The sequence below is a fragment of the Haliotis rubra genome, unplaced genomic scaffold, assembly GCF_003918875.1.
Source record: "Haliotis rubra isolate DU_JTF1 unplaced genomic scaffold, ASM391887v1 Scf1532, whole genome shotgun sequence".
NCBI classification, from domain to species: Eukaryota; Metazoa; Mollusca; class Gastropoda; order Lepetellida; family Haliotidae; genus Haliotis; species Haliotis rubra.
In genome coordinates, this window is record NW_025765484.1 from 80662 (window position 1) to 152750 (window position 72089).

General features: G+C 40.1%; 1 protein-coding gene across 2 annotated transcripts; it reads left to right on the plus strand.

Annotated features, from left to right (window-relative positions):
* Positions 1-2196: 2196 nt before the first annotated feature.
* LOC124270647 (protein tyrosine phosphatase domain-containing protein 1-like) lies at positions 2197-30661 on the plus strand. Of its 2 annotated transcripts, XM_046705686.1 has the most exons (15): positions 2197-2261; positions 3906-4002; positions 4642-4807; positions 5755-5835; positions 12386-12501; positions 13381-13402; positions 22351-22457; positions 23539-23626; positions 24757-24846; positions 25543-25642; positions 26175-26288; positions 26577-26768; positions 27951-28052; positions 29129-29212; positions 29945-30661. In XM_046705686.1, exons 2-15 carry the CDS (start codon positions 3933-3935, stop codon positions 30203-30205), a joined length of 1593 nt encoding a protein of 530 aa, XP_046561642.1. In that variant the 5' UTR covers positions 2197-2261; positions 3906-3932; the 3' UTR covers positions 30206-30661. The 2 variants fall into 2 exon arrangements, with proteins under 2 accessions (XP_046561642.1, XP_046561641.1); XM_046705685.1 differs by having other exon boundaries at positions 26175-26768.
* Positions 30662-72089: the final 41428 nt, after the last annotated feature.

Genomic DNA, 72089 nt, shown 5'->3' on the forward strand with positions numbered 1-72089 from the left:
GAATAAAATGGTGTATATATTAATTTCTTGTCTGTCTATAATCTTCATTCATAATGTTGCATTTATTGTTCTGTCCACAGGACACCATTTTAAACAAATAAACTGAAGGTTGGGTATCATTTTCGGAGCATCAGCCCTAAAGCCACACGAGTGAGTGAGTTTAGTTTTATGCCGCACCCAGCAATATTCCAGCTATATGACGGCTCGCTGGCTTGGTTGACACATGTCATCGGTTCCCAATTGCGCAGATCGATGCTCATGCAGTTGATCACTGGGTTGTCTGGTCCAGACTCGATTATTTACAGACTGCCGCCATATAGCTGGAATATTGCTGAGTGCGGCGTAAAACTAAACTCACTCGTACTACCAAGACAATCCACCAGACGGACAAGGTCAGGGTCACATGGGAAGAGTTATCGCCCCTGCGCAGATAGTCGTCCGACTACCCACCTCCTCCCTCTCCCTACTCATACCACTCAGCCCCAGTGCCTCAATGCATCTTCAAGCCCTTCACGGATTCTCCCTTACAGCTGCATAAATTATCTCACTAGTCCACACTTTAACATTCCTCCATATATAAAAATCATTCTTCAAACGTTTTCACTCTGTGAACAGTAACAACCACAGTTTGGAGTGTAAAAACACACATTGCCTGTACTTATAGATGGATTTGTGGCGCAATTTGACTGTGACGGTAACAACCTGAAGCAATTTCGCAATAAAATCGTTGCCATAATTTCTTATTTGTTTGTGTCAATAAAAATATTTTAAAAAAATATAATGTTTCTGTATTTCACTTGTCGTTGAAAAAACCCTCAAATTCGATCATTTTATCATTAACTAAGCCAGCACGAGTTATCTCCCTTTATGACCGTTCTTGAAAAATCATGGTGAAACGTTTTGCGTCTCATTTTGCGGAAGATTGAATGTTGGTTTTTAAAGATAAGCCTAATAAAGAGATCTTAAGGGTAATAAATTCGCCACACGGTGTTTTGACCCTTGTCAATTACTTATTTCCTTCGCCTCAGGAAATACGGAATTTACAAGGGTCTTACAGTCCTGTATAGTCCGTCATACAGACCCTGAAACAAATGTACCCAATGCAGCCCATGCAAGTCTAGAATGTGTGGCAAGTGTAAGACTCCCTTTTATTTTATTTATAATTTTAATCAAAAACTTATATTTCTGTAAGATATGTTCATTTCAGAGACTAGCTGTTAGTCTAAGTCCCCTACACCCTTTCAAAACACCATGTATCTAATATCATTACTCGCCCGTGGAAGACTAGTGTAATGACAGTTATGACGTCACAATGCTAATACCTCTGTCACAATGGTATTAGACAGAGGTATTACACCTTATTAAACTCCTGAAAGATTTAGTATCAAACGATTGAAAGCGAGTTTGATACGAAATAATTAACTCGGTGAATAAATATGGTATTACACGGAAGGTTTTTTAGTATCCTGTATATCTCATCCATGGGACATCACCCGTCGTATCCTTATTTGGATGATAAACTTGAACATAAAAAATATAGTCCGTGACTAACGAGAATTGCACACAACATGTATAATTAGGGATGTTGTACGATGACCGTTCATAACCCTCGCTTATGTATACAACATAGTAAAGTGATATGTGTCTTCCTTCACACCTTGAAAACAAGTCCACTTGTGATAACCATAATATATCATATGAAATGTTACACACGTATATAAAGCTCTGAAAATTGTTTACATTCGTGTTTTTGTTTGTTGTGCGTGCACAACTGATGACAGTGTTTTCTCCAGCAATGATGATTCGGGGGAGGGTGTGTGTGTGTATGACCATGACTTACTTTGTACATAAATTTTAGAGAAGGGTGGGGGTGGGGGTGTCATTCACATTGTACATGCTTCTACATAACCACCTCCCTAGCCATAAATTATGATCGGTCCCTAATCATTATATGGTGATGTGTCATCGGGCTGGCCATACACCCCATACGTATTACAGAATATGGTAATATTGCTGGACTGAAAATATACTCAACAGACATTTTTACTGGACTGAAGACATATAACGCAAAGGGCACAACATGCGTAGGTATTGAAAGACGCTTCAAATACTTGTATTTAACAGGTGCTTGTTTAGAGTTACTCCCCTTAATCTGAAAGTGGCTTCTGATTGGCTCCTTCTCAAAGCGTTATTTAGCAACAAAATGGACGACGAAAGTACAGGTGTTGGAATGTGACAAGTGCTCGATATAGTATTTACAGGTACGCATGTCCCACAACGAAGACAGATATTAAGAATTAATACCATAAAATAATATATATGTAGTTGTTTATGTTTAATGTCGTTCCAGAGAAGATTCGAAGCTTTATGTTTAATTTGGCTACTCCTATTCCAGAAGATACCGGTCCGGTGTTTACGAATGAACGCATTTTTGACAGATATTTTCTGGTACATAATGAGCGTCTTATTTAATTGCCTAGGGTATTGCTGAATGGAGGGTGGACAGTTTCAGACTATGAAGTTCAGGAACAGGGTTGTGACACAGTTTATTTATAATGTCATACCATGGTTACTATTATTAATTATTGACCACATTCAAATATTAGTTTCATTGTAGCAACTAATGAATCGGCTGCAAAACTAATCAGATTCGCCTCTGATAAACACAACAAAAACTTGTGAAAGTATGCAAAGAGACCGCTGTACAGTTTCTGTGAATTACGTGGCTTTGAGCCCTATAAATGCTCGTAAAAGTTGAAAAAAATACATCATACAGTATTATTGAGCGTATAACTTACCCACTCCACACTATGTTAAAGGGAAACAAAATTCAAACTTTGAAATCATCCCAATATAGTCAGTTGTTTCTTTGCAGAATACAAATGTGTCCATTATAACAAAGGATATACAATAAAGAGGTACAGCCAATCTGACATGTTTTTGTTGTTGATTAATGCATACATTCTTGTAGAGTGACTTATACTGGTGAACATCATTATTATGCACAGTGAAAATATCCCTTTAGACTTCTGGTAAACAAACTGATGATAACAAACTTCCTGAATAAAATGTGAACCGGAGATAAGTTATCACTAGACGCGATGATTTACATATTTTCAGATACGTCAGGCATAGATTTAATTTTATGTGCAGATGTAATCTCTGGTAAACTAAACTGGAAACTAACAATTCGATTGCAAAAATACCCAATAAACCTCTTGCTATAAATTTATGTAATAGCTGTTTGGTATAATTGATTGCTATTGCCGTTTATTTTTTATTTATGGAACAGTTTTATCAGTAACTATTGAGGTCTTCACATTCCTGGTATGCAAATGATGAAAAAACAAAATGCAAATGTCATAATTACAACTAGAATTACAAATATATCAGGCCTGTAATAAAGGCATTATAGTCCAAATCGTCATAAATGGTATGAAAGTTAGTCCTTTATCCATACCAAATCGTCACTATAATGTCCTGAAGAAGGGGAATAGTTATTTAACAAATTATCATGTAAAGGTTGGTGTTTTGATGACTATTAACAAGGGGTTGTTTAGCTGATGCAAACTTGCATCCTGTGATTACACTGGCTCATTAAACTGCACAGACTGGATGACTAAAAGATTTTTTTGTCTCCCATTAAGCATGCATGCCTGTATTTCTCCACTGATCTATTACTGTTTGTATGCATGTGTCATGTATACCCAGGTATTTACATCATCTATTTACAAGGGCATCATGTAGCCCTGAAATTCTCATTACAAACAATAGAGAAGTTGCTATCCGTGAAACTTCATGTTCTCAATGAACATGGAAAATTATTGAGTTGTACTGAATGGTTTGTACATTTAAAAATTTGGTGTCCGCACAAGCATGACAAGTGATCAGTGTCTATGTTACAGGCCGTGGGGTCAGCATCTCTGGTGACGATGGAGCCGGATCCAGATGAACAGATCCACCCAGGCTTGGAGTCCCTGGATTGGGGCAATGATTCTAAAGGTGATGTTTCCAGCATCACAAGTTAGCACTTGTTCATGTGACTGAAAAGAAAGTTTCTGTTAAAATTGACAAAATGTAAAATGGGGAGTATGATGTCAGAGCTTTTTTTACAGTTTGGAAAGAAATTTGTTCCAATTTGTTTATGAAAAACATGTTTTATAGAGGCAACACATAAGAATTGCCAGTTCTATCAGACTAGCTAAAGGTCAGTGTCATTGTAAATTATAGTCTGTCAGCCTATTGATCGCCTATTAAAAAAGTTACCTGTATAGCTATCATTATGTTTTTTGTGATTGTTTTGATCAACTCATTCCAGTCGTGGGTTCAATTGATGTAATGTCTGACAGGTGACATAAGAATGTGTTTCATGACCTCAGGTCAGATTTACTCTTGTGTCACCCTGTGCAAATAATACACAATGACCCAGGACAGACACGTGAAATATGTTGTCCCACGAAGCAAAGACCATGATTAAATCATGTGTATCGTTGCTTAGAAGATCCGTCAGGCCCAAACTCATTAATAATAGACCCTGGCATGTAGCTGGAATATTGCTGAGTGTGCAGTATTCAGCCGGTTAAGAAGGAAGGCATATGCAGGTGTCATGGGTATCTAGTTTTGATGAGTTTGTGGTTACAGGTACAACGCCTTCTGCCAAATACAACAAGCTGTCGGAGCAGGCCAGGAAGCTGATGTCGGCAGAGAAACAATGTGCCATGTTCTGTGGAGGCAAGAAGTGCAAGTACTGCACTTACAACCAGTGGAGCAAGAAGCAAATGGACATTGATGGAATCTACTCAAACTGGCAAGTACTGTTTATTGAGTGAGACTGAATATTATTTCAGAAATGAGACTGAACATGGGTGGTCCAGTGCCATCATAATTGTGGGTTTGAATCCAGATTATGTTTCTGTGTTGGTTGATTTAGTGTTCTTGTTCCTGACACCCGTGAAGATACGGGTTAGAATTGATCTTTAGTATCCCATGCTTGTCGTAATAGGCGACTAACGGGATCAGGTGGTCAGGCTCGCTGACTTGGTTGACAAATGTCATTGTATCCCAATTGCGTAGATCGATGCTCACGCTGTTGATCACTTGATTGTCTGGTCCAAACTCGAATATTTACAGACCACCGCCATATAGCTGGAATATTGCTGAGTGCGGCATCAAACTCAACTCACTCACTCACTCACTTGTTCCTGACGTCAAACGTAACTCAGAATATCAATCACTGGATTGTCTAGTTCAGACTGAGTTATTTACAGGTGAATATCATACAGGCAAATATTGCTTAGTGTGGGGTTTAACAACAAACAGCCATTTCCCATTTCCAAGGAATCAGTCACATTTAGTAGTGAACTTCAGTAGTGAAAGCCCATTCCTTAGTTTCCTGTTTGAAGCTTCACACTTGAAGGCATTACCTCGCAGAGTTACTGCCCCTGTATCAGCCCTCACGCTCACTGAGATCACAAAACCAAATGCTAGTGACAGTGCCAAACATCAAAACCAACTTTGGCAAAAGGTCGTTCGCTTTTAATGCAGCAACGAAGTGGAACGAGCTACCGCTTGAACTCAAAACCAGCGAGTCACTAACATCTTTTAAGACTGGCCTCAAAACATTTCTTTTCAAGTGTCAATTTCCATCTTAAGAGCACAGAGCATTTATTAGTGAATGATGCGCTATATAAATGCAATTATTATTATTATTATTATTATTATTATTACCTATTACTGATGGTGTATTTGTTCCAGGGTGACAGAAAAGATACTGGCCATGGCCAGGCCGACCCACATGGCGATAAAGGAGAAGAAACTACTGGATGCATTTGAAAAGTGAGAACATACTGAGATTGTTCCTGTATTACATTTGAATACTTACAGCTATTTTGCAGCATAGTCTTTTCAAGCTGAACAGTACAACCAAAGCCAAGATGGAGTGTCACTCACTTCAGATAGAGATTATGTCACACAAATATCAATGCAACTTGTGCCATGGCCCTGTAGCCACTTCTCCACACACTGCTCCAATATCAGGCTACAATAGAGAGGGGAGTAGGCCTTATTTGATTTCCTGTCACAGTGATGCTGGGCGGTGGGGTAGCCTAGTGGTTAAAGCGTTCGCTCGTAACGCCGAAGACCCGGGTTTGATTCCCCACGTAGGTACAATGTGTGAAGCCCATTTCTGGTGATATCCGCAGTGATATTGCTTGAGTATTGCTAAAAGCGGCATAAAACCCTAACCCAACTCACTGACTAACCACAGTGATGCTGCCATCAACAAACTCATGGTCAAACTTAGATTTAATAAATTTTTAACTTACCTTACCATAGGCATATTACCTCAAGCTCCGCTGAAAAGAGATCAGACAGTCGTTGATTCGCCATCTCTAGAATGGCTGCCTCAAGTATCGACGAGTGTACAGGAACGGAAGTGACGTGATCTCCCCTCTCCGCGCAAGCGTGGTCTATCCAATAAAATCACTTTTACTTCAAGCGTACTGTGTGTCAGACATTTTTTGATTTCGCTCGTTCGCTAATTACTGATTCTTTCAGATATTAAAGCAAACTTCACTTACCTGGCTGCCTCGTGTTTCTCACTTCGGTGTAGGGTGTGTTCCCACATCGCGACTGTCGCTCCACTGGGCATGTTTGGTGTTTTGCATTCTCCTATGTCTTTTTCACCATAATGTTCATGCTTGGTCTTGTATTTCTTGATATTGTTGCCTAATTTGTGCTTGTTTTTCAGGCTCGTTTTGGCTCAGTGGTGGCAGCCATCTTGGTTGTTTACTCTGCTGCCGACTGCTTGGGCGTACCTTTCTTGCTGCAGGGGTGTTTCCATTTTCTCTGCAGGGTTTTTATTTTCTGTGTGTTTACGTAGTTTTTACATTTCACTTTGTTTAGTGTGTTACAGCCTTTGTGTGCATGACCCGGCAGTTTTGCTGTATATGCAAGGTGCAGAAGTCTGCCAAGGATCCCCACCCTTGGTGTCCAGACTGCACTACTGTAGCCTGTTCTCTTGCTGAGCGCTGTCATTTTTGTACACCTCCGCCTAGAAGAAACGATTGTCGCGGCGTAAGAGGAAGATGTCTTCACCTGCCTTCTCGTTGGGCTCCAGATCTTCTCTTCCACGGACGCCAGACGGACGCTGCTCTCGTTTAGCTGATCAGAAGTCTACACCTGCGCCGAGTAGGCTCACGCCTGACGCCCAGCACCCGTCTGACGCCTTTGTGGAATTATCTCATCCGGAGGTACAGAAGCTTTTAAGGACGCTTCTTTTAGCTGCAGCAGTTGAAGCACAAGCAAGCGGCGTTCCAGCGCCGAGCGCTGTCCCAACACCAACTTCTGAGTTGCCTAGTGCAGTTCCAGTGCCGACGGCCGTGGCACCTAGTTCTGATGTTGCTGGATTGGTGCATCAACCAGTGCCTCCCCTGACGCTGACGCCAACGCCAATGCCAACGCCGTTGTTAGACTACCGTATCCCCAGGATCTTCAGCGTTATTGGAAGAGCGTTCCCGGCGCCAGGAAGCCGAGCGCTCCCGTCGTTCTAAGCGGTCTCACTCTAGGTCTCCTCGACAGTACCATTGTTCTTGAAGTCCCCGGCTCGCCTGTCTGATTCCAGGTCTCACTCTCCCAGACGTCCAAATGATAGGGAGAGGCGTTCAAGGTCGCCAACTCGTGGGAGGCGCTACCGTCGTCCCGTTCGAGGTCGCCACCTTTTCGCCGCTTGCCGCGACGACCACGTTCCCCTACAGTTACCTTTAGTGCTGTTTCTCAACTGTCATCTGAGCGCGCAACGCCTGCTGCTTCTGGCCAACGGTCTAATGCTACTACCGTGTCCTGGGAGGACACTGAAGAGCACTATTTTCTCCCGATTATAATGAAGAGATGTTACAAGACGAAGATGATGGCGGTACTTATCTCCCCTTATCTGCTGTATTTGACTAAATTGCCGACAGACTTCCGGATTGTCCTTCTCCCTCTTCAGGTTTTGACGACCCGAGAGCTATTAGGACTTCTCCCGAGTAACTCCTCCCGCCTCACCTGATGGTGGCCGATGTGGTGGCCTCTTTGGATGCCGACTTAGCTAAACTGTCTCTCAAATCTACTATTAAGGCTCCTAAGTCGCGCAAAGGGGACTACAAGATACAAAGCCTGGATTTCGCAGATGGAGGCGCTGCTCATGATGAATCCCTCAAATGTTTATCAGGTTCTCCACAGTCTTCTTTCCGAGTGCAGGACTCTAAGATGTTGGCTATTGACGCAGAGCTCCAGAGGATGTTGAAGCCTCTGCAACTTGGCTGCAGCTTGGGACTTAACTGAAGATGATGCGTTGAGGACAGAGCACCTTACCACCGTGTTCCAATGGCAGGGTAAGGTGTTACATGTATGATATACTGGCACACCTTCGGACGGCGGTGGCCAGGAGGAGTTCAAAAGAAAGCTGTTGAGAGCCCCTTTCGCGTCCCCTTTCCTCCTTGATGACAGGATTCCGGAGGTTTATAAGGAACATGCAGAGCTTACTAATACGGAGGTGTCCCTGTCTACTTTCGGAGCTCTGAGTTCGGCCTTTCGTGGCAAGTCGTCTACAAGGGGTAGAGGGAAGCGCTGTTACGTCCCAAGAAGAGACTCTGTTCATAGCACCTTCGGCAGAGGACGTGGTCCTGGCAGGTCTGACCCTGACTTTCAGCGCCGTCAGCGGGACCGTCCCTGGGAGCCTCCTTCGACGCCTGGCAGGGGTAGGGGGAAGTGCCCCTACTCAGGTCGCTGAAGCTTGGAACCAACACAACTGGGACCTCCCGCCCCAGCCGTGCCGGTTCATCCTACTCCAGTAGGCATGAGACTGGGGATCTTCTGGCCCAATTGGACAGTCCTAGAAGATCCGTTTGTGACCAACATTCTCAGGGCCGATTACAAGCTGCCAATCGCCATGTCGCCGCCTCTGACTACTACGCCCCAGTCACGCGTGTATGCTCCAGGCCAACAGTCACTGCTAGCAGACAGCATTCAGACTCTGTTAGACAAAGAAGCTATAGAGACAGTGCTAGACCCCCAACAGTCCCCGGGGTCCTACTCACCCATCTTCCTGGTTCCCAAGAAAGACTCAGCGAAGATGTGCACGATTCACAACATGGCAGTTTTCAACCACCTTTACCTTTCGGAGTCGCCTCACTTCCGGATGGTGTCCCTGGAACAGCTTCGTGCCAAGCTTGCGCCCAGGGTCTGGCTGGCCAGCCTCGACCTTCAGGATGCCTACCTGCATGTGCCCATTTACCATCGTCACAGGAATTACCTGAGGTTTATTTGTCAATGGGTCCCACTACCAGTGGAAAGTGCTTCCGTTTGGAATTTCCACGGCCCCGTGGCCCTAGCTGATCACCCGGTTTCTGCATCTCAGGGGCATCAGTTTTGACCCTTATATAAATGACTGTCTCATGAACCACCTCGACCCTCAGTAGCTTCGCAAACAGATGGACTTTGCCAATCGTCTCCTAGAGCAACTGGGGTGGATTATCAACTCAGACAAGTCCCACCTGGAGCCGACCCAGGAACTGATGTTTATAGGAGGCTTGTTCCTGACTCACTGCGACCTTGTCAGGATTCCACAGGATCGCTGGAGAAAATTGTCAGTTTCGCCAGCCGAGGTCTGTCCCAGCCGCTCACGCTCAGGGAGTGGCAGTCCCTCTTAGGTCTCCTCACCTCAGCCCAGGACTTAACGCTCAGAGGTCGTCTGATGCTCCGGCCGTTACAGCGCTTCCTCTTGCCTTACATCCAAGTGGACAACCCCCAGTCGAGGTTCCTTCTGCCTCTGCATCTCCATGCTTACCTCCGCTGGTGGACTGTAGAGTCGAATGTCTGCGTAGGAGTCTCCTTGACAAGTTTTTTCATGATCACGAACTTTTCATAGACGCGTCTCTTCAGGGTTGGGGTGCACACCTCAACGACCAGACCACCTCGGGGCTGTGGTCCGACGCCGAGCTAGGCTGGCGTATCAACAACTTGGAGCTCCAAGCAGTCATTTTAGCTGTTCGACACTGGATGCCTCTGCTCCTGATATCGTCGGACAATTCTGCGGTGGTGTGGTTGATTCGCAACCAGGGAACGACCAGGTCCCAAGCAGTTGTTGGAGCAGACCTTCCTGTTGGCCAGTCTCCTGGACAACAATGGCATCACAGCCAGAGCCCGGCACATCCCAGGGTGCAAGAACGTCCTAGCAGACGCTCTCTCAAGGCCAGGCAAGCCGTCGCCAACAGAGTGGATGCTACATCCAGAAGCTTTCAACCTTCTATGTCACAGTCACGGCCGCCCTCTGATCGACCTGTTTGCGACTCGGTTCAACAAACAGCTTCCGTTGTACGTGTCTCCGATTCCAGATCTGGCGGCATGGGCAGTCGATGCCATGTCCTTGTCGTGGGAGGGTCTGGACGCATACGCCATTCCACCACCAGTTTTTCTGCCAGCAGTGATAGCAAAGATCAAGCAGACAGAGACGATTCATCTGCTTTTGGTCGCACCTTGGTGGCCAACCAGAACCTCTTTCCCAGATCTGCGCTGTCTCGCTGAAAGAAGTCTGCAACAGTTGCCAGAGTGGCTTCACCTACTCAGGCATCCTCACAGTCAACAGCTGCATCCCGATCCGTCTCGATTTCATCTGTACGGCTGGATCATCTGCAAAAGGCACTGAAGGCCAAGGGCTTCTCCACGGGTGTAGCCAAGGTTATTGCTTGTGCTCATCGAGTCTCCACTAGATCACTCTATGATGATAAGTGGACTTCATTTGAGAAGTTTTGTGCACAGAAGTCCAAGGACCAGTTGAAAGCTTCTCCCCAGTTTATAGCAGAGTTCCTTCTTTTCCTTCGGAAGTCCCGGCATCTCAAGGGCAACACTATCAGAACTTATTTATCGCCTCTTAACATTGTTTTGGCGGTCAAGTGCGATAAAAAGATTTCCAAGGTGCCATAGCTCATCGCCGTACTCAAAGCCTTCAAGCTGGAGGACCAGAAGGCCAAGTTTCGTCCTCCTGCTTGGGACCTTAACATCGTTCTATGGCATCTAAGAGGTCCACCTTATGAGCCTTTGGACACTGCTTCATTCGAGAATCTCTCCAGGAAGACAGCGTTTCTCTTGGCCTTGGCCACAGTGGCTAGAGTCAGCAAGATCCACGCTTTGGATGTCACCAGGGTGTGTTTTGAGCAGTCACGACATGGGCTTGTTCATTTGGGACTGCTTTGGGATTTCTTGGCTAAGAACCAGCTGCCAGGACAACCGGACTGAATGTTTTCCATTCCTCCATTGTCTTCCATTTTAGGACCCCATGAAGCTGAGGAACAGCTGCTTTGTCCTGTGAGGGCTCTTAAGATGTATATTGCCAAATCATCATCCAGGAGGCTGTCTCGTAAGAGACTGTTCATCCCGTTTTCCTTTGTGGCCAAAGGTGAAGTTTACTAGGAATACTATTGCGCTCTGGCTACGTACGACCATCCTGGCTGCTTACGATGCACTAGATCTGCCTCATCCTACAGCCAATAACCCGCACGAGATTAGGGCCCTGGCGTCCACCATGGCTCTCCATAGGTACTGCACCGTTCCAGCCATCATGGAGGGATGCTTCTGGAAGTTCTCTACTGTCTTCGCTAGGCACTACCTGCGGGATTTGGCCGTCGAGGATGTTGAAGGCCTGCAATCCTTTGGTCCACTGGTGGTTGCCTAGCAACTCACCCGATCTACCGCCCATTAGGTAACTACTTCTCCTTACCTTCTGGTCTTAAGGATAACTTACGCCCTGGGTGTACTGTTTTCCTTAGGGTTTCCTTGGGTCACTATCTGTTTCTTGTTCAGGGCTTCCTGCAACAGTCTGCTGATTCAGTTAGTTTCCTTGGTTTCCCTTGCATGTGGTCTTGTTTTTCTTCACGGGACGGTCCTCTGGAGCCCGACACCGTTGTCCTACTGTCAATCCATATGCATAAGACCTATGGTAAGGTAAGTTAAAATTTATTAAAATCTAAATATTTTAGATAATTAAATACTTACCTTACCATAGGGCAGTAACTCCCTCCCAACGCTGGATGCTCCTTCCCTCTCTGGGCTCTTCGGACCAGGTCAGTAAAAGTGATTTTTTGGATAGACCGCGCTTGCGCCGAGAGGGGAGATCACGTCACTTCCGTTCCTGTACACTCGGCGATACTTGAGGCAGCCATTCTAGAGATGGCGAATCAACGACTGTCTGATCTCTTTTAAGTGGCGCTTGAGGTAATATGCATAAGACCTACGGTGAGGTAAGTATTTAAATATCTAAAATATTTAGATTTTAATAATATGTTGCTGCTGACCAATATGCAGAATTCTAAACTGTTATCATGGCCCATGTTTTTTCCCTGTTTTACAGTGCAGGTATTAAGACCGTGATCAACCTACAGATGCCTGGAGAACATGCATCTTGTGGGGAGGGGCTGGATAAGAGTGGCTTCTCCTACGACCCTCAGCAACTCATGGAGAAAGGAAGTAAGTTACTTGTACAGCCCCTGTCTTGATATTATCGTGTAGTTACTGAGTCCACATAGTAATCTCCATGGTGAGACAGTTGTAACTCCCATACTTTGTCATAGAGACTTCAGACAACGAGGAGCTAAAATCATTTGTGGACAGCACCAGAACCATCTTGGTTCTGGAGCCAGGACCTGTGCTGGTTGTAAGAAGCAACTGACTAGATCAGGTGTCAGAAGAACAGCCAAGCCCAACAGATGAAAAGAGCAATATGCAGGCATCTTGAAGGAATGTTTTCCATCTGAACATTGATTTGCTGTGAAGCCAATGATTGTTGTAAGAGCCAATTATCGGAATTGGTTAGTCAAACTTGGTGACTTGGTTGATTTTGAGATGTCTTGATTGCATAAGTTGATGCTTTTGATGTCAGTCACTGGATTGTCTGTTAAGGACTTGACTGTTGACTGAGTGTCCTTAATAGCTATCATTGCTATATGGCTGAAACAATGCTGATGCGCTGTAAACCATTCAGCTTCAACTTCAACCTTAATAGACCCGTGAAGGTCCGGGTTAGAATGAACCTTCAGTAACCCATGCTTGTCATAAGAGGCAACTAACGGGATCGGGTGGACAGGCTTGCTGGTTTGGTTGACACATGTCATCTGTTCCCATTTGCGCAGACCGATGCTCATGCTGTTGATCACTGGATTGTCTGGTGCAAACTCGATTATTTACAGACCGGCGCCATATAGCTGGAATATTGCTGAGTGCGGCGTAAAACTAAACTCACTCACTCAACCTTAATAGCTGGGATATTGCTGAGTGCTCTGATGTCAAACCATCATCCAGCTCTAATTCTAATTGTACACAAGTGAATAGAATGTCTTTATTTTTCAGTTTTCTTCTACAATTTTGGATGGTGAGTATGTTCAGGAATTGTGTTATAAATGTTTTCATTGTGAGTTTTTGCCGTATAGTTTGAAACAACTCAAGATAAAAACCTTTTGCTTCCCATCCTATTTATTGGGTGTTTTCTGGTTACTGTCATACACATGCTGTTTCACCAGAGTGGTACATCACTTAAGGATTTCATTTGACATCAAGTTGACATGCTGTGAAATAACTAATTAAAGTAAGGCCAGAAATGCTTGGAAAATGCTTTTTGACTTCAATAACAATATGATGAATTTGACACAAGATAAAAGCACATATATGATACATGTACGACTCTACCTAGTTGAGATGAAAAGCTCAGATGAAAAAAATGCACTTGAGGGGTGACTTCACAGGAGGAAATTTTGATGTTTTAACAACATTCAGAAATATTCTAATTACAAATGTAGTTTTGAAATACAGACTATAATTATTCAGCCTCAAATAATTAAATTACATAAATGATTGTAAAGGGTTTTGTGTTTTTGAACATCTATATGTGAAAAAGATGGAACTGTTGTAGTAGTTAAATTCAAAATAATTATTCAAATCGCATAGATAATCTTGTTCACCCATAGACGTTTCACTTCGTGTATGAGCATTGAACTGGCAACATGCGACTTGTTATCTCTGCAGAACAATTAATTTCAAGTTTATACCAGTATATCATCCTGGAGAAACGAAGGGGGAACCTCTCGTCAGCTATGACAGGGTTTACTATAGAATGTGTAAAGCCCTTAATTTGACTTATAGTCAGGTTTACAGAGTTGTAAACAAATCAGTTACCTCAGGGGTCATGTCAAAATCAAAACCAGGTAGGAAACACAAACTGGATAGCTTTGATAAGGGTTTCATACGCCATGCAGTTTATAAACTGTATGAACGCAAATTCCCACCGACGTGTGCTAAAATACAAGATGAGATCAAAGATAAATAAATGTCCTGTTGTAATTCCACTAGAGGCCTCCACCAGCAGTGATACTGACACTTGATATTTTGAGACGGTCCCTGACATGCACTGCTTGTGCGTTACATAACGCTGTCACCCTGTCTGCCAGGTGGGTCACAGTATAGTTTGTTTCTTAGAAGTGTTTCTACCATGGATTTTTTTCTAAGTTTTCTGATATTTTACGAGTAATCATTATGATTAGGGAATGGTACATTGTGATTACTCATATGCCATATTAGGTCAAGGTGGTATGAATGATTATATGAGTTTTGAATATGAAATATCAACCATTGTCAAATAACTTCTTTGAGAGGCATTTTAGAATAGTTGCCAAAAAAGCATTTTCCAAGCATTTCTGGCCTTACTTTAGACCAAATTCACTCAATGAAAGTAGATGGTATAAAATGCTACATTATTACCCAAGTTGGCTAGGATACACAGGTGATTATTTTTGTGATAATCGCACATGTGCTTTTCAGTGATTCTCAACGTTGATTGGTCAGCTAAGCAGAGAAGAAATATGATTGGTTGACGGAACTACTTTTCATGATCCAAGTTCATTGACAACTTTTAACGTTTCATTGATAATTAGAACGTGCTGTACTCACACATTCCGAGATTTAAAAAAGATAACATAAAGGTTAAAGAATATGAATACTGTTTTTTTATTAGACATCATTATTTTGCAGTAAAATTGTGTTATAAATAGTAGCCTTTTTAAAATAAATAACCTTAAAAAACCCAACAACAATTGTTTGAATTGTTTGTAAACAAACATGGATGCCATTAGGCTAACCCCGATCAACGTCAATGACCTAGTTAAAGTTGACGGTGACCTAATAGGAAGACTGATAAGAATATTACAGTCCTTGAACTCCTACGACCTGTTTGTTGATAGAACTGAATTCCGGGAAATAGAATTAGCAAGATACTGAGTAAAGGTGTTACCTTAAGTGTCACAAGTGAGTCGATCTGCCACGGCGTCCATGCCATCGAACCAGAAAACAGCTTCTATCTTATCGGAATCAGTGCTAAATGAATTATTTTTCCTTATCCTGACTCATGCTCTTTTGCTTGTCTTCTTCTTCTTGCGAACATAGTGGAACACTTGTATCTCCTTAATTGAAGCTCCCTTCAATGTAAAATCACTAATTGGTACTCACCAAGAGTTGCCTCCCTTTGCCGCTAGAGCGGGAACAGGTGTCGCCACCCTCTGGCCACATGCTTCACTCTCTCCTTCTTCGCCCAGTGAGCAGGATGTGAGAGCGCCTGTGTCTCCTTACACACTATATCCTTTGGTTTTCTTAGTTAGTTTACCTCTTATAGTTTACTATAAAGGTATAGCTAGTATCCTTCATTAATTTGCATTGATAATTAATCGTATTTCTCCTGTTTATTCACGTGAGTTCGTGATTGTTCAGCTAGTATTACGTTGATGAAAATCTGTACTATTTGTAGATTACGTTTTTCCGCGGCTGACCCGCATGTAGTATGCCCTAGTTGTTCTACGCCTTGTGCGTTTGATTCACGTTGCAGTTACTGCATTAATTTAACTAATTCTGCCTTTAATAAATACCATCTTTGCGTCTTGAGACGTGCTGCAGATAGGTCACGCAAACTAGGAGTAGACATGGCGATACATCGGATTTCCCATCCAGTCAGCCGCTGTCGATCGACCCCCTCCCGTCTGGTGTTCTTCTAGAGACCCCATCGGAAGAGGGACGTGGGATGCAGTCCGTCACCTCTAAGAAGCGACCGGCCTCCCCAGACATCCCGTTATCGCAGATAAAGTCCAAGAGGGCCTCAGCGTCTTCTCAAGCGCAGAACCGTACCCCCAGAACGCGTCATCCTCAAAGGAAATCTCTGAAGTCGTCAAGAACCTTCTCAGCGAGATCGTTCCAGCCACAGAATTGGGCCTCTCGATGACCAGCCGATCATCATCCCGACATACATACAAGAAGCGACCGGTGACAGCTACAGTGACTTCAGCAGAGATCACCATGCAGCCTGATGCCTCTACACTGATGCCAGACGACATCCCTGAGGGCCCCACCGCTAACATCGCAGAGAGGGCACCGTCTACGCCGTCGCAGATCATCCCAGGCGATCTAATGAGGCAAATCATGATTATGATGGAGGCCACTACAGACTGGAGAAGCAGCCAACCCAGGGTCGAGGCCAGCGAAGGCTCCAGCGTGAACAGCACCCCAGAGGCACCCCCGTCAGCGTAGCAGCCCGCGGCGATGCCACCTTCGCGAAGGAAGTCACAGACCACCTCGACGAAGGACCCAGATGTACAGCCTTCGCGAAGGCCTTCGCGAAGGCGGGATAGATCATCACCTTCTTCGGCGTCATCCTCAGATACGGACTCAGATCACCAGACCTCACGGAAGCCTTCGCGAAGGTCATATCACCGTTCCCCAGGACCGGACGCAGAAGGACGCCTGAACCCAGATCGTCATCATCTAGAAAGACATCGAGGGACTACACAAGAGCTTCGCGAAGCTATCAACGTTCCCCTCACAGGTCTCCAAGAAGGTCAACCTATAGACGTAGATCACCAAGACGATCTCCTCGCCGTTCACCACGCCGATCTCCGCGTACATCACCACGTTGATCACCACACAGGTCTGCACACAAGCCTACAACCAGGTCTCCACAAGCGTCACCCGATATAGAGATAGAACCACACAGTCCAACATCAGAAGAGCACCAACCTCTCATCAATGATGATGGAATAGAAGATGATGGAGGAATTATTTTCTCAGATGCAGAAATAAGATATTGGATGGTAAACAACCTAGATCTCTCATCACCTTCTAAGAGTGACAATCCGGCGCAGACATACCTGATGAAAGAAGACGACGCAGATGCTGTCACACTACCCCCGATCGACCCGATTGCTGCGGTACCACAGAATCTAGACACAGCATTCCATAAAAGCCCGCGAAAGTTCAGACACCACATCTGCCAAACTTTCCACGCCAAGAAGTTCTCCGCATAACATGGACCCCTTCTTCAAGGCTCAAGACATCGATGAGAACTACAAGCTGATCAGCGATGTCAAGAATAAGAACTACAAGATTGATGATCGCAAATTGGTTCAGATAGAAACCATGACGAGGCGTATGTTCTTTGGTCTAAATAGATCTAGAGCGATCAATGAGACACTTATCACCAGATTTAAGTAACACGACCTCTGAAGATGATAGAATGATTTACTTTCGGCCCTACTTATGCAAAGAAGGACCAGCAGTTCTTAACGGACCACCTCACATCTGTCTCAGCAGCACTGACCTTAGCTGCGTCGTCAAGGCCTCCTCGCTTCCTGCAGCTGGGGTGAGAACTTTACAGCTCCACTATATACAGCCCCGTGGTCTTCCCCATCCATCTTTGACGGAGGAATAGACAAAGTCTCCAAGGAAGTCACTAAGGATTCCAGAGAAGTCCTGATGATTAAATCGATGGACACACTAGCCAGTGTCATCCGACAGACTTCACAAAGATACTCAGGGAGATCTAAATTCGCGGGTCTACAGAGAGCACTGAGACAGGAAGATAGCCAGCTCCAGGGGAAAAGATTCTTTTAAGGTAAGCCCATATGGCAACTATAGAGGAGGGTCAGGAAGAGGCAGGACACCCAGAGGTTCCCGCAACTATAAGCGGCTGAAAGACAGGTTCGGAGCGACTGGAGTCTTCCACCCCAGCCGTTCCAGTACAACCGTCACAAGTGGGTGGCGCCTTCAACTACACTGGGAAAACTGGGGAATGTTACAAGACCCTTATGTCTCCAACATTCTTCAACCGCAGTTTCGTATCCCACTACAGGCCAAGCCTCCGCTGACAGTCAACCCTCACAAGTTAGGCTTACAGAGCATCAACTACCAAAGTTAAGAGAGGCTGTTACATCACTCCTAACCAAGCAGGCCATAGGAGTAATAGATCAAGGAAACATCGAACCAGGTTTCTACTCCCCAGTTTTCCTAGTACCCAAGAAAAACTCCAAGGAGAAATACAGACTCATTTACAACATGAGCTTCTTCAACAGAATTATCTCGCCAAACCACGAGGGTTTAGCATGATACATCTACCTCAGTTACGGCAGTTGATTAAGCCCCATGGACTATATGGGCAGTATAGATCTACAGGATGCATATCTGCACATCCCAATACATCCCGAATCCAGGAAATACCTACGGTTTACACTAGGCGGGCTACATTACCAGTGGAAAGTACTCCCATTGAATATCATCAGCCCCTGGCTATTCCGCGAGGATAGCGAAACCGATTATCACCTATCTACATCGTCAAAGGGGCTCGCAGTCGCGTTTTACCTCGACGACGGGATACAAGTAGATCAAGATCCACAGCGTCTCAAACTACAGTTAAACTACATCATAAAGCTACTAACACAGCTAGGATGGTTAGTAAACTTACTCAAGTCGGACCTAGTACCATCGCCAAGATCTGCAGTTCCTAGGCATTCGATTTATCACGAATCTCACCCGTATCGTCGTACCAGAAGACCGTTGGCTCAAGATCCAACAGACCATTCCACCAGCTCTACTCTCTCCGCTACCGCCCGACAATGGCAGAGTCTGTTAGGTCTTCTCACATCAGCCCAAGACATGACAGTCAGAGGCAGATTACAGTTCACGTCCCTTACAGGTCTTCATCAACACACATCTCGGCGACCTACAACCATTCAGTCTACGAAACATCTCAGACCTCATCTACTATGGTGGACCAAGGAATCGAATGTCTGCAAAGGGATTTGTTTAGCAGAGCAGGAATTCAAAACCCATCTATATGTAGGCGAGCGTCGGCTCCAAGGTTGGGGAGCTCATCTGCGCCAACCCGGACGACATCAGGGTTATGGAATCAGCAAGAAAGCAAGCTCCATATAAATATGTTAGAGATGAAAGCTGTAATCAGCGCCATACTGCATTGGAGCAACATTCTACAGAATGCGCACCTAATGATTCATACCGACAACTTCGACAGTGGCGTTCTATGTGAACAGGCAAGGCTCAAGCGAGATCACTGAACCTTTTGACTTTAACCTTTCAACTGTTGAATTAATCCAAGATCTAAATCTACATGTCAGAGCATGCCACATTCCGGAGCCAGGAATATACTAGCAGGGCACACTCTCGGCCACATCTACCGTCGCCCGACAGAATGGATGCTCAATACAGAAATCTTTACACAGATAATCAAGCAAATAGGGCCCGCTAGTAGATCTATTAAGCCACAAGATTCAACAATCAGCTACCGACATTACGTGTCACCAGTCCCAGACCCACAAGCATGGGCAGCGGACGCTCTAAGCATATCCTGGGAAGGCCTCAATGCGTCGCTGGCGTTTCCGCCGCCAGCAATAATACCTCAAGTGTTACAGAAAATCAGACAAACACAGAGCACCACAACTCACTTTGGTGGCCCTACTGGCCGGCCAGAGCGTGGTTTCCCATTCTAATACAAAAGAAATCGGTCAACCGGCACTAGAGCTACCCAAAGCTCAAATCTATTAATACATCCACACACCAAACAGGTGCACAGAAACCCAGAAGTATTCAAACTTCGCGTATGGACTGTATTAAAATGTGTTTAAACAAGAGAGGATATTCTGCCAGAGGTGACAAAAGCGGTCACGCTTGCCTACGATATTCTACTCGCGTGGCAATGCGGCGACAAGTGGCTCAGTTTGAAAATTGCGCAGCAAACAAAGGGATTTACAGCGAGGAGATGCTACGCATCCACAAGTGGCAGATTATTTGTGTTACCTACGGCAAAACAAACATTTAAAAGGCTCGACATTGTCAACATATCTTGCCGCGCTTAGTTCTGTGATTTCTATGAGAACGGGTGTCAAATTGACTAAAACTCCAGAGTTACTGGCCTTACTACGTGCTTTCCGATTGGAGGACCAAAAGCGGAAGTTCCACGCCCCAGCTTGGGATCTGAATGTAGTGTTACAACACCTCACAAGTGAGGATTATGAACCATTGGAATCGACAACCTTTGAATTTCTCTCACAGAAAACGATTTTCCTGTTATCTCTAGCCACGGCAGCCAGAATGTCTGAAATTCACGCTCTAGATTATGAGAGGATACAGTTTGATGACAATCAAAACACAGTGCACCTGGGATTAAGATGGGATTTCATCGCCAAAAATCAACTACCAGGCCAACCAGACAGGTTATTTCACGTCCCTGCACTGTCCTCGATTCTCGGATCTCAAGATACACTGGACTTATCGCTATGCCCAGTCGAGCTCTCAAAATCTATTTCTGACGTTCCAAAACAAAGGCGAAGATTTCTCAAAGATTGTTCATCCCTTATCGGCAACAAATCAGACAGAAGTCTCTCGTACCACCATATCTATATGGATAAGGACTGTCATTCTAAGCGCCTACAAGGCAGCAGGACTGGACCCTCCAACAGCATCAAATCCCCATGAAATCAGGGCATTGGCTTCCACTCTCGCCCTACACGGTAACTGTTCATTGAATACAATTATGGAAGGATGCTTCTGGAAATCTAACATGGTGTTTGCTAATCACTATCTGAGAGATATCACCACCGAGGACGTCTCTGGCATTCACCATTTCGGTCCTTTGGTCCTCGCTCAGCAACTGACAGTCCCTCGTAGGCGTTAACATTTACTCCCACGAGATTATTATGTATATGATACATACCTTATCTAGCTTATAACTCTACGGAGTTCTAGGGCTATGTATATACTTAGCTTAGGTTTACTCAACCTTAGGCTCATACTGATGTTTATGTTCAGTTGTACAGCTTCTCTATAAGAGTCGCTTATATCTATGTATAATATCTTAGTATATCAGTATATTAGTATTGTAATACCCCAGTTATGGCAATATATAACCCATGGCTTATAATAGAGGAAATATCCTAAGTCAATGCCTTTATGAAGTTCCCGTAGGGGTTATTACAGTTATATCTATATAAATCACTAATTATAAATCCAAAGTATTCTGTTTTTCCCACCTCCGCTCCGGAGGATTCTACAAGCAAAAGAGCATGAGTCAGGATAAGGAAAAATATGTAATTTTTAGAGTAAAATTGATATTTTATACTTATCCTGACTCATGAAAAACCCTCCATCCTCCCACATAACACTTTGGATTTCCCTGTAAATTCAAGTGTTGGGCTCATAAAATCAGGAGAGAGTGAAGCATGAGGCCAGAGGGTGGCGACACCTGTTCAGCTAGCGGCAAAGGGAGAGCAACTCTTGGTGAGTACCAATTAGTGATTTTACATTGAAGGGGCTTCAATTAAGGAGATACAAGTGTTCCACTATGTTAGCAAGAAGAAGAAGACAAGCAAAGAGCATGAGTCAGGATAAGTATAAAATATCAATTTTACTCTAAAAATTACATTTACTTTTAACCGTTGACTTTCCCCAATTGACAGTTTTGCCAAACCTACACCGTCACATGTCAGTCGTGAATGAACAATGTTCCGGTGCACTGACTTGATCAAATAACGTTTTAGCTGGTATTATGTTCAATGTTGCATTTAAAAGATCAATTTTATCATATTAACAAATGTTAATAAATTATTCCACAAAAATATTTTGTTGTAGTTTAAAGCGATTTTACGAGGTACTATTTTCCATAGCGTAGTTATGTTATTACCGCTGGAGTTTAATACGCGCAGGAATACGAATCAGCTGTTTGAGGTCACAAGTCTGTCTCCGGGTGTTTTTTTTTGTGGTTCTTCTTTTTAAATTACATTATTGGTAATAAATAGAATAACCAACTTGGTACCAGTGATTACAGGAAATATGCCCTCGTTAAAATAATGTTCAGTGCCTCGCCAAGGCTCGGCACTGTGAACATTATTTCAACTCGAAGCATATTTCCCGTAATCACTTGTACCTCGTTGGTTATTCTCGAAATAGCTATGGATTGTGCTGTTTATTTTACAGACTCTGCCCTGTTATTTGTTTCAGGAATGACTATGGAGTTGCCTCGATGAGCACCCTCCTGGACATTGCTAAAGTGATGCAGTTTGGTCTGTCTGAGGGCAAGATTGCTATCCATTGCCATGCTGGTCTTGGTAAGTAAGTCATTTCCTGGATTTCAGACCCGAGTCTCTGCTGAAAGAATGGGACAAATATGGTACCTGCAGTGAGTGAGAGTGAGTGAGTGAGAGAGAGTGAGTGAGTGAGTGAGTGAGTGAGTGAGTGAGGGTGAGTGAGTGAGTGAGTGAGTGAGTGGCTTCTTTTAGCATTATTCCAGCAACATCACAGCGGGGAGGACATCAGAAATTGGCTTCTCACATTTTATTCGTGGGGAATCGAACCCAAGTTTTCAGCATGACAAGCAAACGCTTTAACGACTAGTCTCACGTATCACCCTGGTACCTGCAGAAAGTTATTGCTTAACATTGTTGAGAATGAAATACTGTGTCTGAAAAGACATTTCTGTCATAGAGGCGCGGGTTAGGGGTTAGATAGAACTGAATGGTACTGAGGACAGACCTGATTATTATCAGGGGGTTATTAAAATGAACTCCATCCGTGCGTGTGTCCGTCCATGCACATTCTTCTTTTCCGGAGCAGAACTTTAAAACCGTTCATTATTTCTTCACCAAACTTGGCACATAGATAGATCTGGTGGTGTACTGGTGACTTTTGGTAGTTTTGGAATTCTGAATAAAATATATTTTTGCGTTTCCATGGGAACAAGTTTGACTTTTACTGAAATAGGTGGTAGTGTTCTTTTTGGGAGCAGAACTTTAAAACCATTCAATATTTCTTCACCAAGCTTGGCACATAGATAGATCTGGTGGTGTACTGGTGCCTTTTGGTTGTTTTGGAATTCTGAATAAAATAGTTTTTGCGTTTCCATGGCAACAAGTTTGACTTTGACTGAATTTGGTGGTAGTGCTCCTTTCTGAAGCAGAACTTAAAAAACCTTTCAATACTCTCCTTCCACTTTGCTATATACATGCCAAAACATTTGACATAATCATAACTAGTAGATATGTTCATGAAGAGTATTTTGGTATTGCGGTTATATTGATGACTTTGTCTTCTTGTTGACTGTTACTATGGTTGCATGGATGTGTTTGTGCAGGGTAGGACACAACTAATAATTTCATGTTACCATGGTTACAAGACATTTTGTTTGTGCAGGTAGGACAGGACTGATGATTGCGTGTTACCTGGTTTTCACCAACAGAGAGCTGTCGAGCGATGCTGTCCAGTATGTTCGATCCCGGAGGTACTGTAGTCATTGTAGACACTTGTTTCCCACGAGGGACAGAATAGATCTTCAGCACACCTTACTAAAGACATCAGTGCTGACAGCTTGCCCAATGACTTGGAGTGTGTTCATGCTGTCAACCACTTGCCTGATCCCCTTTAATTATGGGCTGTTATGATATATTTGTAATTTAACTCTTGTGGACTAAATACCTCCTAATTAAAAAAACAAAAACTAGAGGAAAATTCGAACATTGAATATAATAATGACTTTTTTCTTAATTTGCCTACCATAGGCACTTAGTTTAGACTCCAGCTCCTCAGCATACCCACACAACGTGAGCTGGCTCACTGTGCTGTATGAAGCCTGTAGGTGTCCATTGTTGGTCATGGTATGAACAACTGATTTGCAGTGTGTCTGAGATGATTATTACATAGTGGTGGTCCGATTAATTGAAATAATCGAAGATTGGTCGCAGTGACTAAACGACCAAGCAATCGATCATGCTTTCTCGTAATTGAACACAAACAATTCTTGAACACTTGTTTTCATAAACAATATTTTTCACAAGGTTGGTTTTGTCTGTTACATTTCATAAGCACTACAAGCTCATTTCAAGTCATGATTGAATTTATCTTAAAGACTCCGAGAAATGTATGTTCATGACATACTAGTCATCCTTTAAAGATGTGAAATTTTGCCAAAACACCCAAAAGAACTACATGTTTATTCCTTATTTTTTTGTGCATTAACAAATTTCATTAATGACGCTAACCAATTTTTTTCGATGATTGATCGGTTGTAATAAACCAATCATCAATTATGAGATTTTAACCAATTCCCAACACTGATTATTACTACAGCCACTGAGCCAGTGTACTGTGTCTGTCTGTCACATGGCATCTCAGTGGGCTAGCACTGTGAGACCCGCATTTGTTTTGACTTGAGCAAGGTGCTGCTGGTGCATATCACTATAGAAGTGAACAAATCTTGACATTAAACCTCTCACATATTCCCTGATATTATTTGATATTCTTCTTCTTTGATATTAGCTGACAGTTGACACCCACAAGTTTGAAGAAAATAGAAGCATCATCTGTAGGTGCTGTTTTCAATGTTTTGTTTTCACATTCTGATCTCTCCAACAGACCCAACTCAATACAGACTGGGGAACAAGTCCGGACTGTTGCTGAATTTGAAGAGTACCTGAAGCCTTTCAGGATCATCTTCGCATCTAAGTAAACGTTTAATCCACTCATGACTTCATCTTCAGTTCTGTTCATGCTGTATTTGATTCATCATTGGGATACTTTATTCCCCGGCTTGTAATGCAGGGGATATAGTTGACACCTCACCTGTCCGTCCGTCTGTTCGTCCATAATCATTTTGTTTCGGACCATAACTCAAAAACATTCAATAGTTTTCAAGCAAAACTTGGTAAATATATCAAACAGAACCTAAAGTGGTGCCTTTTGCTATTTGCAGATTTTTGTCATTTATATTTTTTCTTGGTTTCCATGGAAATGATTTGGACTTAGTCTAAAAAAAAATCAAGTAGGACTTTAAGTAATTGTCAGATGATTTGTTCTTTTCAAATTTGTGGGGTTGGGGATATGTCTCATGACTCTTGTTTACTATGGTCAAACTGTGATGTTACAGTAGGAGAATTACAATCAACTTAGCTTGCTCAGCTCCCTCATCAGAATTGTCTGCACATCACGGGATGGTGGGGTAACCCTGTGATTAAAGTGTTCGCTTGTAAAACTGACGACCCAGTTCAATTCCCCACATGGGTACAATGTGTGAAGCCCATTTCTGGTGTCCCTGGTGTTATATTGTTGGAATATTGGAAAATAGTGTAAAATTCAACTCACTCACTCACTGAGTCACTCATTCCACAGATCAGTACAGTTGTTTATCTATTCACCTTCCAGAGATCCAGATGCTCATGACTTCTCACTGCGTCAATTTCTCAATCGTCAACAACATATACTACACGGGTTTGAAGCCAAGAAACTCAAGTATATTCCAAAAGTAGGTTCAGTATGTCAATATAAATACATGTCATGATGTATGGCAAGTAATCTAATCATTTTACTATATATATAGAGTTGTATACTCCCCAGGGAGTTGAGATTGCTAATACGATGTGCAGTTGATATTGACATCCAATGAATCGAGGGAAAAAGTACCAGCGCCTTGAGCATGCACTAGTGCGTTGATATGTGCGCTATATAAATATCCTATAATAATAATAATAATAATATGTTTCTGCAAACCATTATTACGGACACTGAGAGCAGCTTTTGGTCAGTTGATGACCCCACCAGCTTTTTGCTTGGCTGATGCTGCAAAAAAGTCTTTCTCTGGCATATCATGCTACTGAATTTCACAGCTTACATCATAGGGTTTTGGGAAGTGTTTTTAAACTTTTAAAACGTTTTAAAAGGTAGCACCATCTCTCAAACATATCCCTCCCTCTGATAACATATGACCAGTTCCAAGGTTGTACACAGACCATTTTAGCCTGATCCTACTCTCATTACAACCTGTCTGTCTGTTGCAGATCGTGTATGTGTGTTGTGAACGATTGCTGGAGCTTGCCTCAAAAGGTAACTCTCTCAACAAGACCCGGAGTACATTGTCCATGTCAGATCTAAAGTCTGACATACTTAAAAGAACAATTAGTGGTAATTCCCTAGCAAATAATTCAAGTTCTCAGATATCGGTGCGTTCTAATGAAAATGCCCCGTCTGATGAAGCGGGATCTGAGACTGCCACAAGTGAACATTTTGAAGATTTAAAACAAAAAGATTTTAAAGCTAATGATGTTAATGGCAACGAAAATGGTAAAGGTCATAAAAAGAAAGGTGCTAACAACAAAAAAGACGATTGTATCGCAGACAGCAGAAAAGTTAATCGAAAGTCAAATTCCGAGGGAACCCTGTCAGGGTCAGATAACTCTGTCAGTGATAACACAGTTCAAGCCAGAGACAGTGGAAGTGCATCTGGCTGTGGTATAGATTCCGGCTCAAGCAAGAGCTACACATCAACAAGCCCTCAAGGGTCATCGCCTGAAGATCCGTCTCTCTGGATTGTGGAGGCCTTAATTGAGACAGACTATTCTGATATTGTACTGAAGAAAGTAGCTGCTTTTGAGGTTAGTTGGTTTCTTTTTTTTTTTTTCTTAACGCCACTTTTGAAAATGTGAGCAGCATGCCAATAACACAATCCAATAACACAATCCAACAACACAATTCAATAACACAATCCAGGGGTTGACATCATGAGCGCCAGTCAATGCTATTGGATCTGTGAGTTAATATTTAATGCCATATCAGCATTATCTCTGCCATATAGAGGGGTGGCGGGGTAGCCTAGTGGTTAAAGCGTTGGCTCATCACGCCGAAGACCCGGGTTCGAATCCCCACAAGGGTACAATGTGTGAAGCCCATTTATGGTGTCCCCCGCCGTGATATTGCTGGAATATTGCAAAAAGCGGCGTAAACCCAAACTCAGTCAGTCAGTCTGCCATATAGAGACTTGTGATAGAGTCATGATTACATGCTTGAATCAAGTCAGCAAGTCTGACCCCCAGATCCTGTTTGTCTCCTTTTAAGACAAGCATCGGTTCTGAAGACTTATTCTATCCCAGAGAGTTGGTTTCTTTAGTGATATTTATTTTATTTTAAAAATGGAACAATATCAAATTCTGGCACTGAAGAAGAATATTTTCAGGATATCTGTCAACTGAGCATGTTCATCAGTGGTGAAAGATTATTTTATGTTTGATAAAATGTTTTCCTCCAGAAAGAGAGTAATTGTTATGAGTTCCAAGTGGTCAGTGACTTCAAGCAACTTGTCTAGAGTTCAGTGTCCTGATACACAAAGTGATCTTGGTGCAATGACTACTATTAACCTCTGTTAAATGTGTGTGAGTTATGACCATAATGGAATAATCATCTTGACTGCAGTGGGGTAGGCTAGTGGTTAAAGTTGCCGAAGACCCAGGTTCGATACCCCACATGGGTACAATGTGTGAAGCCCATTTCTTGTGTTCCCGGCTGTGATATTGCTGGAATATTGCTAAAAGTGGTGTAAAACTAAATTCGCTCGCTCATTCACTTGACTGCAATGCTAATCTCCTTTTCTGATGACCCTTACAACACTTTCAGGACATACTGCTACTGTGGTCTTTAAGGTGATCACACATGACTTGAACATATACATATGTAACTGGTGGTTTGTGTCACAGGAAGCACTGAACCAGACTGATGAAGCTTGGAGCGTGATAGCACATGACTTGAACATATACATATGTAACTGGTGGTTTGTGTCACAGGAAGCACTGAACCAGACTGATGAAGCTTGGAGCGTGATAGCACAGGACCAGGATCCGGTCGTCCTCAGTCTCCTCATGTGGGAGTGGCTGGACCAGCTGAGTGTAAGTAGCAGGACGTGGTTGTCCTCAGTCTCCTCATGTGGCTGGACCTGCTGAGTGTAAGTAGCAGGACCAGTCCTGCATGTGGGAGTGGCTGGACCAGCTGAGTGTAAGTAGCAGGACCTGGTCGTCCTGTCTCCTCATGTGGGAGTGTCTGGACCAGCTGAGTGTACATAGCATCAACCGGTCATCCTCAGTCTCCTCATGTGGGAGTGGCTGGACCAGCTGAGCGTAAGTAGCAGGACCTGGTCTTCCATAGTCTCCTCATGTGGGAGAGGCTGGACCAGCTGAGTGTAAGTAGCAGGATTTGGTCGTCGTCAGTCTCCTCATGTGGGAGTGGCTGGACCAGCTGAGTGTAAGTAGGAGGACCTGGACTTCCTTAGTCTCCTCATGTGGGAGAGGCTGGACCAGCTGAGTGTAAGTAGGAGGACCTGGACTTCCTCAGTCTCCTCCTGTGGCTGGACCAGCTGAGTGTAAGTAGCAGGACTTGGTCGTCCTCAGTCTCCTCATGTGGGAGTCGCTGGACCAGCTGAGCGTAAGTAGGAGGACCTGGTCGTCCTCAGTCTCCTCATGTGGCTGGACCAGCTGAGTGTAAGTAGCAGGACGTGGTCATCCTCAGTCTCTTTTGGCTGGACAAACTGAGTGTATGTAGCGAGATTGCTCAAGTCTCCTCAAGTGGCTGGTTCACGCAAATGGAAGTAACAAGGCTTGATCCTCTTCAGTCTCTTGTGACTGGACCAGCAGATTTACTACTGCATCATAGAAAAGCTCAACTTCCTGAATCAGTGAAATAATATGTTCAAAAGTCAAGGAGTGCTGATCGAGGTTGTGCATGGCAATACATTTTGTGTTGGAAGCATGATAATCATAGACTAAGATTTTATTCACATTTTGGCCAACAGAGAGCTTGAATTGTTTACTATTTACAAACCGCCACCATATAGCTGGAATATTGCTGAGTGCGGCATAAAACTAAACTCACTCACTCACTCACTCTAAATGCATGTCAAGGAAGTCATGTTAATGTATTTGATATACAAAGACACCCAGGTGAGATTGTGTATGTGACATGTTTTCAGGAACCGGCTTTGTCAGCTCAGGATTTGCTGACCCTGCTGGGGAGTCATGAACCTCCGCTGGATGCTCTGTTCAAGGTGGAGAAGGTGAGACGTCTTCATGTATGTCAGCTACCAATGTCTCCAGACTCAAACCTGCTGTGTGGCAGGACATCACGAAATGTGTTGACCATGTCTTTTGGAACAATCAACTAAAATGCCTCCTGTGTTCATATTGCTTATTTAAAAAAAAATGTGCAGCCAACTAAAATAAGTCTCCTGGATCCTGTAACTATATGTGTTCAAAGTGGTAAATCAGATTGTGTGGAAGGAATGGTAGGAGAGTGCTCATATTGGTATGTCTGCTACAGTCTGGGATTATTATCCCCCGCCATGAGGTGGCAGGGGGATATTGGTTTGAGCTCCGTCCGTCCGTCTGTGCATCCAAGATGATGGGGACAGATTTTCTCAAAAACCGTTATAGATAGGGAAACCAAATTTTGTGTTTATTTTTAGGACATGAATGCCTTGATGGAGTTTGAAAACAGATACCGTGCTACAATTTGTTGCTGAATTATGGCCTTGTCATGCGTTTCTTGAGTTAGTGCGCGATATCCCCAATGGGGACAGATTTTCTCAGTAACTGTTATAGATAGGGAAACCAAATATGGTATGTGTGGTAATGTCGTGGTGGAGTTAAAAAACAGGAACTAAATAGGAACAGAACACTGTGGCGGGGGATATTGATGACCATGTCTTCTTGTTTATAGATGATACACGTGGTGCATTGGCATAAAACAGCAAGTATAAATCTTATCCCTTTTTGTCCTTCCTATCCAGGGGGTGAAGTACCTGCTGGAGTACGTCTCGCGAGTGATCATCAAGCTGCAGCCCATCTCCAGCAGCCTCCAGCAGAGTCTCCTGGAACGTTTTCTGTCCCATCTCACACACCAATCAGTACGTCAGGAGGTCCTCTCCCGACACGGACCAGAGTCCATGGATGACTGGCCCAAGATGAGGTCCAACACCACCAGGGACCTCATCCGCTTTGTTGAAAAACTCATCAAGAACATGAAGGTCAAGGACAGCAAGAAGCGGTGAGAAAAGTAGTGCATTGCTGGAGGGTGATGTGTTTTGAAGACAGTGTCAAGGTCAAGGACAACAGGAAGCAGTGGAGAAGTTTACCACTGGGTAGAAGGTGCTTGTGCCGGATTAGTGTCACCCTGGTGACCTTGAACTAGCCTGTGGTATATGAAGCTTAGATATTCACTGTTTCGGGTTATTCCAACCCTTGACTTTCGTTCCGTTTTGAACTCTGTCAAGAGGTAGTCAGAGAGTGCAGAGTCAAGACAGTTTGTATACAGTATATACACACAGACTATCAGGCTTACTTATGGACTCTGAAGGTGATGTGTGTTGAAAACAGCACAGAGGCCAAGGCCTCACTGTTACACAGCAAGGATATGGAACGAATGGGGGTCTGTATGTGAAGCTATAGTGGACTCTTAGTCTAGTGAACAACGTTCAAAACCACCAGTGTAAAAAAGCGATTTATGGGAAGCAAGGTGATTTTACATGGGCTGTGATAACTCATTAATGGTGTCATAAGTTTTGTGTAAAACCACCAGTGTTTTTTCCATTGTACTACATTATTCACCTGTGAGAGATGGTCATTGCAAACCTGTATAAAACTCAACTCTCTGTGTTCTAACATACACATTATGAAGCCACGTATATCTCAACACATAATTTGGGATAGTGGCGAGCATGTTCATCCGTCCATCTTGTAGTCGTGTCTGGAGCACAACCGTTGTCTTTGTGAATGTTTTCTCCTGTTTTGGAGACTGTGATCAGGGACAGGTGTCTTTAAACTTGTATTTGGTGAAAGCATCAAGTATTTTGAAGCCTATCTTTTCATGTTCTTCATTTGGCAATGTCTGAAATTATGCTACGGTATAAATTATTTATTATGTGAACATTTGAAGGCTCATTTGCTGTGTAATGAAATGATGGTCTCAGGACACCAACTCATTAATGATCATACAGTCTGCTACTTTAGCCACTAGTTGAAAGTCTGAGGCTAGTAGCATTCTGTCTGGTCAAGGCAGCTACAGATAGATAGCAGAATAACTTTAAAATACTGAAAGTGGTGCCAAGAGTGAAGTTATGAATAATAGACTGAATATTTATTGTGGTAGATTGTAGTGTTGTACCTGGTGTAGTGAAGTTGGATCTGTGTATAAGTAAGTATTAGATTCCGTGACATCTCCACCAATCATGTAACAATTTAGACAGAGACAGTACCCTGATTGTAGTGATATATGGTCCCTGGTGCAGTGGAGTTGAATCTGTGTATAAGTAAGCATTAGATTCCGTGACATCTCCACCAGTCATGTAACAATTTAGACAGAGACAGTACCCTGATTGTAGTGATATATGGTCCCTGGTGTAGTGAAGTTGGATCTGTGTATAAGTAAGTATTAGATTCTGTGACATCTCCATCAGTCATGTACCGATTTTGAGATATGTGGCGCTGTCAGACCACTGTGTGATATACCTTGTTTCTGGATGGCATTTCCAGGTTCTTGTAACCATGGTTACCTTGTGTTTCACATCCATATATGGTCAAACAGCGTTGTGTTAAACATTGATGTGTCAAACTTATGGTTGCAAAAGGTATTCTTTAGTAACTAATCGTTTCCACTTGTGTCAAACATCAGATAACTTAAGGTCCCTTTTACCGAGACTCTGTGATGTTTGGTTGTATATTGTTCGTCTCACTCCCAGTTTTAACTGTAAACAAACAAACTTGTTGGTAGTTCAAAACTAACTGGTGCCTAAATGGTTTTAGTTATTTGGTTTACACCTAATTTGAAAAAATGTCAAAAACTTGTCAACCTGACTTTGTATTTTTTATTTTCTAATAACACTTAGCAGTCAGTTTTGGGGAATAAGATTTATTCGCATTTTTATTTGTTTGGGTCTGTCTAGACATTGTACTGATCATCAGTTTTCAGAGTTGGATCCCTGGCATTTTTCTCATTTACAGGAATATATATAATTTTGTTTTCTATTCACCAGTTCATGTTCTTTTCAACCGAATATCTGCTGGGCATGGTGGATATGCAAAAGTCAATTTGTGAAGACCATTTTCATTTCCCTAGTGGCATTTTTTTGTATTGTTTCCAGATCTGAAAACATAAATAATAAAAACGTAGCTGAAGGGACAGACAAGTGATTGCATTTTTCTTTTGTAGTACATCCAGAGATAATTCCAACAATGTTTTCAATCTAGCCCTCTCTCAGTGTTAGGCTCTATCATGATCCACGTAATGATGTCGAGGTCTCAAAGATTGGATCAGTTTTACGTTAATCAGTTTACCACGTTGACTTCTGAGGTAATATTATCAAGAAATGAAGATGATTACGGTTGAGCAGTAAAAACATATTGTTGCCATGGTAACGCAAACTGTGATACAAAAAGCATCCCATTCCCAGATTATACTTTGTTTTTTAATGTGTTCTGTTTTGTGGTGATGTTAGTCAGTTACGTGTGAATACTTTCGGTGGCTGTTTTAAGATGATCAAGACAAGGTTACAGCTGTGATATTCATGGGAAATTATGATAAAGAATATATGTGATGATTCAGCAACCCTTGCTTGTCATAAGAGGTGAATAACAGGATCAGGGGACTGGGACTGCTGACTTGGTTGGTGCACGGGGGTTGTGTTCCAGTTGTGTAGATCGATGCTAATGATGTCAATCACTGGATTATGTGGTCTCAATTATTTACAGGCAGCAGTTACACAGCTGTGATATTGCTTTGTGTGAGGTTAACAAAATATTGTTGTAGTGTACACAGTTATGTCAATGATGGGATTCATAAAAATATGTTTCTGTACATATATATTTAACAATAAGATTAATATTAGCGTCTCTGCTGAAATGTGAATCATGTGTTAAACTAGAGTCTGGATATTCAGCAAGTGCTTGTTGGTGTTGGCTGTTGGCATGTGTATGAAAGTCACGTGGACAGTCCCACTGAGGAAACTGTCTGCACACAGGGTAAGATCTTCACCATGTTTTTTGTATAAGGTCTTTAAAACAATTGGTGCAGAGATTTCCATAATGTGTGTGTTAATAGATTTGTTGAGAAATGTGTTGATTTATTTAAATATTTATTGAAAAATGTCATACATGGATATTGCAGAATGTTACTAAGACTAACACTTAGTTCAAATATTTGAGTTTGTCAAACATATAATACAAAGGAACACATTGAAAGAACACCTGGACTTGCCAAGTTATTATCGCTTACCTTGAAGCTTTTGATACTAGAACACGAGTGCCAGTGTTTTATAGGGAAATAGCATTCTGTTAAACAAAGGACATGGTAAAACCTCACCCTTTGTTCTTGTGACAGAACATGTATACCCTAAGTACTGGTACAACTGTCTATCTGAGAGCACAGGCAAGTACTCAAGTTCGACAAGCAATACACTGAAGATCACACAAATTCCACCATTTGTTTTATTCACCTGTCGTCAAGTGTCAGGCCTGACGAGCTGAAATGGACAAGTTTCAGGAAGCAAGAGAGTTCACACCTTAATGATCACTCACAGGATGAAAATATTTACTGGTACCTGTTTTCTAACTATTTCTCAGTTGTATAAGAAACTGACGGCAGCAATGAGTAATAATAGCAATAATCATGATAGTAATTTCTTTGCAGATTAGCCATTTGCAACTGAAATATTACTTTTAACAATGTCTCAATTTTAACCTTTTATCATAGAAGTTAGTATAGATGTCTTCTGTTTGATGTCATTAGTTACCTCATACTGTTTGGTTTGATGTCGGAAGGGGTCATTTGACTTGTTCATACATTGTATTTCTTACTAGACTCAGACATGCTGTTGTGATCTGGTGCAGTTATTGATCATGCACACTGATAGCTATTGACTGACTTGTTGAATTTGAAATATATGGTATGTGATTTAATAGAAATGCATTCCTGTTTCATGATAAATCATTGAGAGTAACTTAAAGATTCTGGAAAGTTTCATCATCTGGCTATGGTGCTTATATTATAACCCTCTTGTGGGATCACAGAGAGTTGTAATTATTACAGAGATGCCACTCACACGATTTTATCGTATTTGTTACGAAACAACAACACAAAATACGTGATTACGATAACAGTAAAAATATACAATTTTTTAACAAATTACATTAAATTATCAATAGCATATACCATACACAATAAATTGCATCCACATTTTATTCAGTATCAAGCAGTATGTGGATACTTATTACTGAATATTTATACATGAAAATTCTTTGGAAAGGTTAATGCTAATTTTTCCCCAAAATGCAAATTTTTGTATCAGTTTTTGGCCAAAATACTAATTGGGCTAATTTAGGGTTGGCATCTCTGTTATTAGTCTTGTCATATTACTGACTACATTTGTGGACGGGTAAAGGTTTGTGTATGGGCACTGACTTCATACAAACACATCCAAATGAAACAATTTGTGTTACACTGATAAATTTCAGACAACAGGTAGCATGTGTTGTTAATGTTTTGTAAAATCAAGTGAAGACCAGCAACAAGATGATGTCATGTGTTTGTAAAATTTCAAAATTTCAGGATGATCCTAAGACAAAAAATTGGGGGGTACAGATTTTGAGATTGTCAAATTTGGTCAGGAGGTCAAAAACATTTCTAAAAAGGTGCAACGTACAAGATTTCTGCTGAAAATACAGTCTTGATCTTGTATTGATCCTTTATATAAATATTATGAATCTAGAATTTGACAGCAACATATGAGATTTGTGCATTGGCTGGTCAGACTAGTGATTAGGGTTTACAGTTGACAATGGTATCTTTTGCATTCATTGCAAATCTGCTATAATAGTTTCTTTTGAGATGTTTCTTTTTTGGAGTAGAAATTATTCTACTTGTTTTTATTCATCTTTCCTATGTGCCATTGTTTTCTTTGGTTTACAGGATGAACTTATTTCAATTCTACATTTAACATTAGATTATGTGATGTGCTTCTGTCCATCTTGTTTGTCTACATGCTTGCAATTCAGACATTGAATATGAATATCTATGTTGATATTTTTGTGACAGTTTATCACTTATTTCAAGTGATCTGTTGCTTTTTTTATGTCAATTTGTTGCTTTGTGTGCATGATAACTTAGCTGCAATCATCAAACCATTTTTAGAAATTCAAGTTCAGGATTAATTTTATGTGAAAATAGAATCTGTATATTATAGAATATATGATAACAATAAAAAAGTAAAAAATAGTTCCAATGCCACAAAAACTGTGGAATTGTGAACTGCATATCTGATATAGTGGATCACATTGTAGCTTAAGTAATTGATGTCTGTTGAATTCACCAATGAACATTGATCCGTGTTGACTAGTAAAGCCCCCAAAACTGAGGTTTACAAAAAGGACATTCAATAACTGATAGAAGGAATATATTGCATTTCAATACCTGTCCATTTTTTTAATTATGTCTTTGGATATGTATACTTGGTTGATGAAGGTGAAAACTTTAGTGCAATGAAATGAATGAAGCACCCGTAAAATCTTATCCCACCAACTGTCTCCACGTTTTCCTCACATTGTCTTGTTGAGGCATGTTTCAAGAGGAAGAAGTTCAGATGCTTTACTGCTGGATAAAAAATAATAAATATCCAGGGCCCCGATCCCTCCCTCCCAGACAATGATCACGGTTGGAATCAAGGTTAACTTTTAATTACAGGACATTGTTACCTTTAACTTCCATTTTTTTTAATCGTTGAAACTGTTGAGGAAGTTGCGTTGGCTGAGTGGGTTAGACAGCTGACTTTGTGTGCTGGCGATTACAGACTCTGAGGGTGTGGGTTCGAATCCAGGATAGGACCTTCCCAACCAAAAGTACTAGAATCTGTACTTTACTAAGAAAGTGTAATCCCAAATATAAGGCATGTCACATTGAAACTGTTCATTGCAGTTAGGCATCTGTTTTTGGCCATATTGTTGAATGATGTGATTTGGAAACAGAACAATACAACATTAAAATCATGATAATGAACCAAGGGCACTCCAAACATGGTGCCCATCTAGTCAGATACCAGTGCCAATATGCTGTCAAGCCTGTTTTTCAATGTTGCCATATTTCTGAGTTCTCTGTGGCATATCGACATTCTACTTGTGATGACGATCTGTGTGTTGAATGTAGGAGAGCTTCTTGACATGGTGGTTCCTCTTTGCAGCAAATACACCCATCTTTGTTCACATTCATAATAGTTTCTCACTTTGAAGCGATATCTCCAAGAAAATCAAGATGTTATATTTTTTTCTCTTTGCTCAAGGTTAAAACTTAGGCAGGAAGAAAATGATCAGAAAAGAAATGGTTAAGGTCAGCGGAAAATAGGTTTCTCATCAATTACATATTGTTTTCAATGTTTAGATTTTTTCTTTTTCTCTGGAGGCAAATTATCAGTAGCTGTGGCAGTATAATCAAGTCATGGAGATGTTACTTTTCCATCAAGATCCATTTTCATCCATTGCAGTGATGTTAAGACTTGATGTTTAAATGGATAATGCTAACATTTTTTACTGCTTTGATGAATGAGAATCTTTTTTCTGATTTTTTGTTCTTAGATTTCTTCACCCTTCTTCAAATTTAGGTTACAGTTTTACCTGGGTCCAGGTAGTTTATTGTTGGTCATGTGACAACTCCAAGTCTCACGCTTTGTTTATGTTTTTCTGTATGAGGAACAGAAATCTGAAAATTATATACAAGCTCTTGTTGTAACCCTGGTGGTAACCATGTATTTTGTAAGATTGCACTGCAGTATCCACCATTCAATTCCTGCAAGGGATCCCAGGTTAGAATTAGTTCCTGAAACCAGGGTTGATGAATTAGACAACAATCAACTGGGTTGTTAGGCATGGAATGTGTGTCATCATGTAGACAACATGGATGGATGCTGAATCAGGAGATTGTCTGGTCCCTATCATTTACTGACAAGTTTGAAAGTTCAATGCAGGATAAAATAATAAATTCCTAAACTTTTCTGAAATTGTTGAAATCCTTGTAATACTCAATAACATTGTGTCTAAAATAGGGTGGGTATTGCAGAAAATTTTCAGACATGATATATTATGATGCTTAAAGCATATAATGCAATATGTACTGCAATATATTGAAAGAACTTTTTTTAACAAAAACTACTTATAATCAAGTTAATGCTTGATTTTTAAGCAAAACACAATAAAATCACTGTGCTTGATTAAGCTATAATATGAAATTTTAATCATGACAAAATAAAAACGTAGATATTATTTGGCACAAATGAAACAAGGAAAAGAACAATGTAACATCAGCACAGTAGTTATAAGTTTGAACAGCAACTTGACCTGCTCAAGACATATCACAGATCACTGGTCATTAATGAGTAAGTAGTTAAAACATTCAGATCCTAAACATTGTGAAACACTTGAACAAAAATTAAGAACACAACTTCAAATCGAACTTTACAATTAAGTTAAGTGTAATTTTCATCACGATCATTCCCACCACCAGTACCACAATTGCCACAATCATCAAGATTTCCGAGTGTTATGACAAACATATTTTAATACTATTCCATATGTTTTAATTTAATGTGAACAATATTTTGGAATGTTCGACAAGGAGGGACAAATGAGTTTTGAAAAGTTTTGTTTTGACAATGTTCTAAAAATAGGGTGGCCTTTTTGCTTATGTTAGCTACTATTTGAACTGGGGTGGTGGGGTTGTCTAGTGGTTAAAGTGTTCGCTTGACACGCCGACGACCTGGGTTTGATTTTTCCACATGGGTACAATGTGTGAAACCCATTTCTGATATTGCTGGAATGTTGCTAAAAGCGGCGTTAAACTAAACTCCCTCACTACTATTTGAACCACTGAGAAATTGATTTTGTTGGGCCATTAACCTCAGTTCCAACTTTTGAACTGGCCACTAACAGGGTGGATGACATACAGCTGAATGTGTCTGAGTGCTGTGTTAGAGGACCTAATGCACCGACCATGTTTAGGTTGTTTATTACTGATAACTGAGATGAACTGATGCCCTAGTATTTTGACAGTAACAAATCCAATTTTCAAGATTTCGCCCAAGGGGCTTAACCCATTTTTTATATTTTGGAGGATTTACAAGTGTTTTTAAATGATAGATTGTTGATTCCACTTACATTCACTTTGATAAACTGATTGAGTCCCTTCAATCCTGTCGAAAGATTATTTTTAAGTTTGAGACCCCATTCATTTCTAATCTTGCTCAGCGAAGTTTTTACCGCCATGAATGATGATAATTTGAGTAATGTTCCCGGAAATGACCTTTATGTCAAGTTCCGTTTTTTATCATGTCATTTATTTTTTAATTTTTTTGCAAATCTCAAAAGGTCCATTCAGGACATTATTCTCGTGCCAGCTGATGGATGAATATTTGTACCAGTTATTCATTTTTCTATCTGACTGGCAGTGGTGCTTTGCTAATTAAGTGTATTGATTGATGATGTGAGTGATCAGGATGGTATTCAGTATGCAGCTGTAGAATCACTGCTTTAGGGATATATGGATTTGTGGGGTCGGAGATCAGCCTTGCCACTAGTCCTATGGTGAGGAACTAGAATGTTGTCATTAGTTTTAGGAAATTAGTGTCAGAATGTTGTATTCCTGATTCAGTGAGGATTTAAGTGTAAAATTATTGAATATGAATTGGATTGGATTTAATCCAAAACTCTTTCATGATGTTAAAAAATGAATTCAGATTAAAATGAGTCCAATATTTTTCAATTTCTTGCTAGATTTGGAAATGAATTTATTTGGTGTCTATAACTAAATGGTCAGTGGTATGCAGTGCATGGCATTCTATAGTGTACAGATCCAGTAGAATTGTCAATATGTAAGTGCACAACATGTCCATACACACTTATTGGATTGTTGAATCCCATCCATCCATGCCTATGACATCACACTAGGCACGTTGTTTATCAGGACCTTGATGCTCATCCACCAATGCCTATGATATCACACTGGGCAGTTGTTTTAGAAGACCTTTGAATCCCGGCCCACCCATACCATTGATATCTCACTGGGCTCTTGTTTTATCAGACCTTGAATCCCGGTCCATCCATACCTATGCTATCATGCTGGGCTGTTGTTTTATCAGACCTTGAATCGGCCCATCCATCCCTACCTATGATATCACACTGGGTTGTTGTTTATTAGACCTTGAATTCGGCCCATCCATAATACCTATGTGATGTCAGCTGGGCCATTTTATCAGACCGCCTTTCTCCCATCCCCATCCATGCCTATGATATCCGGCTTGGCGCATGTTGTTTATCAGACCTTGCTCCCATCCATCCGTACTGAATATGATGCAGCTGGGCTGTTGTTCAAGAAGCCCTGACTCAGGACTTATAGTGGAGTTAGTGATTGCATCGTTACTAACTATCCTACATTCTATCTTATGTTTTAATGTTTATTTTGTACACTAGTAATACACTTCTTGCCATGTTTTTGAGTGATTTGAACATTGTTTCCTCATTATCACTGGAGTCACTTGTTGCTTGTCCATAACCCTTTTCACTAAGTCACTTGAGCGTGCTTTGTCTTTACGTAACCCTTTTCACGTTATCAATGCAGTTACTTGCAACACGCCATTTTTCACATTGGCACGTTACTTGTTACTTTAACATAACATGCTTTTTCAATTCATGCAAAAGCATTTCCTACCAGAAATGCCACTGCAGTACTTAGTACTTTTTATCAATTAGGATTTTTAACTACTTGCACATTGTCAACGTTGTGCTTGTCTTAAACAAATACTTTCCTCTTTACACAGCAGCCTTGATATCATGAATGTAGCTCCTTCTGACAATGAGTGAACTTGGTGGATGTGCCGAAACTTTCTGATTCGCAGTGAATGTCTGAGATGTTTCAGCACTTATAAGGCCTCAGTGCACAGTTAGACATGAGTTTTTGGTAACGGACTCTTATATTTCATCATGATAATGAATTACGTTTTTGTCTAGGTCTTTGATGGTCAGTTCAGCGATAGCACCTACCGCACAACATAAACTTTGTAAACACTAAAAGTACATGTAGCACCTACCTGATCTGTTCGATGACATATTTATCCATAAAATGACTCCACGAATACAGTTTTAAGCTTTATCTTGCCAGAAACCATTAAATATAAAATTGCTTATCAAAGAACATAAAGACTGAAATAGGAAATAAATATTAAACTTTTAAATCATCTGAAGTTTTTAAATGATTTGATGGAAGTGATGTTTTCTTTGTGATGGTCATGAACCTTTTAATGCCTTAAACAGAACCTTGTCTCTTGCATGCATCTTGTACATGGATTCTGGAGGTGCAGATTTCCATTTGGTTGTTAATGGTATATTTATTGCGGCCATCTGATCCTAATTTTTCCTTTGATGATTTCAGCAGTAGTGGAGCTTTCCTCACAGCTCCTTCGGAGTCGGATTTGCAAATCAATACTCAGGATTAGACTTGTAAAAAGCAGTATGAAATGAGAAAAAAATTCAAATGGCTTTGATGTTTTACTTTGTACCAATGTTTCATCTCTTTGTGCACGGTGACAATCTGCTGCCAAATGCTAAAACCATAGAACTGTGGACCAAAGGTTTGACAAAGGCCTGTCCTTTAATCAAAGGCATTATCACTGTATAGACCATGAACAGCTAAGACAGTGAATGTTTGTTGATAACATGCTATAATAGAATTTGAAGTGGCGATACAGAATATATACGAATTATGGAGTTGACAAAGACTGATCCAGTCTTATGTCAAGATATTGGCCTCGAGCAGCAAGCTGCCTCTGTGGTCAAGTGGATAATCCATCTTACCTGGAGCGCAGATGTCCTGTGGTTTGATCCCTGGACCGTCATACCAAAAAGATGGTAAAGATGACTTGTTACCCTGTTTGGCCCTTCACATTAGGGGTTAAAGCAAACACTGGTCAGGGTCAATGATGTGCTTTACTGGGCTGTTCATCTCACTGGAGATCCTTTTTGAATTTAAATGTTAGTAGTAAAAATAATATATTTTCAGAGATTCAGCTGTTAGTCTAGGATGTTTGTGTACGTTATTCTGAAAATAATGCCAAGTTCTTTTGTAGGAGGCATGGGGGCCTTTGGTTCAGTTTCGGTTTGCATGAGTTGTGTCCCTTTGGGCATGCCAGAATCCTGTGATTATGTTTCGAGGTTTGTCACCATACTATGCATGTGGTTTTATGCCGAAGCAGTAAAATGTTGATGACCCTGAATCACTTCAGTCTTTCTTCTGACATGCTGAGATATGCTGAGATATGGCTGGAATACTGTTACTAATTAACGAAACCAACCCACTCTTATTCCCTTTGTTACTGAATTGCGCAGAATGATGCTAATGGATTTGATCACTGGATTGTCTTGTCCGGACTTCGATTATTACAGACTGCCGCAATATGGCTGGAATGTTACTGGAGTGCAGCGTTAAATAACAGACCAACCGCTTGTCATTGGTACTACAAAATGGGAATAGAAGAATATAGTTAACTAAGGTTATGTAACATGAACCTGAACCATCTTTTCCCCAACACCTGATGCCATGTCTATTTGATTATGATAGGATGGAGTCACACAATGGCCTCTACTTTTAGCACCTGATTTCTTACAAATGGGAAAATGTTGAGTTGCTTTTATTATTTCTAAATGGAGTTTCAGCATTGGGTAAGATCCATAACAGAATAAAGATCACTTTAACTTCAAGTTTCAATTTTCAATTTTTTAGTCTTTTGTAAAACGTTTTCCACTTATTTACTTGAGAAGTTTCTGTGGATCTGATAACATGAAGACTCTTTATTGAAGCGTGCTAACATTTTCATCTTGCTCACTTGACGCTTTAATGTATAATCCTTTGGTCAAAGTATTGGTAAAATCTATTTTTCGTATAGTATTATTTATAAATCTAAGGAATTATCTGGTCAATTCTCGTCCTTTTTCAAATGGCTGTTAAAATGGAGACATAATCATGAACGTAATGAGAGGATTTTGTACAGAAATCCCCTTTTATTATAACAATGTCAAGTGAATCAAATATGAAATATGTGTCTCATTGCAATCTAGTATTGCTGTTTAATGAATACAGTGAAATTCTGTAGGCATCATTACACTGTCTGTGTTTGATGTTAATGCATCGCGTTTTTCACCATCCTGAATAAAAGTTCGAAATATTTCACTGAATAAAACTTTTGTTTTGATGTACAGAGCAGTCAGTAACGGGAATTGGCAGGTATATGTCCAGGATCTTGAAATAAGTTATGAGGGAGTCCTTTTTGCTTAGTCTTCGTTTATAATTAATAGGTATCACTCTGATGCCACGGGGTCAAATTTCCACAAACGAACATGACGCTACGACTGTTGTTAGTCTGCGTTAGGGAATGGGACTCTACGATCGCTTTAGCGATACGGTCGCTTTGTGGAACGGATTCCTGTTCGGCTGCGGTATTGGTATTACTGCTGTGTCCAGGGCCCACGTTCAACAAAGGGATCATATCGCTAAAAGTGGGTCCTCGGATCTTTTAAGAGGGCACAGATGATTCAGTTTTCTGAAGAACTGTAATTCATTGTTGAAGTTGTTTTGTTAGCTGTGCCAGAAGCCAGTGATCGTGGGTATCCCGCAAATTCCCCTGACTGTCAAAGCACCGAGCCTGTGATTATGTGGTTTTAACGTTTATGGGTACAAATATGCTGGTTAGCATCAGAGCAGATGATCAATGTGATGTTTGTGCTCTTCTTTCACTATTACCTGACCATGAAGAATACCAAAAGACGTTAAAATATGGTACTTGTTGGTCCCTCGCCTGGCGCTCGGCATTAATGGGTACAACAAGGACTGGTCGGCTCGGAGTCAGCAGCCACACATACACATACACACGCATGCACGTCGTCCTTATGAACGAAATATTCTCGAGCACGACGTTAAACCCAATTTCACCTCACCTCACCATGTAGAACCCTTGTAAATTCCGAGGTCACTGGGTCAGAGCTAGGTGCAACAAGGCAACTAAATGGAAACCTGACATGCTTATTGAAACAGATGACTTTATGCATGTCAACAAACTACTTCCTTTGATGCCTTACTATTTTCAGAAAATACATTCTGTCGTTTTAAAGACAACAGCTGTAATATTTCTGACTGCACAAAACAACATTCACTCACAAAAGTACTAGATCCTCATAACATTCTCAGCCAGTCGTCCTCGGACAAAACTGGACATTTTACTCCAAGCCTGACACTGAACTTTAAGACCAACCCACACTTTTATCAGGAGTATTCCAGCTATATGGCGGCGATGTGTAATAACCGAGTCTGGATCAGGCAATCCAGAGATCAACATCATGAGCACGATCTACTCAATTGGGATACGATGACATTTGTCAACCTGACTACCCGGTCCTGTTAGTCTCCTTTACGACAAGCTTTGGGTTGTTGAATACCAGCTCAGTTTCACAAAGCTCTTATAACCGTAAGATCTCGTAACTGTAACATAGGAGGTACGAATGCTACGAGAAAAGTTACGAGATCTTAGGCTTACGAGAGCTTTCTGAAAAGGCCCAGGGCCACGTTCCACAAACCGACCGTAACGCTACGACTGTCGTAAGTCTATGTTCAAAAATGTGGGAGTTACGATCATCTTAGCGCTACGATAGCTTTGTGGAACGGCGCCCAGTTCTTCCTGATCTTCACGGGTCACATAATGTAGTTCTTTAGAAAGATGGCCCGTGTTCTCAGGAATCATCACCCCATTACTTCTGAAGTTTAGACGTAGACTTGAACTACCATTAGCTTAATTGTTATTGTATCAACATCAATGGCTGTTATTTCATAGTTCTCTCACAGCAGGGTGTAAAAATATATAAAAAATAATGATGGGAAGTGAACAATTTGTTCATACAAAATCGATAGCAATGCTGTCGTTAACAGATCTGAATAGCTGATATTGAAGATTACATGAAGGGTGATCGTGTATTTCCTTCTCACGTCACATGGGAGTTTTAGTATTAATGCATTACAAAGATGAATTGCTTCTTTTGTTACTTTATCCGTATCTGAATGGTTCTGATTGGACATGAGGAAAACACAGATGCATAAACTGAAAGAAATATGCAATTTACTGCACATAGCCAAATCATACCGGCAAAACATCTCGTGACATTTTATCATGCGTCATTTGTCTGACGGCGTCCATCTAAGGCTGAAAGTGAATAGTGCTTTCAACATATTGCACAAAGGTCGCCCAAAGAAACTTCTTCGAGTGAATTCTTCTACGCGCGACTGGGTGGAAGGGCTCTCGACAAGACTATTGACTGTTCTCGCAATATGTATATATAGCAACACTGCATAGCTTTGGCCTTGTGGCAATACATTAAATATGTTTGCATCATTTGTGGTTGTTGAAATGTATCAGTTGGTAATTGGGAGGGATCAGGCATACCTGACATCGTAAGCAATGAGAATGTGTTACATTAATGAGGGGTCGATTGGATAGAGGTTACAAATAGCTGGTCATGGATCTGGTTAGTGCAGTCATTTTTCAATCACACTGTGGCTGGAGTGGCGGTGATCGAACTCTGGCTGCTGGAGTGACAGACGAGGCCAGTTAATGAGCAAAAGTCAAGATGGTGATAACGTGCTTATTTGTATAACAGGTAGAAGTATCCACCAGATGCCCGGTGACTCGACGTGCACAGTGTTCTAGAGACTGGCGGGTCTTGGCAGACTGGTGTCGAAGGAATGTGAACTGAAGAAGCGACGTTCTGTGACAGTAGCGTGGGTTTGGAGTTTTGGACATTATCTTTATAATCAGATGGCATGCTGGTGAAAGAACTAGAGTGTCATCTGCCATTTCCATGGCTATTGAGAGGTATTGTTGTTTCAGAGATTGCGTTGGAAAGACGTATAGAAGAGATGGACACTGGTTGGTCGAAAGTGTAGACAGTTGGCCATTATGTTGAGATATGTTACAAGGACGGTTGATGGTGCAGACAAGGTTTTGCTGAAGAGTGGTTATATTGTCTGGTTGATAGTGTGACACTGTTCGCTGCCAAGGTGTAGAGAATGACACCATTGTTAATGACGCTGTTGAAATGGCGTGAAGTGGTTTTGGAGAGGGCGAACAATCGTTTTAGAGACAGTGGGCAGTGCTTATTATGAGGATGGACACTGATTGGTCCTGTTAGAATTGGTCTTCAGCAACCCATGCTTGTAAGAGGCGACTAACGGGGGATCGGGTGGTCAGGATTTCGGCTGACTTGGTTTATCCCACCAGCGTAGATCGATGCACATGATTTCAATCGCTTGATTGTCTGATCCAAAGTCGATTATTTTTACTAATGCCATGTGTCTGAAGCAACCGTTTTAAACATGTCCAATTATATATCTACGAACACCAGCAAATGAGGAATTTTCAGGAGTTCTTCTCAATGATCTCTTGAAATTCTAAATTCCAAAACGTTAAACATCAAGTGGTCTCGATTTCACCAGTGAAACAAGCCATTATGATTCTGAAACTACAAATTCTTGAAAACAATACCTGGACTCGATCCCTAAACGCCAATAACCAATGACCTTCATTCCCGTGAACCCTAGGCCGTCACGTTAGCATCACCGTCGGGACGTCGTCCCGTCCGGCCGACAGTCAAGGCGTCATTGCCGTCACCGATGGTGGTGTCCGAACACCCTCCTGCCATCAACGTCCCTGACTCCTGTTCCGTCACGCCTCCTATGTCTTGTTGTAACATGTTTCCACTAAAAATTGATCAACATGTCGTATCCAGGCCTGTAGAGAGCAAGATAATGTCATACAATCAGATGTAATTTGACCTTAAAGAAATCTTCAGCCCGATGCAGTGTTGGAGAACGGGTTAATTTGCCATGGCTCTAAGGAACCAGCTTCAGTGCAGGAGGTCTCTGGCCAGATGCACACTTACTGTAGTATTGCTAGACAAGAGACATGTATCGTAGGCACTTTGGAGGTATAAGGGTTTTAACAGGGAGTATAGACATGTTTGTATATTCCTTGAGTACGAAGTTAACATTGTACATGTATATCTAACTCTTCACAGTTTGTCAATATAAATGAAATAATAGCAGCTTATTATCATGGCCATCAGTACAGCCATGTGCAGGTCAGCTGCGTGTAATTAACACTTAGAGTAGGGCCAGTTGGCCACAGAAGTTTTACATTGAGGATGAGGTGTTGGATACTGCAGGCTCTTGTAGTACGATTGACAGCGGCTACGCAGGTGGGCTGACTATCGCCTCAATGATGCTACCTGGCCCGTTGCTGTACTATCATGAAACTGGATATTTAGACACCGAATAAAGTGTAGTGGACCCACAGATGGACTTCGTTCGGAGGGACATCCCAGACATCCCAACAATAACAACTAGGGATATATTGGGGAGAATCCGGATATTATTCACTTACAGCTTCTCGGGATACATGTATCGGAGGGTATGTTGGCAAAATCGGTAAAGTGGGAAACATTAATGCGCGTGCGTCCAATATCAACTGATTAAGCGGGATACACTCTCGTTTTAATCAAAACTTCAACTACGCCAACGACGTAACACAAGCACTGTTTCCATGTTTGTAATGAAACCTAAACTGTCTGCAAGTTAAATGCGTGCACTAACCTCATGCTGCCCGCCACGAACCTGAATCTGTGGGGCAAAATGAATGAACGAGCAATAGATATCTACTCTCCCAAACAGAAACTCATAGGTTTATTTCACGAATTAAATCTGCTAACTATAAAGTGAGATAACACAAAATTAACTATGGCAGATAAGTCAACGTTACTCCACATTATACAGGATTCCATAGAGAGCGCGGTCAAAGTTACGTCCCTTAGACGTAATAAGGATCCCGTCCATTCCTTGTCCGAATCCCGAATTCGCCCTGGCAATTATCCTTCGTTCGTCACCACCATACACGTGCTCAAGGAAATGCTATATAGTCAACTGCATCGAATTTGAGGACAATATTCTTTGCAAAATTCCTCATGGGAGAACGACTGGCTGAGTTTTGTACTGTGACGCTGTGTAGCCCTGTTTCATCAAGTGTTTTGTGGAACTACGACTGTTTCCCCAGATTCTTCTTGATTATCTGCTTTGTTAGCACTATGCTCATGCTCCTGAGATTCCATGAGTCAACGTCTGTGTCCTCCGTCACTTTGGTATTTTCCTAACACGCCGTGACAAGACTGAAATGCTGTTTCAAACACGCTCACACACAATCAGAAATCTTTGAATGTTCTTGTACATCGCCCTGGGTTTTCTCAAACAAAGGTCATGCTTCTTTAATGCACTTAGCCCCTCGTGTGTGGTGACAGCCACGTCTAAAACACAAACTGGTCAAAAGAAAACAGAGTTGCGTTAAACAGCATGGCGAGGTGGAAGACTTTAATTTTTGCTGAATTTTAAGAAGTCTTGTGTTGTCGTAGCCGTCACATCATAACGATTTTCTAAAGAACTCTCAGAACCGAAACGAAACACTGGAACATATTTGAAAGGAATTTCTTTCCACTTCACACATCGTATATTTCTTTTATGTTTTTTATGATCCTGAATTATCTCAAACCCAAAGGTCCAAGTAATTGACGAGCCAGACATCCGTTGACATTATTATTTGTTTTGTTCTTAGCCAAGTTGTATGTGAGAGGCGGGTAAATTGGATTGAAGCCTTTGAAGAATTTATTATTTGATATGTCATTTACAATTACACACTCTTCGTTATAAAGGCAAAGATTCTGTTGACTCATGTCTAGTCAGGTTGTTTTATTTGTCAATAAAGAATGGTGTGTACCGTATGCGACACTTGTTGAAAAACAATGTACATTTAGAACGTTTCGTTTCGTTTTCGTTTGTTCGTTAACGCCGCTCTCAGCAACATTCCAGCTATATGGCAGCGGTTTGTAAATAATCGAATCCAGTGATCAACAGCATGAGCATCGATCTACACAATTGTGATAGGATGACATGTATCAACCAAGTCAGCTTCCCTGACCACCTGATCTTACGACAAGCATGGGGTTGCTGAAGATTCATTCTGACCCGGGCCTTCACGGGTACTTTTAGAACGATGTTAGATGATTGTGTGATTAAAGGTTCTGGTTATATCACGGAGAGCTGCTCATCACTATATGCGCTTTCAAACATGCTGTATGGCAACTATCGCCGGCAAGATCAAGATTAAAAGCCTATAGCTATGTCGAAGCTGCTTCTGAGTCCAAGATTCGAGATAAACGTTATGTATTTTTAATAACAACCGTCGGTCCTCACAACAACCAGTGTTTGCTTGTTTGTTTGTTTTGTGTGTTTGTGTTTGTGTTTGTGTTTGTGTTTGTGTGTGCGTGCGTGCGTGCGTGCGTGCGTGCGTGTGTGTGTGTGTTTGTTGTCTAAAACTTGACTTAACAACTGTTCAGCTATATGACGGCGGTCTATAACAGTTCTCCAGGTAATTGTTCAACATCAGGAGTACGTACTCCTTATTTGTTCAATATAGGAGTACTGGAAAACCATAATTAATGTATATTTAGAGTACTGAATGGAAATTAATCGCGAATCAGTAATCTTGTGTTTCGTTTCATAGACAGACAGACAGACAGGTTTATTCGGTAATTTAGGCCCCAAGGCCCATAATACATACATTTGGCAAAAGTAAATACATACTGAGTAAAGCAAAGTAAAGTTTAGTATTGATTTGTTTTACAGATAATCATTCCTTCTACGGCGAACTTGTGAAAGATATTTACTCAATGATTTTAAAATATGTATATTGTCTGATGACAAAAATCGGATGAAGGTTTCAATTGTCGGTGGTTGAGTCAGATATATTGAAAAACAATCAGATCTTTGTTGGGAATATTTTGGACATATTAATAAAATATGGAATTCATCTTCGATGTAATCAAGGCCAGCAGCATGACAAAAGTAGTAGTTTCATATATGCACCACAACATTGCAACTCTTGTGTAAACAGGTCAATAAACAATAAAACAATGCTTCTTCAGATAAATACATCTGTAAATGATTCTAAGACCATACACCATTGCTGCAGTGCGTATCTGCTACGTTTTCTTAATTATTTCCTACCGTATCGTGCATATTTTTATCCGTACATTACAATGTATAACTTGGCGAAGGTCTATTGTCTCTGGTAATGTAGTGTTTGTGGAGCTTGAATCAAGTTCGATTTCTCCTTTGAAAATACATTGTTGACATTTTGCTCAAGCACGTCCACAACGTCCCGTGTCCAGGGTTCCATATCAGTATTTTATATGGACACGTGTATCCGGACCTGTTCAGCACCCGTCCCTCACAAGCAGTCACTCCCAATGCCCTATATCCTCGTGATAACCAGGTCGGACTTGATGTACTTCAATGGACTCAGCTTGAGAATTTACCAATATTCAACACTTTAACTTCTCTACATTGTCCGACAGATAAGTCAGATTACATTTATAAACCGAGGTATTTTGTCGCGTTTATTTAAACTTACCACAAAGTGTTTTCAGATTTAAACTACAGCTTGAAACATGATGATCGTCAGAATTAAACATTCGGATTACAACGACACGTTCGTACCATTTCATCAACAAATAAAGGGAATCAAAAAACGTGTTGTAGCACAAATCGAGACGTGCGGAGTGTTGTATTTTATATTATATCGTGGATGGGTTTCCTCCTTATGGGGGCGGTGGGGTAGCCTAGTGGTTAAAGCGTTGGCTCGTCACGCCGAAGACCCGGGTTCGAATCCCCACATGGGTACAATGTGTGAAGCCCATTTCTGGTGTCCCCCGCCTTGATGTTGCTGGAATATTGCTAAAAGCAGCGTAAAACCAAACTCAGTCAGTCAGTCAGTCATCCTTATGAGCACTCCGGGCACATGAGATGGATTAGGGATTTTGGAATGGCAGTCTAGAAATGACGTTTTACAGTGACTGTTTTGTAGCCTGTATGATTCATCAAGTGGTGTCAGACATGTTCATAAGGTGACACGTCCGCCATAGTATTAGCATTATATCTGACTATATACTGTATATATCCAGTTCACCAAAACATGAAACATGGATTTGATATAAGTGAGTGAGTGAGTTAAGTTTTACGCCACACTCAGCAATATTTCAGCTATATGGTGGCGGTCTGTAAATAATTGAATCTGGACCAGACAATCCAGTGATCAACAGCATGAGCATCGATCAACGCAAATTGGGATTCGATGACATGTGTCAACCAAATGAGCAAGCCTGGCCACCCGATCCCGTTAGTCGCCTCTTACAAGCATTATTTTTATAAACGAACTGTTCAAGAAAATATTAAATGATGGTGGTAAAGGTGTTCTTATTACACAAGCCATGGACAACCTATGTGCACTTATGTTTGCTGATGATATCTCAGCACTTGCTGACACGTGTCACCTTTTACAAAAGAAGATTAATGTCTTAGACACTTTTTGCAATGAAACTGGAATGCAAGTCAATCTTAAGAAGACTAAAGTAATGGTATTTAGGAATGGTGGTCCTCTACGATCATATGAGAAATGGTTTTATAAGGGCCAACAGATTGAATCTGTTTCTTGTTATAGATATCTGGGTATTGTCTTCACACCCAAGCTTGTGTGGAGCAAATTACAACTATGTTTATCATCTCAGGCTAACAAAGCAATTTTATCATTATTCAGTTTTCAAAGAAAAATTGGTAACATAGATGGCTGTGATTTATTTAGAATATTTGACTCAATGATTGCACCAATACTCTGCTATGGCGCAGAAATTTGGGGCACTGAATATTGTAAAGTTATTGAGGACGTACAACATAGGTTCTGTAAACAGTATTTAGAGTAAACAAATCTACGTTAAATGGTATGGTGTTAGGCGAGTGTGTCAGACCCCTCTCCAATATGTTTATCTCTTGTGTGTTATTAAACACTGCTGTCGTCTCATACATTTACCTGAAAATAGATTGCCTCGTCAATGTTATATTATGTTAAAATCTTTAGGTGAAGCTGGACGCACCACATGGGTTTCAAAGGTTAAACAAATATTACTCAGGTATGGCTTTGGTTATGCTTGGCTTTATCAAGATATTGGAAATGTTGGTATGTTAATTTCTCTTTTTAAACAAAGACCAAAGGATAATCTACAACAGTCGTGGTATTCATCAATACAGGATTCTTCAAATGTTTATATTATAAGCAATATAAGTCTTTGTTGAATGTTGAAAAATACATGTGTTCTGACATTCCAGTGTATCTAAGGATGTCTTTATCAAGATTTAGATGTAGCAACTTTAAGATAGCAGTAGAAACTGGAAGATATGGCAATATTGAACTAAGAGAAATACTTTGTATGTACTGCAAATCAAAAGGTCTGGATTATATTGAAAATGAATGGCATGTCATATTTGTATGTGGTTGTTATAAAGATTTAAGAGTCAAATACATCGATAAATATATACAAGAACCCTACACTGTACACACTATGGTGAATCTGTTTCAGAATGAAAGTTATGATGTTATGTACAACATCGGCTTGTTTTTGTACCATGTTAACAATATTGTAAATTCTAGAAACAAATGAGTGCTACGTATAACTTCTTAAAACATACGCACGTGAAAGATAAAAAAAACCCTATTATGTGTATGTACTGAATAAACTGTCTGTCTGTCTGCAATGTTAAAACATCATTTGCTTATCCATGTGCATGATTCTCGTTACCAAAATCGGGATTGTTTGGTCAAGCTCGCTGACTTGGTTGACACATGTCATCGTATCCCAATTGCGTAGATCGATGCTCATGCTGTTGATCTCTGGATTGTCTGGTCCAGACACGATTATTTACAGACTGCCACCATATAGTTGGACTATTGCTGAGTGCGGCGTTAAACAACGAACAAACCAACCAACCAACCAACCAGTCATTACCAAAATCTGACATTCTACTGGCATACAAGCTTCCGGACTAATTTTCAGCTGACACTGTTTCAGATTATGAACGTCGTCACAGGAAGATGTTACTTGTTACAAGTTCAAAATCATTTCCGCACATCGTGAAAACGTCGCACCCTCAATAGGACGTTGAAATATTAAATAGGAGCATTTCTAAGACATCAACTAGCTGTGGCTTAATTGTGAATGTATCAGCGTTAACGGCTGTCTCTCCCTTGTTCTCTGCAGCAGCTTGTAAAATTTAGTATTTGAAAGTGCACAATCCCTTTATACAATCTCGACATCAAAGCTGTCACTAACAGATCTAAATAGATGACATTGAAGATAATCATGTATTTCCGTCCCACGTCACATGGGAGTTATAGTATTAATGCATTACAAAGATGGATTGCTTCGTTTTCACTTCTACCTAAATCGGGATGATTTTGTTGGAAAAAGAAAAAAACCCTGTAAGAATTTGCCTGACAATAACCCATTATGTTAGCAAATGACATATTGCCTTGTCATATTTGGTCAGCAAGCTTCCTGTAAAGTGAATCTTCAACACATTTATGTAAATGTAGCATTTGGCAATATGTTGGGTGTTGGGATTCAGTTCCCAAATAACCGCTCGATAAATCCTTACCATCCCATCATAATGCAAATAGCCCCATTCCTCTAGCAAATGACATTTTGCAATGTAATATTTAGTTAACAAGCTTCATGTACAGTGAATTTTCAACACGTTTATGTAAATTATGTTTATGTTTCGTATAGCTCATAAGAGCACTTGGCAAACGTAGCCTGTAATAGACGTCTACTGTATACTTCATTGTGTGTTTCTGGTATTGAGGCTGGGTCCTCTAATAAGCTATAACCCATGGCAAATTACCCCGTTCTCTAGCATTACCTCGACCTGTGATTTCTTTTAGATGAAAATGTGTGTCATTACCTTGCCAAGGGTCGTCTTCGACAAGACATATTCATCAATTCTGAAGCAGAAACGTGTTGAAACTGGACAAGGGAGGCGTGACGGGACAGACGCCAGGAACGTGGTCGGAGGTGTGTGTTGACGGCGTGACAGAAATATAGCTATTGGCTGTCAGTTTGGATGGTGAGCTGACTGTGACTGGACCAGGTTGTGGACAAAAGTTGATGCTAATGAGGGTCGTGGGTTAAGATGGTGGGGAAGATATTAATAGGATTGGGGGAGTGCTGAGGGTAAGGATTACACATGGATACAATTTAACAAACTCACAGTAGTATTATTCATGAATATGATATGACAAGCACACAATTGCTTTAAACATCGATGGAATATAACAAGCTCACATTCGCATTATATATGGATTTGAACATATTTGAATAACAAGCTCGCGCTAACATTAAACATTTAGATGTGTGTATAAGAAATGAAACGTACTTCACACATCACACTAATGAGTTGATGCTCATAAGGATTGTGGGTTAAGATGGTGGGGAAGATGTTATTGGGATTAGGGGAGTATTGAAGGTAAGGGTTACACATGGATATAATATAACAAACTCACTGTAGTATCATACATAAATATGATATAACAAGCACACAACTGCTTTAAACACAGATAAAATGCAACAAGCTCACACTCGCATTATATATGGATTTGAATAACAAGCTCGCGCTAACATTATATTTTCCACAAAGTCAGAGATGATGATGAAATTTTCATTTGACTGTGGTTTATATTACAGACATCTTCATTGGAAGATGTGTCTTGTTCTCAAGTACAAAATATTTACCGAACGAAATGTACCTGAAAAGATTGTACCCTAAAAGAAAGTTGCACGTGAAATATTTGGTCAGCAAGCTTCCTGTACAGAAACATTAAATAGGACCAGATTTACACCTTAAATTGCAGCTGGAATATTTGTCAGCATCAGTATTAATGGTGGCCGGTTCCCCACTGCAGGGTGAAACATTTAGTATAGGAAAGTGAACAATCCATCAACACACAATCGTCATCAACGCTGTCACTGAGAAATCTGTTTCTCTGATATTGAAGATTACATGTATTTCCTTCCAACGTCACTTGGGAGTGGTGGTATTAATGCATTACAAAGATGAATGGCTTCGTTGGCTACTTTTTTCCGAATCTGAATAGGTCTGATGGAATATAAGAAGTACACAAACAAAAACTGAACGGAATGGGCAATTAGCTGCAGATAGCCACTTCATGCAAGCAAAACACCTAATGTCATTTTACCATGTATCACGTATCGCTTGCAGCAATGAAGACTACAGCAGTTAATAGTGCATCATCATGTGTACAAAAATCACTCAAACAATCTTCTTGTAAAGTGAATTTTCTCCGTGACTGGTTGAAGGTCTCTCTCCAAGAGTATTGACTATTCTGGCAATATGTATATATAGTAACACTGCAGAGCTTTCGACCTTGTGGTAATACATCTTTAAATATGTTTGCATGATATGAACTTGTTGAAATGCATCAGGTAGTAATTGGGAGGGATCGGGCACACTTGACATCGTGAGCAATGAAAATGTGTTACTTTAATGAGGAGGGGTCGATTCAATAGGTTGGAAATAGCTGTCATGGATTTGGGTTGCAGTTATTTTACAATCACACTGTTGCTGGAGTGGCGGTGATCGAACTCTGGTTGCTGCAGTGACAGACGAGGCCATTTAATGAGCAAAAAGTCAAGATGGGGATAACGTGCTTACAAGATAAAGATACCCTCCAGTTGCCCTGTGATCCTATGTTTACGGTGCTGAACTCATAGCTAAGGAATGGAGATTTTGCAAGTTTGTGTACATTATTGTTTGGGGTGTGTCTGTCATAAAACAATTGCCTTTGTCACTGTTCCACTAATGTATTTTATCACAGTTGATTGCTGGATGAACACTGAATGTATTGCACATATAAATACACAATGCTTTGTCGAAAGTGGTATTCCATTCACCACAATGCTAAGAATGAAACAAATTAAAATAGCAACGTCTGTCTGGTGCGTCAGTTATTTAGGGGTAATTATCAATGGGTTTAAGATAATACTGGGTCGTAAAAAGTGGTAAAAAAAAAATAGGGTTTGTCACTTTGAAGAAATTTCTTTCAAAAACTTTCTGTTGCATTTTATATCTAAAGGTTTTCCTTTGATATAGTAATGATTTGACAGCTGCCACCAAGACAAGACTAGTTAAAAGTACTGGAATAATGTTAACCTGGCATGCCCTTTAAAAGCTTTGCAACCTTTTATTATCATTGGTAGTATTTGCCTTTAAACATTCTGTGTAATATACAGTAAATGGCTGTCACCATACACGAATACATCAAAGAAGCATGACCTTTGTTCAACTAAACATACAACGGTGTACGTACATGTTGTTACATGCTAGTTTCGAACAGCTTTTTAGTTTCAATATTATTGCATGTTTGGAAAGTACAAAATGAAATATTTCGTATAAATTTGCGTCTTTGGCGAAACCCACGATTACGGATATGGTGCTGCCACATAATAAATTAAGAAGATGGTAACCTTATCCAAAACATAATGAAGAAGAAATAACATTATCAAAAACATAATCAAGAAGAAATAACAAAATAAAAGAACACAATGAAGGATAAATAGCGTTATCAGAAATATATTCAAGAAGGAATACAATAATCAAACACATAAAAAGAAATAATGTAATAAAACAAACATAATTAAGAAGAAATAATATTATGAAAAACATATTGAAGAAGAAATAATATAATCAGAAAACGTAAAGAGTGAATGAGTGAGTGAGTGTAGTTTTACGCCGCAATATTCCAGCTATATGGCGGCGGTCTGTAAATAATCGAGTCTGGACCAGGCAATCCAGTGATCAACAGGGTGATCGTCGGTCTACGCAATTGGGATACGATGACACGTGCCAACCAAGTCAGCGAGCCTAACCACCCGATCCCGTTAGTCGTCTCTTACGACAAGCATGGGTTAATGAAGATCAATTCTAACCCAGATCTTCACGGGTCCATAACGTAAAGATATAACATAATAATATTTATAAAAAAAAAAAATCAAGAAGAAATGACAAAATCGAAAACATAATTTAATTATTTTTTAAAAAATATTTGGATCACGTAGATTTGACATAATCAAACACAAAATAAGAAAAAATAAGGTAATCAAATTACAAAATCAAGAAGAAATAACATCATGAAACAACACGACAAAGAATAAATGCCATTATCATCAAAAGACGGTAGTAGCCCAACAAAACGCTTTGTGATACAAGCCCCAGGTCTTGAGGATTAGCACAGCTGATAACGTCAAAGTAATTCAACACATGCTTGATAAAATTGACTATACATCCTATTGGTTGAAAGTCTGCTTAATTTTGAATAATATTTCTGATGTACAGTGATGTGGTTAATGATGGAAGTCAGAGGAGGTACAACTCATGGCGTAACTGCAATAACTGCAGTAAACTACAAGATGTCTTGCTTCATCAGTCAATATGTATGCACTCGCATGGATGTTTCTCTACCTCGTGACGGGACCTCGCAAACGAAGCCTCTAACACACGTCTCTTGTCTGGCAATACTACATTGGGTGCATCTGGCCAAAGACCTCCCTGCACTGAACCAGGTGCCCATGGGACCCATGGTAAATTACCTCGTTTTTCTGTATTGCCTCTCCTTGTGATTTTTTAAAGGTCAAATTAGATTAAATTGTATGCCATTACCGTGCCCTGGGGCGTCTTGGTTACGACATTTAATCAATTCTTGACTGGTTGTGACAAATATGTCATGTAAACATCCATCATTATTCAACATTTCATAATTGTATTATAATTATGCTACTAGCCAATGTCATGTAAACATCCATCATTATTCAACAGTTTATAAATGTATTATGATTATGCTACTAGCCAATGACATGTAAACATCCATCATTATTCAACAATTTATAATTGTATTATAATTATGCTACTAGCCAATGTCATGTAAACATCCATCATTATTCAACATTTTATAATTGTATTATGATTATGCTAGTAGCAAATGTCATGTAAACATCCATCATTATTCAACATTTTATAATTGTATTATGATTATGCTACTAGCCAATGTCATGTAAACATCCATCATTATTCAACATTTTATAAATGTATTATGATTATGCTACTAGCCAATGTCATGTAAACATCCATCATTATTCAACATTTTATAATTGTATTATGATTATGCTACTAGCCAATGTCATGTAAACATCCATCATTATTCAACATTTTATAATTGTATTATATGATTATGCTACTAGGCAATGTCATGTAAACATCCATCATTATTCAACATTTTATAATGTATTATGATTATGCTACTAGCCAATGTCATGTAAACATCCATCATTATTCAACATTTTATAATTGTATTATAATTATGCTACTAGCCAATGTCATGTAAACATCCATCATTATTCAACATTTTATAATTGTATTATGATTATGCTACTAGCCAATGTCATGTAAACATCCATCATTATTCAACATTTTTAATTGTATTATGATTATGCTACTAGCCAATGTCATGTAAACATCCATCATTATTCAACATTTTATAATTGTATTATAATTATGCTACTAGCCAATGTCATGTAAACATCCATCATTATTCAACATTTTATAATTGTATTATAATTATGCTACTAGCCAATGTCATGTAAACATCCATCATTATTCAACATTTTATAATTGTATTATGATTATGCTACTAGCCAATGTCATGTAAACATCCATCATTATTCAACATTTTATAAATGTATTATGATTATGCTACTAGCCAATGTCATGTAAACATCCATCATTATTCAACATTTTTTAATTGTATTATGATTATGCTACTAGCCAATGTCATGTAAACATCCATCATTATTCAACATTTTATAATTGTATTATAATTATGCTACTAGCCAATGTCATGTAAACATCCATCATTATTCAACATTTTTTAATTGTATTATGATTATGCTACTAGCCAATGTCATGTAAACATATATCATTAATCAACATTTTATAATTGTATCATGATTATGCTACTAGCTAATGTCATGTAAACATCCATCATTATTCAACATTTTATAATTGTATTATGATTATGCTACTAGCCAATGTCATGTAAACATCCATCATTATTCAACATTTTATAAATGTATTCTGATTATGCTACTAGCCACTGTCATGTAAACATCCATCATTATTCAACAGTTTATAAATGTATTATGATTATGCTACTAGCCAATGTCATGTAAACATCCATCATTATTCAACATTTTTTAATTGTATTATGATTATGCTACTAGCCAATGTCATGTAAACATCCATCATTATTCAACATTTTATAATTGTATTATAATTATGCTACTAGCCAATGTCATGTAAACATCCATCATTATTCAACATTTTTTAATTGTATTATGATTATGCTACTAGCCAATGTCATGTAAACATCCATCATTAATCAACATTTTATAATTGTATTATGATTATGCTACTAGCCAATGTCATGTAAACATCCATCATTATTCAACATTTTATAATTGTATTATGATTATGCTACTAGCCTATGTGACATCGTATTTTGTTGGTTACCAAGACATGTTGGAATCATTGGTAACACACTGGCCGATGCTGGTGCACTGACTCTACATCTAATTCTAACAAGTGATTATAAACCTGTCTTAAGATGTTACATCATAGGTCGAATTAAATGAAGTGGGACATATAAGTTATAAACAAATTACATCAAAGATCGGTTACACCTTCTTTGTTGTTTGTCCAGATGTGAAGAAGTCGATGTTGAATAGCCTCGCAGATATACACACGACTGTTTATTGAAAGTTGATGATCGTCCATGTTGTGTCACTTTTGATGAGGAGTTGGCTCAAAAGGTTACTATTTTGGATGATCTTTTTATTACATCAATTCTCATTTAATTGTATTATTCTAAGAATAAATAAGGTCTTCACTGGCGATGTAACTTTATAGGGATATCAAAGTACTTTCATTTAATATTTTGAGCAATTTTTAATATATGGTTAGCATTGTCTACAAACATGAGTGATGACGTAATCCATGGTTCCCAGGAAGGTGGTCCAGCTAAGTTTGCTGGTGGTACAAGGCCATAAACGCGAAAAGTGATATATCTATTCATTATAATGTCAAATGGTCCTGATATACCATGATCCACCGATATGACTCTTTGGCCATTGACTGCATGTCGACCAAGTCTACTTGTCCACGAGATCCAATTAACCTATTGTTTCACTTCATCCTCCATAAAACCGCTGAAACTGACTTTTAGTCAGAGAAAAGTCAAGAGAATAAACCAATCTGTTCCAATCACACAACCTTTGGGATTATCGTAAGTTATCCAAACTTTGGTTGATTATGTTGATTTTGATCACCATGCCTGACTTCCTTTAGAAGAGCTGTAACAATCAGCGGCAATCACAATGGATGAGTATGATAAACATGACTTAATTAACCTATTGTTTCACCCCCTAAAACCATTGAAATTGACTTTCAGTCATTCTGTCAAATAAATCGACTAACTTTTCAGGCAATTTGTAAATTGACTGAAAATTTCAGGCAATTTACAAAGTGACTGAGTGAATCAGATAATTTATAAATTGACTGAAAATTTCAGGCAATTTACAAATTGACGGATTCCACACAATGACTGTAACAAATATACTTGTCCTCTGGACACGTACTAAGCACATTAGAAAGATCTTCTTATTGGTGTTAGTTTCCGAAAAGCTTGTGATACCTGTACCTCGAAAACAAAATTGCGAAACCGCTGACCGGCAATTACAAATGCACCTTCACCAGTTTATACCGAGAAGCATCGGTGCACCTCTCGGGTTTCGCCAGAGGGAAAAATCTTTGGGTACAATATCAAGATTATACACGACCCGCGTCAGTGTCTTGCTTGGCAATATAGCGATTAATCCCTTGGAAACCTTGGGGAATTCAAAAACACTTAATACTTTAAAATGCCAAGGATCCGTGCACACCAAGAAACCTCTGCTGTGTCATCCACTCCCTTCCATCACTCAAATAACATGTGAAACAGTTTTATTTTTCACTTTTTAATCTTCTCCAATTGACCTTACGGCTTGAAACAGGAAAATATTACAAGGATGCTTATTCGTTCTTCGTTAGGCAACACGTGAAGTGCAACAGAAAACGTCTTGTAATTCTAACCCAGCATTTCACTGACATGACAAGAACAACCTATGAGGTGCTTTTTCCCTGATAGTACTGAGTTACCTTATAGGTAGGAATACTTTTTTGATATGCCAAGTCAAAATATATCAGTTTTATTTTTTCACTTTTTAATCTTCTCAGATTTTCCCCTGATAGTACTGAGTTACCTTAGAGGTAGGAATACTTTTGATGTGCCAAGTCAAAATATATCTGGCTTTATGAGAAGGCGTTTGTTGTATCTGGTTCAACAGTAAATTATGACTTGCATAAAGGACGAATTGATATTATTTGAAAACAATTCTGTTACATGAAGACTTGAGAACCAAATACTTGTTTGTAAGAATAATGGTGGTCTTTTTATGTATATCTGTTTTCCTGTACTCTGAATGTAAATATTGTTATTCACATTTTGAGAGGACTATACTGCAAGTTTGTTTTGTTCTTCGTCATTGATCTCAGCCTTTAGAGGAAATGTTAGGTAGCCCTGTGGATATATTGTTGGTTCGTCACACAAAAAACTCGGATTCCTGCCACCAGTGCAATTGCATTCATCGCTATAATGGTGGATGGAAAAGTGACGTCAAACCATGAGCACTCACTGAACCAGCTTCCATTGCCCAATCAACCCATTCGCCAGAAAGTGCCCCTTTCCGTCAACTAAGAGACGGAACCAAGCTGATAAAATGACCATATGTGGACCTCATTCGGCCTCGCCGGAAAGACACGAGTAGTCACAAACGTCAACGGCTTGTAGTAAGCCCATTTACAAGACAGTTGTCAGATGTCCACAAGTCTCCATCCCAGTCATAAAAAACAGTCACGTAGTTAAAACCAGAGTTCGGCGTTACTTTTTAGACGTTGCCAACTATGTGCTCCTTCAACGTCGCCATTACACGCAGGGCATCTGCTCTGCAGTAATTATCCGTCCATTATTATAAAGAAGATCATGGCTTGAAAAAAATCTCCAGACACTGATGTCAATGTAGAATTATGTCTCTGAGCTGAATATAGTACGGTGACCCCGGTTGTCACTTTACGTAACTCTATGCTATTTTCTGCTTGACAAGCCCCTGTGGTTTTGAGGAGATGTTGCAGTCACCCTGAATCTGTGAGAGAACTGAGAACAGAGAACTGAAACAGATCAGGAGATATCAGGTAATCAATGTTCATGGAGAATAATTTAAAACTCCTGGCCACAGTGCCTTGTAATACTTCACCAGTACGATCAGAAATTCCTATCCATATTATGTGAAACAGAGAAGCAAAACGGGAAGCACTTTTGCAGCCCATAGGGACACCTACTTTTTGTCTCAATGCCTTATCCCAAAATGTCAAAAATACATGTATATCATTTTTGCCGAAGTCCAGCATTTCACACATTATTTTCTCCTGAAGATGCGTCTATATGTAACGTTATCTTTGGTATCAACGTTTAGTGACAAAATACACTGAATGGAAATTAAAGAATTGAAAATGACGCAGTCTCGGCCGAGGCAGGGATTTCAACTTACATACACACTGGTTGTGGGATTAGGGCAGTTGCTTGCTGCTCTTCAGATAATAGAATCACATATGACATTTTCAGTATTTAAATGTATATTTTGTTTGACCATTTAGCACATTTCTAGACGTTTCCCCCATATATCTCCTTTAAATTTGTCAGGGGAAACAGTGGTGTACAAAATAGAAACAGCAAATGTCTTTTTACAAAAGTGAACGTGGTTCTTTTCTGAGGAAGTCAACCAGATCCTTTGGGATTTATATTATTTCAACTTGTATGTAAAGCAAGTCTTTGTTGATTGTATAGCTCAATAGTTGCATATCTGAATAGCTGTCTTTGAGAAAGGCGGTACGTTTGAAGGACCCAGCAAAATATCTCTCTTGGTATAATAAATAATAATGTGGGTATTTGTATTGCGCTACATCCAGGTACTAATATATCAGCTTATGGCGCTACAATAGAGTAGGAGAACATGGTTAAAACTATATACAGAAGACAAAGAGAGACAACTGAACATAGGAACTTTAATAATAGGCAAGGCGGAATAAGCGAGTTTTAAGAGAAGATTTAAATGAGTCCAAAGATTCAGCATTCTTGATGTGAGTGGGCAAGTTGTTCCAGAGACTTGCGGCTGCGTGTTGGAATGATCCTTTCCCATAGGATGAGAGTCGAACTTTAGCATGACAAGTAGCTGGTGATTCTGTGATCGTAATGGTCGGGTTGGGATGTACTGACACAGAAGTCAGGAGAGGTTTGTTCATATACAGCTTTGAAAGTGTTACATAGAATTTTGAAGTCAATGCGGAATTTGACAGGCACCCAATGTAGAGACATCAGTGAATGTGTGAAATGATGTTTCTTGGACTTGAGGCAGACGATGTAGTTTCTGAAGTTTCTGAAGATGAACATTTCTACATGAAGTAAAACAAAATGATTGCAACGTGGTCCCAGTTCAGTCTTTATTATCATACAAATATTCTTAGAAACTAAAAAATAATCTTAAAGTTTTGGTCATTTTCAGTTATTTCAGGGTATCCCCTACCGATATGTTTGTCCCCTCGCTTTGAAAACTAAAAAACATAATAAAATCACATACAGGTGACAGTGTGCCTTTTCGGTTTGTGTTCTTCCTGAATGATAACATTGAAAATATTGTCCCGAAGAAAATTTGTTTAATGAAAAGAAACTTAATACTGACACCAGGTGTTCGAGAAAAGACCCAAGTGTATAGAAAGCCATGAGCAAAGATTTGCTTGATCAGGATCTGAAGACATGTAGTCTGTTATTCACAGAGTCTGACCATCCGATCCCGTTAAGTCTGTTACTACCACATGCATGCGACATTGGAGACGAATTTTGCCCCAGAATCACCAGAGATGTAATCCTAATACGATTACAAATTCAGTGCCTAACCAATTTCTAATGACATTTATAAAGTGCTGGAAAATCGCAGCTGACATGCAAAAATTCCATCATGTCCCCCACATGGGTATTTCCCTATCATCACCTCTGCAGTACTCTCTCAGTAACCCTTTTATCGTGGTATTGACTTTGGGTGTATTGTTACGTTAGTACGTAATTCAATTCTGATGGCGCTCGGCAACATTAAAAGGCAATTAATCTAAGCGCAGTACATCAATGATACATTACATCCCGGATGGATTGGGATAATCTATAAACTGGTTGCATTATTTTGACTGTGCCTTACAGTACTCGTTTTTCTTGTGACACTTTGTAGTTTATCGTTCTTCCATATTTGTCCCATGATACATGCTCACACAGACCTAGTTAAACTTTACACGAGATCATTAATGCATAACGTTGTCACAAGTGAAACAATATCTTACCACATTATTAATTTTCCAGATGATGGCATATTTGCATAATCAACTGGCTATCGAGAAGACATGTCGTTATTTTCAAGTTAGTAAATTCATTATACCTCACATTTCATGCGTCTTATTCACAGCTATACATAACATATCCCCAAACACCTTAAGACAAATTGTTACTATTGAGGATCTTGACAAATCCTTTTTGAAACTATAAATAATTAACATTTGGTGTCAGATCAGATCAATGAAATCTGACATGAGATCAATGTGACTAAAAATAAATCAAGCGCAACTTGAAACTGGATCACACGAATATGTGATTACTTATGAATGGATTACGGCGATTTCATGGCGCTACGTGCATTCAACTGGACAAGGCGTTCTTATAATTAATGTTTTATTATTATTTTTTCTACATTTTGAGCTGAAGAAGATTTAAGGATTATTTATAATAATAGCTCTTAGGCATTTGCTGGATTTGTACCTGGAGGTAAAACATTCATAATCAATTATGCTGCTAGTCGTCAGCTGTTGACATTAGCGTTTACAAGACGAATCTGGATCAGGCAATCCAGTGATACAATCCAATTATCAGCAACTTCCCACTAATTACCATCTGAAATACAGGATCCATTTATGCAGAGTGAACTTTCGGCTGCTTGTATTGAATTGATTCTGGAATCAAATTAATCACTTCATCAACCCAGCCTGTGTACCTGACCCGTGAATTTGCTGGGATTAAATTCTAGCCAAATACCCAACGGGGTTATTACGTGTTGTGGGGCGGTGGGGTAGCCTAACGGTTAAAACATCCACTCGTAACACGCTGAAGACCCGGGTTCGATTCCTCACATGGGTGCAATGTGTGAAGTCCATTCCTGAAATCCTCCGCCGTGATATTGCTGGAATACTGCTAAAAGCAGCGAAAACCATACTCACTCACTCACTATTACGTGTTGTACCACACTATTTGCTGACAATGAATTGTACCAAAGCAACAAATAGACAATTTAAGATCAACTCGTCCTGAACCTGTGCTCGATTTCCAGTTTAGGTTTTGACATTGGTAGATATCAGATAATGGATATGGATGTGATAAACCAATCTGAAACACAATTTGTATTCTTAATATATATTTCCGATACGGAAACAGACTCTACATACTTCCATATGTAAAAGCGAGTCACCATAGCAGCACACGAGGGAAGTAATTTATTCAGTGGATTGTATTCATCATAGGCTTACAGCTGATGTTTGGTGAGCGCTGGTGGCATAGTCGTTTAAAGCGCTCACCTAAAACTCTATGACCTATGACTATCCCGGTTCAACCGAAATATAGCGTATCCACGACAAAATACACAATGACGAATCGTGAGACCAATGCCGTATAGGTAATAGTAATGAAAATATGAAACCATGCAATCCGATATGAAATCTGGCACATTTTAGGCACGGGTGTCCGTAACCTTTCCAAATAATATTTTCGTAGTGTCATTTCTGACGTCACGGGCATTCCTGGCGTCGTCAATAGTGATTTTCACGTCATACTACAATGTAGTATTTAGCATAACAGCCAACAATGGCAGTCGTCCAACACGTGTTTGAACAAGGCTTAAGCAGTTGTTTTAAACAATCCCCTAAACATTCAAGCTCTACCAAGCAATCTGCATTTTCAAACTCGTCATCACCAGTCGAAAAATCACAGCTTCGTCACGTGACACATTACGACCAGAAGTTCCCATGGTAACCGCCGTTGCACTTTTCCAAACATATGCCTATGGATTCTGGCTACAATAGAAAATAATTTCCATTCAATCTTTCTCATTTTTTCTAAAAATTAAAATCCCAATTAGCTACGAACCTGACTTCAAAGACGTTCAGATGCCTGTAAGGAAAGGTCCTGATTTCCCCAGTGAAACAAACCATCATAACTCACATCTGTAACTACAAGTTCTTCAATAGTAAATCAATGGCATTCAAGCTCGGCTTTTCTGAAAAAATGTCTGCAATCGACCGAACAAGGGGATAAAGACACTTAAATGGATCTTGAAAATGATTTTTTTGAAAGTGTGCTCCCCAAACGATGCAGTGTATTTAAAGACTAAACTGAAGGAGACTAACAGTTGTCGGGGTTAGAACGTTAGGGAATGTACTGGTTGAGGAGTAACATTACTTTGGAACATTGATATAAATAAATCACAAGTTTCAAACGAAGGACCATTCACCAAAGGCTGTTATACGTGTCCGTATAAACTAGTTTATGTACATTTTGTAGGGTCGGGCAGAGAAATTTATGGCGTTTAACACACTTATTGAACCTGGCTTACAGCAAGATTCATTCTGTTGACAATTCTGTTTAAGCAATATTCCAGCAATATCATGACGGGGGGCACCAGAAATGGCCTTCACACGCTGCATCCATGTGAGGAATAAAACTCAGATCTTCGGTTTGACAAGCGAAAGCTTTAGCTACTACTCCGCCGCCCCTTTACTGAGTTGACGTGAAACAATGTTAACCTCAAGAAAAACTTAGCATGACACATTTGTGTTTTATTCTGTATTTAAACCTGTTTGAAACAAACTCAGGATCAATATTTCACTTGAGGGAACTGTGCCGGTTGGACGTTAATGATCGATATGAAACATTCGTGGATAAAAATAAGAACTTTGATACTTTATATCCAAACAGTCTTTGTCGGATGTCGCTCACGTACCTCAATCCTATGTCATCTATAATCAGCTGAATATAAGCTTGTGTTGAGGTGTAACGCCAATACTTAAATAACATTCAACGCTCCTTCAACACTCAAGTGGCTGTGCTAGACATATTCAGTCCAATTGCAAGAGTGTTTATAACGGACATGAAGAAAATGTTTTTAACAGATTACTTCAGCATTAACTTCGTATCCTTCTGTGGCTTCCTGTTTAGCAAGAAACGGTATTTGTTAAAAATGTACATGTTCAAACCAACAACAGGTTTGAAGTTTGGTCAAAAACAAGTTTTTATTCTGTTTTGCTGGTGTTGTGGTTCGAGCTTCCGACGTCAATTTATCATCATTCGCAAAAATAAAATCTCCGTATTGCTAGCAGAAGTGTTGAAAAACACAATAAAAGAGAAGTTGTTTTGCTACAATTAATATTGATTCCAATTTGTTCGTGATCCAGTCGTATTTAACAACACTTAACAAATTGATCAAAATGAAGCACACATTTTAGTTAAGATTGACCTAAGATTAATAATGTAATTATTCTCTCTTCAACTGTCGAACGCTTGTTTCTCTGAGTTGATGGTGAGGAGAAATGACATGTCATGTTGCGTTTTTTTATTAAATCAATCAAAAAGCGACTCATGTTGATGCCTATACAGACTCTAAGTTGTAATAGTTGTAGCCCAATGCTATTGCACGTTGTAGTTTTAAAAGGGTGCTACACACACAGACACAGACACACACACACAGACAGACACAGACACAGACACACACACACACACACACACACACACACACACACACACACACACACACACACACACACACACACACACACACACACACACACACACACACTCCCATACATACATTTTAGCATGCCAGACCAATATTTTAGCTATTTTGTTACGACGCAGCCAGGGGTCGCATCACTGACCTTCCGAGACGCTCTATCCCAACACTGATCTGCTGTCAAAAGACACCAATACGATGAGTGCTGACTATAAGACTGTAGCAAACAATGTATGTCTTGTTTAAAGGTCCACTACATCACACCAAAGCTAAATCTGATTTTTTGATAAAACTGCAAGCTGTGAATTTCCTCGCTGTCTCCAAATCCCCTACAACAATATAGGCACTGATAAGTTCACGCTGTGCGTCAGTGTAAATGTGTACATCTCGTCTAGACCAGTTATAATGTATCTGTGAGACTATGCCACAGGATTCAATACTAGTTAATACCCTGCTGCCTTGACTGTTGTTTAAACATTTGGCAACATAATGACAAATGACCGTTTCGCTTTTGCTCAGTTCAGCTTTGATGATTTGAGAAAACCTTCTCTCAAGATGAGATTGCATTTTTATCATCCACTGAAGCATTTTTCGTCATTTATTTAGTCAAAAATTAAACGGCAATGACAATCGCATACATTAAACAGAAACATTCATCGTTTGTGTCTGACATCAAAGAAGGCTGTCTTCAGATGCGTTTTTCAAACTTTAAAGAATTGAATGGCAACAGTTTAACGTCATCTAGGTTGTAACGAACATCTCCTAATTGATAGCTGCATTAAAGGGATATAACCTCGGGTACAGAAACATTCTATCAGCAGGTTGAAACGAGAAATTAATAATGTGGATTACGAGCATTTCCAAATGTGAAATGACTTCAAGATACATATTTACACTTCTTTTTAGTTTAAATGAAAATGTTATCTGTCTTCCAGCAAACAAGAAACCAGTGGTGTAACGAGCCCTGCAGTACTTTGAAAACCGGTACCTTTCATCATAATCTTTCATGGAGAGACGTTGGAAGAAGATAATATTTATCTCGGTTAGAGCACACTTTTCAATGACATTTCTCGGTCAGCGCTGAAACTAATAGTTCACCGCGTTTCGGATCGTGTCGATATCATTAAATCTGAAATGTTTCACAGTCATTGATGTTTTGAAATGAATACTGGTTGTCGTTGTTGCATGATGTTTTTTCCAGATCTAGTCCTCAATTCATATGCAGCAATCCGCCAACTTCATATCATAATTTCTTAGCCTAGTGGTTAAAGCGTCCTGTCGTCACGCCGAAGACCCGGGTTCGATTCCCCACATGGGTACAGTGTTTGAAGCCCATTTCTGGTGTCCACCGCCGTGATATTGCTGGAATATTGCTAAAAGCGGCGTAAAACCAAACTCACTCACTCATAATTTCTTCATGATTTAAACCTCATTGACCTTTATAATGACACAAGAATATATTGCTATTTTTTTTGTAAAATCCATATCATAATGTTCTGAAGAGAGTCTCTGATTTGCAAAATGTAATATCTGGCTGGCAGTTATTTATATCACCTTGTCTATATTCAACAACTTGATGAAAGCATCTGCATTATTCAGCCTCCCTTTACACCTGTATAATATCAATAGCTACACGTATTTTTGGAAACAATTGGATGAAAAAGTTGCTGTTGGTCAATAGGACGAAAGGAAGTGTGTGGTGAATATGCCTCCACTGTCCATCTTGGGAGTGAGTGAGTTTGGCTAAACGCCGCTTCAACAGTATTGTAATCATATCAAAAGCGGATCAGTCTGAAGTCTGAGGAAAGCCCGAAATGATAACGGTCTTAGTTAGGACGAACTGGGATTCTTACTCATGATCAAGGCCTTTGGGATGTTGTAAATGCAACTCTGTCAGGGACACTCTGTGCTTAGTCGTTCTGTTTCATTTTGTGAATTTGTGCTTGATTTTGCAAGGGCGGTCATGTTTTATTCCATTAATGTTCACATAGTTGTCACTCAATGGAAACCTCGATGACATATATAACCGTTGTGCCTAAGAGAGCATATGAATTGTTTTTTCTTCATATGTCCTTAGAAATTTGAAGAAGCGAAGATTCATTCCAGTAAAGGTTCATCTCGACGTCATACACTGGAAAACTCAATGACACATAGCCGTTGTGCCATAGATAGCATATGAAAATGTTTTTTCTACGTTCTTTGAAATTTGAAGAACTGTTGATACATTTCAGTCTGTCAATCATCCCTGCGAAAAACTTATAAAAAGTAATCTGTGGCTCTGTGTTTTTGTGTAACCATTGTTTTCAGCGAAGAGTTGAGTAAGCAATGAATATGCAATCACATGAACGCTGTCATCTTTGAAATGTTGAAAAACGCAAATTGATCGATTTGAAAGTTAGATGTCTAAGGCACCCTTTAAAGGTCACATGCAACGTAAAACACAACTTTGCAGATTCTGATACCTTTCGGTATGGACTTACCGAAACAAAGTGTCAAAAATGCAAATTTCAACTTATAAAGACGAAAAATAATGCGATGAAAAAAACCGCGCGAAATCGGAGTTCAAACGTTTCACTAATTTTCCCCAGACTTTTCTGGGGAATACGGGTTTCAACAGCTGGGCTGCGCTCATAGCACGTGCGCAGTGAAATAGGTTCGCGCAACTTGGAAGCGGGCTGTCTGGTGAATACTCGGTGAAGGCTTTGGTGTGAGCTATTTTCATAATGTTTTGTTGATATCTCACAGGCGCGAGCTTTTTATATGTTATGACAGTAAATAAACTGTTTATATAATTTCATTTGTTTATTTCACCACACGTTCTTCTTACCGAGTCACTTTCTCAGTTCGATACTTAAAAGCAATGTCATTATTTAGCGTTGACACAATTTCTAACTGTGATATAGATATGTCGCTGTCACAGACAAAATTCAATGTCTTGTTTATTGACACCTGTGTGTCTGCCTGCCTGTCTGCTAATGACAATATTCAATACACAACTGCGATCACTGACCACATGCAGTTTGAACTTAACACCAATCAGGCTATACACCATAAACAAAACGCATTGATTTATTGCCCGAGTTCGGTCTCTGTCACATTATGTAATTACACAGACAGGCAGGTGTGATACTTGAACACATGACATGTTATGATGTCTGTTGATTGCAAAATGTTATACACAAAAAATGAGCATGTATTTACAAAACCCAATATCTCTATATATACACACACAATGAGCCGTGAAGGCGGCATCTGCTAATGAACCAGCCGTTACACTTGAGTGCACACCCACCCGCTCTGACTGGGTTCGGTATCCCGGCTGCTTCGTTTCGAGGGAGGTAAACCCAAGTACAAAATATTGCACTTTTCATTTGCGATTATACGCTTATAATTTTGTTTATTTGTTTTTTCATAATCAGCAATGCATATTATATGTCATGAATAAGTGATAATTGTGTTTTAATTATGTTTGATTTTTTGGTTGCAATGACCTTTAAGTTAATTCAATCAAATTATATTTAAAACAATAAAGCGATTCAGAAATATTCTTTGAGTGCCGAATAAATGTCATAACCTTCCTATTTCGTACTTTTTCGTACTTATATATTTTCAGTTGAAAATTGAACATACCATGATACAAAACCTTTCTATTGAACTACACAGTGTTAACATGGATTCATTCCTAACAGTATGCTACATTTAGTTAGGAAACTTACACCTCTTCGCCCTGACAGTTAAGTCAGTTTCAAAATAGCGGGAACGTTTTGTCGGTTGCAGGGGTGTAATATTTAGTGTAGTGCTGTGAGAACATGTTTGGTTATGTGACTTTATTTCCTCTTGGTGTACAACCGCCGGGCACTGAGGGTAATTCAGGTTCACAAAATGATGTATGTTGAGATAACCTTAACTGGATTACGAGCTGATACGAATCAGTGGTGATAATTATAATGGCCTTTTGCCGTTTAAGCGCGCCATCGGAATTAAATTACTTACTGGTATCAATATATCAGAAGTCAGGATGGGGGTAATGAGTGTCTGTGTCAGTCTGTGATGCTATTAACACAGCGATAAGTCATGTCAAGGCTCTTTATAAATGGCATTGGAGCCAATTCCAAATCCACACTGACTACCCACTTAATTGCTGTACATGTCTTATGTTGAACTCCCTTCTCTGATACATGCAGACTTGATGGTAGCATCACGTTGGCTCATAACCGGCGTCACGAAGATATAACCATCTGATTACGATATAAACGAGCAACAGGCCAACCTTTCAATATTCTTCAACCCACCCACCGGCTTATGTTAGAAACTAATCCCCTACCCCACCCCATACAACAACATGTGTGTAGCAATGTGATATTTAACCGTATTTTGCACCGGTCATTCAAAGGTGCTTTAACCCCTAGTGTTCTAAATCCATAAATAGTTTAACTGTTCAAGTTTCAATTGTCGTTTTAAGAAATGGTTCTTGTTTTCAAAAAGTCTAAGGAAATTCAAACATCTTACAAGGTGATAATGGTTGCTTGTTGCTACTTGTGGCGGAACGTTCAGAGCAGAAGTGGCGCTGAATGAGCATTTGGTTAGCGACGGCAACAAACTGTACCGACTCCTTTCACCCTTGCTGCACGATTCCAACAACAGCTTTTCAGCGTCGAGTCGAGACAAGGGAAAACAATGACCATTTGGGGTTTTATTGCAAGAAATCGTTTGTTGCTGCTACAGGATTTAACTCTTTGCAGAATAAAGTTATGTACGTAATCGTCTCACATCCTGCATTGCACTCACGTCGGGTACTACAAGTGAAAATACACCTGAATGCACTATACAGATCCTGTT

Coding starts and splice junctions, on each gene's coding strand:
- LOC124270647 (XM_046705685.1), top strand. CDS start 3,933: ATGGAGCCGGATCCAGATGAACAGATCCACCCAGGCTTGGAGTCCCTG. Junction 22,458..23,538: donor CCATTGCCATGCTGGTCTTG/GTAAGTAAGTCA, acceptor TTGTTTGTGCAG/GTAGGACAGGACTGATGATT. Junction 28,053..29,128: donor AGTGGCTGGACCAGCTGAGT/GTAAGTAGCAGG, acceptor ACATGTTTTCAG/GAACCGGCTTTGTCAGCTCA.